Source organism: Heteronotia binoei, chromosome 6 (assembly GCF_032191835.1).
Source record: "Heteronotia binoei isolate CCM8104 ecotype False Entrance Well chromosome 6, APGP_CSIRO_Hbin_v1, whole genome shotgun sequence".
Taxonomy (NCBI): Eukaryota; Metazoa; Chordata; class Lepidosauria; order Squamata; family Gekkonidae; genus Heteronotia; species Heteronotia binoei.
In genome coordinates, this window is record NC_083228.1 from 143,651,204 (window position 1) to 143,720,899 (window position 69,696).

General features: G+C 50.6%; 4 protein-coding genes across 4 annotated transcripts; all 4 read left to right on the top strand.

The window, feature by feature from the left end:
• The first annotated feature begins 1,359 nt into the window (after positions 1–1,359).
• Positions 1,360–22,377, top strand: PDCD1 (programmed cell death 1). Its single transcript, XM_060242745.1, has 6 exons — positions 1,360–1,444; positions 4,854–5,174; positions 15,539–15,718; positions 18,485–18,576; positions 21,910–22,053; positions 22,309–22,377. The coding sequence occupies exons 1-6, from the start codon at positions 1,360–1,362 to the stop codon at positions 22,375–22,377; spliced, it is 891 nt and encodes a 296-aa protein (XP_060098728.1).
• Positions 22,378–28,966: 6,589 nt separating this feature from the next.
• On the top strand, positions 28,967–32,919 carry LOC132574384 (receptor-transporting protein 3-like). Its single transcript, XM_060242746.1, has 2 exons — positions 28,967–29,133; positions 32,352–32,919. Exons 1-2 carry the CDS (start codon positions 28,967–28,969, stop codon positions 32,917–32,919), a joined length of 735 nt encoding a protein of 244 aa, XP_060098729.1.
• Positions 32,920–42,642: 9,723 nt separating this feature from the next.
• On the top strand, positions 42,643–47,468 carry LOC132574495 (receptor-transporting protein 1-like). Its single transcript, XM_060242850.1, has 2 exons — positions 42,643–42,840; positions 46,791–47,468. The coding sequence occupies exons 1-2, from the start codon at positions 42,680–42,682 to the stop codon at positions 47,320–47,322; spliced, it is 693 nt and encodes a 230-aa protein (XP_060098833.1). The 5' UTR covers positions 42,643–42,679; the 3' UTR covers positions 47,323–47,468.
• Positions 47,469–62,258: 14,790 nt separating this feature from the next.
• LOC132574385 (receptor-transporting protein 2-like) lies at positions 62,259–64,492 on the top strand. Its single transcript, XM_060242747.1, has 2 exons — positions 62,259–62,414; positions 63,872–64,492. The coding sequence occupies exons 1-2, from the start codon at positions 62,259–62,261 to the stop codon at positions 64,490–64,492; spliced, it is 777 nt and encodes a 258-aa protein (XP_060098730.1).
• Positions 64,493–69,696: the final 5,204 nt, after the last annotated feature.

Consider the following 69,696-nt stretch of genomic DNA (forward strand, 5'->3'; position numbering starts at 1 on the left):
TATGAAGGAAGAACCACAGAAGCATCTCTGAGCTCCCTGTAGAAGGAAAGGAAAGGAAAGGTCCCCTGTGTAAGCACCAGTCGTTTCCGACTCTGGGGTGATGTTGCTCTCACGTTTTCACAGCAGACTTTTTACGGGGTGGTTTGCCATTGCCTTCCCCAGTCATCTACGCTTCCCCCCCAGCAAGCTGGGTCCTCATTTGACCGACCTCGGAAGGATGGAAGGCTGAGTCAACCTCGAGCCGGCTACCTGAACCCATCTTCCACCGGGATCGAACTCAGGTCGTGAGCAGAGGACTCTGACTGCAGAACTGCAGCTTTACCACTCTGCGCCACGGGGCTCTTAAGGTAAAGGTCGTCCCCTGTGCAAGCACCAGTCGTTTCCGACTCTGGGGTGACGTTGCTTTCACAACGTTTTCACGGCAGACTTTTTTTTTACAGGGTGGTTTGCCATTGCCTTCCCCGGTCATCTACGCTCCCCCCCCCCCCAGCAAGCTGGGGACTCATTTGACTGACCTCGGAAGGATGGAAGGCTGAGTCAACCTTGGGCCGGCTACCCGAACCAGCTTTTGCTGGGATCGAACTCAGGTCATGAGCAGAGAGTTCAGATCACAGTACTGCAGTACTGCTGCTTTGCCACTCTGCACCACGGGTCCACATTTCTACACTCCCTGTAGAAAGAGCGGCATAAAAGTCCACGAGATGGATCCGATGGCCCTCGGTTCTGACTAAACGAATTCCACTCGCGCTCCCCCGCAAAACTTCCCCAGAACTACGAAACACAGAGAAGAATTTCTTCCTATTCATTCTCTCCGCACTGTCTGCAGTCATGAACCTCCTCACTTCTTCCAGCTAAGTGGTTCAGCTTCTCGCCGAGTAGGAGCAACCGAAGGGAAAAAGAGGCCTGTTTGTCTTCTCGCATCCCAGTCCTGACGTGAGCCGTCCCCTGTCGTGGTTTTGCCATCCGCCAACCGACTGTTTGCCCCCAAGCCAATGTGCAGTAGTGAGATACGAACTGGCTGCCCCCCCAGCGTACCCCCTGTGGCATCTCATGCTTCAGACTCTTCGTGCCAAGACACTGTAACTTCCTTTCAAGCGCACGAAACATGTGAAACTTGGGCTGGTGGGAAGGAGAGGAAACTGTGGGCGGAAGGACAGGCAGGGATCCCTCGCACTAGAGATGGGGGCATGTCATTTCCAGCCCAGCTGCCGTCGGGCAGCTACTGGAGAGCAGCTGGCACGGGTTGGCAGTGCCAACTCATGCCTCTCACAACAGCCGGCTGACGCTTTTGCCTCCTGGACTGCCTTGAGTTCTGGGGTCGGCTGAAGGAAGAGGAACCACGGAGTTTGAGAAGCGACCATGGAGAGACCGCAGTTGGCAGTGGTGATCGAGATGTGGGTCGTGCTTCTTTTCTGCCAGTCAGCGCAGGTAGTCAGCCAGCTGGGTATGTACTGGTCTGGTGCGGAGAATGACCCTCCTGCTGCTTACAGCCTGGGAGGAGACACAGGGATAGTCCTAGGGGGATGGTCCCTAGATCACCCGGCGGGATGGGCACGGGAGACAGGGCCTTTTCGGTGGCAACCCCACGATTCTGGAGCGACCTCCCAGGAAAGTGCGTTTGGCTCCTTCCTTTTCATTCTTTGGGAAGCGGTTGAAACCCATTTTATTTACGGCTGTGTTTCACTGATTTGCTTTGTACTTATCGGAAGTCATTGGAGTTTTAAAATCACAGCCGTTTAAGAACATAAGAGAAGCCATGTTGGATCAGGCCAACGGCCCATCCAGTCCAACACTCTGTGTCACACTGGCCGAAAAAGTTATATATATATATATACACACACACACACACATATATATACACACACTGTGGCTAATAGCCACTGATGGACCTCTGCTCCATATTTTTATCTTACCCTCTCTTGAAGGTGGCTATGCTTGTAGCCGCCACCACCTCCTGTGGCAGTGAATTCCACATGTTAATCACCCTTTGGGTGAAGAAGTACTCCCTTTTATCCGTTTTAACCTGACTGCTCAGCAATTTCATTGAATGCCCATGAGTTTACATGTTTTCATAGTTGTGGTTTCGGTTATATTGCTGGTATTGTTTTTTTGATGATTATTTTGTGTTTTTATCGTTGATCTGTGGCTGTCTGGGGCTCTGTGGGGCTATGTATTGAGGTAGAGGCACCGAATTTTCAGCATTGCATCTGGCGCCTCCCCTCAAAACATCCTCCAAGTTTCAAAAAGGTTGGACCAGGGGGTCCAATTCTGTGAGCCCCAGAAGAAGGGGCCCACACCCTCTATTATGTTCAGCGGAGTGAAGGCATTGAAAAGGAATGCAGTCCCTTTAAATGTGATGGGCAGAACTCCCTTTGGAGTTCAATCATACTTGTCGCACCCTTGCTCCTGGGTCCACCCCCAAAGTCTCCTGGCTCCACCCCCAAAGTCCCCAGATATTTATTGCATTGGACCTGGCAACCCCCCACCCTCTGTGATATTCATTTTATTTATTTACAGCATTTATATGCCACCTTTCTCCCTTACAGAATGCAAGGCGGCTTACTATATATATATATATAAATAATATACGCAAGACGCTTAAAAGGCCGTGAATTAAAATAAAAGTTTAAAATGTCCGACAGGCAGAAAAACTAATTAATCGAATGCCATCCTGAATAAAACCATCCAGCTGCCTCCTAAAGATCTTGAGCATGGGGGCCAGAGGCAGCTCCCTGGGAGGTTGCTCCATAATTGTGGGGCTGCCACTGAAAAGGCCCTGTCTCGTGTACTGACCAGATGATTAAGAACGATAGAGACAAGCTGGAACAGGTCCGGAGGAGGGCGACGAAGATGGTGAGGGGTCTGGAGACTGAGTCCTATGAGGAAAGGTTGAAGGAGCTGGGGATGTTTAGCCTGGAGAGGAGGCGGCTGAGAGATGATAGGATCACCATCTTCGAGTCCTTGAAAGGCTGTCATCTAGAGGGTGGTGTGAAATTGTTTTCTGTGGTCCCGGAAGGTAGGACCAGAACCAACGGGTTGAAATTAAATCAGAAAAGTTTCCGGCTCAACATTAGGAAGAACTTCCCGATTGTTAGAGCGGTTCCTCAGTGGAACAGGCTTCCTCGGGAGGTGTTGGGCTCTCCTTCCTTGGAGGTTTTCAAACAGAAGCTGGATGGCCATCCAACAGCAACGAAGATCCTGTGAATTTAAGGGGGAGATGTTGGTGAGTTTCCTGCATTGTACAGGGGGTTGGACTAGATGACCCTAGAGGTCCCTTCCAACTCTAGGATTCTATGAGGGGACACTTTAATTGAGGAGACAGTTAAAGGGGGCTTTCCTTGTAATTTCAGTTCTTTAACTGATGGGATAGTTCAGAGGGTTTCCCCTCGTAATTTCAGTTCCTAGGCCAGGAGACTTTCGGGGTGGAGCCATAAGCAAAGTTGTGACAAGCACAATTGAACTCCAAAGGAAGTTCTGGCCATCACATTTAAGGGGACCACATACCCTTTTGAATGCCTTCCCTACATTAGAAATAATGAAGGATAGGGGCACCTTCTTAATAAATAATGAAGGAGAGGGGCTCTGAAGAGCCAGTTTGGTGTGGAGAGCCAGTTTGGTGTAGTGGTGAAGTGTGTGGACTCTTATCTGGGAGAACCGGGTTTGATGCCCCACTCCTCCACTTGCACCTGCTAGCATGGCCTTGGGTCAGCCATAGCTCTGGCAGAGGTTGTCCTTGAAAGGGCAGCTGCTGTGAGAGCCCTCTCCAGCCCCACCCACGTCACAGGGTGTCTGTTGTGGGGGAGGAAGGGAAAGGAGATTGTGAGCCGCTCTGAGACTCTTTGGAGTGGAGAGCGGGATATAAATCCAGTATCTTCATCTACCTCACAGGGTGTCTGTTGTGGGGGAGGAAGGGAAAGGAGATTGTGAGCCGCTCTGAGACTCTTTGGAGTGGAGAGCGGGATATAAATCCAGTATCTTCATCTACCTCACAGGGTGTCTGTTGTGGGGGAGGAAGGTAAAGGAGATTGTGAGCCGCTCTGAGACTCTTCTGAGTGGTGGGCGGGATATAAATCCAATAACTTCATCTTCTTCTTCTTCTTTTGGGGCTCATAGAATTTGACCCTCTGGTCCAATCTTTTAGAAATTTGGAGGGCATTTTGAGGAGACTCATCAGATACTACACTGCGAATATGGAACCTCTACCTAAAAAAACCCCACCCCTCCAGGGCCCCAGATACCCTGGGATTAATTCCCCATTATACCCTATGGCCCAGCAGACATTTCCCTCCCCCCCCGCTCCCGTTTCTGATGACCCTGAAGCTCCGGAGGGCCTCCAAACCGGGGCTCCCCTGCCCCCACCTGGGGATTGGCACCTCTACTCACGAGTTGCTGAACTTCCAAGTTTTTCACAGTAACGCAGGGCAACCAAAGGTTCAAGTTTACCTTCACACTATGCAGTCGACCTCTGCAAAGATTGCGCGACAAACGGTCCGGGCTCCTTTCATAGCCATGTTGTTCTGCCTGCTCCCCCTCCCTCCCCGCTCCCCTTCAGCCTTAAAGACGCAGACACCCCATCCCAAGTGGAAGCCTTTAAATCGGATACTGAAGCCTCTGGAGGTGGAAAATCACATGGGGGCTGTGGTGGTGGGGCTTTACCCCATCGGCCAGCTGACTGGGGGCGGGAAGGAGCCTGGGAAAGCGGAATAACCCCCGCTGGGACCTGGGGATTGGCAAGCTTAGCGGGGGGAGCCTGGCAAACCCTATTTAATGGCTGGATTGTGAATGAATTGTTTCAAGTGAAACACAGGGTCAGATGAACTAACCGCGGTTCGCTTTTTTGTTTGTCTCCTCAGTGACCTGCTCGCCGTCTGAGGTCATGGAACCCGTGGGAGCTGCTGCGGCGTTCACGTGCAAATTCCCCAACATGAACAATTCGGAATATACGCCTAACTTGTACAGGGATTATAACGAAAGCCAGGGAAGGAAAATCATTGAGCTCAAAGAAAAACAGGGTGGTGGAAAGTACAGCGTGGTCCGTGTGGATTCGCGCACCTTCGTGGTGAACATCCTGAATCTAGAAAAGGAGGACACGGGGAAGTATTACTGCGGGTTGATATCGTTCTCGTTGGCACGGCCGGTGATTGAAAGCAACAGGTCTACCCTCACAGTGACAGGTCTGAGAGGATTGTTCTGGGGCTTTCCGTCTTCTGAAAGATTCTATCATGCCTTTTTTTTTTTTTAAATGGGCGCTCTCTTGCCTGTGTGCTTCAACCTTTACCTGTTTTGAAATCACTTCTGCCATTTATTTATTTAAAATACTCCTCCTCCCTTACCCACTTTCCAAAAGATTCCTTTTTCATACTTCATGCTAGGAATGGCTGTTCCGGGGTGGGTGGGGATTACTTTGGCTCGGGAGCCATGTGTGTCTCCTTCACACATATTGTGTGGCTCTTGAAACCCACACTGCCTGGTCAGCCAGCTTAGAGAAGACATTTGTCTCTTTAAATCACTTCTCTAAGCCAAGCCAACTGGTGGCTTGGAGAATGCATTTAAAGTTAAAGTTGCTTTCTTTCCATCTCTCCCTCCCTCCATCTATTTTCCAACTGGTGGCTTGGAGAATGCATTTAAAGTTAAAGTTGCTTTCTTTCCATCTCTCCCTCCCTCCATCTATTTTCCTTGGAGAATACATATTTCTCTTTAAATCACTTCTCTAAGCCAAGCCAGCCAGGGGTTGGTTGGCTGGTTGGTTGGTTCCTTCCTTCCTTCCTTGGGTCAGCCATAGCTCTTGTAGAGTTGTCCTTGAAAGGGCAGCTGCTGTGAGAGCCCTCTCAGCCCCTCCCACCTCACAGGTTGTCTGTTGTAGGGGGGAAAGATAGAGGAGATTGTGAGCCGCTCTGAGTCTCTGATTCATGGAGAAGGGTGGGGTATAAATCTGCCCCCACCTCACAGGGTGTCTGTTGTGGGGGGAGAAGATAGAGGAGACTGTGAGCCGCTCTGAGTCTCTGATTCATGGAGAAGGGTGGGGTATAAATCTGCCCCCATCTCACAGGGTGTCTGTTGTGGGGGGAGAAGACATAGGAGATTGTGAGCCGCTCTGAGTCTCTGATTCAGGGAGAAGGGTGGGGTATAAATCTGCCCCCACCTCACAGGGTGTCTGTTGTGGGGGGAGAAGACATAGGAGATTGTGAGCCGCTCTGAGTCTCTGATTCAGGGAGAAGGGCGGGGTATAAATCTGCCCCCACCTCACAGGGTGTCTGTTGTGGGGGGAGAAGATAGAGGAGATTGTGAGCCGCTCTGAGTCTCTGATTCAGGGAGAAGGGTGGGGTATAAATCTGCCCCCACCTCGCAGGGTGTCTGTTGTGGGGGGAGAAGATAGAGGAGATTGTGAGCCGCTCAGAGTCTCTGATTCAGAGAGAAGGGCGGGGTATAAATCTGCCCCCACCTCACAGGGCGTCTGTTGTGGGGGGAGAAGATAGAGGAGATTGTGAGGCGCTCTGACTCTCTGATTCATGGAGAAGGGTGGGGTATAAATCTGCCCCCACCTCACAGAGTGTCTGTTGTGGGGGGAGAAGATATAGGAGATTGTGAGCCGCTCTGAGTCTCTGATCCAGGGAGAAGGGCGGGGTATAAATCTGCCCCCACCTCACAGGGTGTCTGTTGTGGGGGGAGAAGACATAGGAGATTGTGAGCCGCTCTGAGTCTCTGATCCAGGGAGAAGGGCGGGGTATAAATCTGCCCCCACCTCACAGGGTGTCTGTTGTGGGGGGAGAAGACATAGGAGATTGTGAGCCGTTCTGAGTCTCTGATTCAGAGAGAAGGACGGGGTATAAATCTGCCCCCACCTCACAGGGTGTCTGTTGTGGGGGGAGAATATAAAGGAGATTGTGAGCCGCTCTGAGTCTCTGATTCAGAGAGAAGGGCAGGGTATAAATCTGCAATTCTTCTTCTTCTTCTAATTTGGAACTCACTGATGATGTGCTGATTGCCACCAAGGTGGACTGGCTACCTAATCTTAAATAGGTTCACACATGGCCCGACCCAACCCGACATGGCCCGGCCCAACAAGGACTCATTTGTGTCATATTCGGCCCTCTTAACAAATGAGTTTGACACCCCTGCCCTATGGGGTTGCCTTAAGTTCCAAACTGGAGAGCCAGCTTGGTGTACTGGTGAAGTGTGTGGACTTTTATCTGGGAGAACCGGGTTTGATTCCCCACTCCTCTGCTTGCACCTGCTGGAATGGCCTTGGGTCAGCCATAGCTCTAATAGAGAGCCAGTTTGGTGTAGTAATTAAGTGGGCGGACTCTTATCTGGGAGAACCGGGTTTGATTCCCCACTCCTCCACTTGCACCTGCTGGAATGGTCTTGGGTCAGCCAGAGCTCTCTTATCTGGGAGAACCGGGTTTGATTCCCCACTCCACCACTTGCACCTGCTGGAATGGCCTTGGGTCAGCCAGAGCTCTCTTATCTGGGAGAACCGGGTTTGATTCCCCACTCCTCCGCTTGCACCTGCTGAGATGGCCTTGGGTCAGCCAGAGCTCTCTTATCTGGGAGAACCGGGTTTGATTCCCCACTCCTCCGCTTGCACCTGCTGGAATGGCCTTGGGTCAGCCAGAGCTCTCTTATCTGGGAGAACTGGGTTTGATTCCCCACTCCTCCGCTTGCACCTGCTGGAATGGCCTTGGGTCAGCCAGAGCTCTCTTATCTGGGAGAACCGGGTTTTATTCCCCACTCCTCCACTTGCAGCTGCTGGAATGGCCTTGGGTCAGCCAGAGGTCTCCTATCTGGGAGAACCGGGTTTGATTCCCCACTCCTCCGCTTGCAGCTGCTGGAATGGCCTTGGGTCAGCTATAGCTCTCTTATCTGGGAGAACCGGGTTTGATTCCCCACTCCTCCACTTGCACCTGCTGGAATGGCCTTGGGTCAGCCATAGCTCTGGCAGAGCTAAACGTCCGTGTCCCATAGGGTTGGGACGTCTTCTTTTGGGGCTCGTAGAATTGGACCCCCTGGTCCAATCTTTTTGAAACTTGGAGGGTCTTTTGAGGAGAGGCATTGGATGTTGTGCTGCAAAGTTGGTGTCTCTAGCTAAAAAACAGCTCCCCCCCCCCCCAATATAACCACAGATCAATTCTTCATTATACCCTATGGGAATTGGTCTCCATAGGGGATAATGGCGTGGCCAGGAGATATTTCCCTCCCCCCACCCTGCTTTCTTATGAACATATGAAGCTGCCTTATACTGAATCAGACCCTTGGTCCATCAAAGTCAGTATTGTCTTCTCAGACTGGCAGCGGCTCTCCAGGGTCTCAAGCTGAGGTTTTTCACACCATTTTGCCTGGACCCTTTTTTGGAGATGCTGGGGATTGAACCTGGGACCTTCTGCTTCCCGAGCAGATGCTCTGCCACTGAGCCACCGTCCCTCCGCTGCTCTCCAGGGTCTCAAGCTGAGGTTTTTCACACCATTTTGCCTGGACCCTTTTTTGGAGATGCCGGGGATTGAACCTGAGCCTTCTGCTTCCCGAGCAGATGCTCTACCACTGAGCCACCGTCCCTCCCCTAAATGATCCTGAAGCAGGGGGAAGGCCTCCAAACCAGGGGAATCCCCTGTCCCCAACTGGGGATTGGCAACCATTAACAGAATCAAACTCTCTTGGTCTCAAAGGGGCCACCGGCGTCAAACTTTGTTCTCCCTGCACTAGCGGCTAGTGTGGAGCAGGGTTGAGAGAACTAGCTGAGGCCCTGGGGTACCTAGGCTCATGTCTTCAATCAGCCCTGAAGTTCCCTGAAAGGTCTTATCATCCTGGGTGGCCTACCTCACAGGGTTGGCGTGAGGGCAAACTGGAACGGGAGGAGAATTTTTTTCCTCTCTTTAGAAAAGGGCGAGATTTTTTTTTTTTAAATTCAATAGGGAGAAAGATTATCTTCTGAAAAGTCAGACAGTGAAAAGAAACTGCACGGGAAAGTACCTGCCTGTGTCATCACCCTTGAAAGAGTGGAGTCATTTACTGAAGAATCGTCTCCACTACGTTTTACGTATCTTTTAAAAAACATTTCTGCACGTTCTCCAGTGAGACGCGGACGTTTAGCTCAGATAGGGACGATTTAAAGATTCCTTTCAGAGCGTGACTTATCGGAATCTTTCGGTTTTGCATGGAAATTATGGTAATCCTTGCGACAAATATTCCTATCAAACTTTTTCGTTTCATAAACAGGTTATGATCTGCTGGTCTGCTACTCTACGTACTACTCTGTTGTTGCGCCATGGAAAATGTAGTTGGGTAGATTTTCTGTTTGACAAGCAGCCCCGTGGCGCAGGGTGGTAAAGCTGCAGTACTGCAGTCCGAGCTCTCTGCTCATAACTTGAGTTCGATCCCAGCGGAAGCTGGGTTCAGATAGCCGCCTCAAGGTCGACTCAGCCTTCCATCCTTCTGAGATCGGTCAAATGAGTCCCCAGCTTGCTGAGGGGAAAGTGTAGATGACAGGGGAAGGCAATGACAAATCACCCCGTCAAAAGTCTGCCGTGAAAGCGTTGTGAAAGCAACGTCACCCCAGTTGGAAATGACTGGTGCTTGCACAGGAGACTACCTTTACCTTTAGATTCTCTATTAGCCTCCTTAAAATGACTGTAGTGGTTAAGAGTGTTAGAAGGGCTTGAGGAGACCTGGGTTCAAATCATTACTCATCCAGGCAACTCCCTGGATGATATTAAAGCCCCCAACCTTCCTCACAGGCTGGTTGTGAGGGTAAAATGGAGAAAGATGGAACCATCTGTACTGCTCTCGGCGCTTTAAAGGAAAGGCAGAATACAAAAAACAAGGCAGGTGGATAGATATTTCTTATCTTAAATGTATCTGACCGTCTTCCTTCTGCATGCTTGCTTAGAAGTTAATCCCATTCATTACCGTGGAATTTACACCTGAGAAAAGTGTGTGTAGGATTGCTGTCTTCATCCTAAAAACCTGTCGGAAAAAGTTCCTGAATCCAAAGTTAGTTTCATGGACGAGATCGGAATGGAACAATTTGCATGTGTTTAATCTGATGCAATGGTGGGCACCAGTCTGTTCAGGAGTATTCTGGCAAGGATTTTGCCTGCGATGGAGAGCAGGGTTATCCCCCGGTAGTTGGAGCAGTCTGACTTTCCCCCTTTGTTCTTGTATAGGGTGATGATGATTGCATCGCGAAAGTCCTGTGGTAATTTGCCTTGTTCCCAGCAGGTGACAAGTACTTTGTGAAGTGAGCTATGTAGTACTGTGCCCCCATGCTTCCAGATCTCTGGTGGAATTCCATCAACTCCCGCTGCCTTGCCACTTTTCAGTTGCTTGATGGCTTTAACAGTCTCTTCTAGGGTGGGGATCTCATCCAACTCTGTTTTCACCGGTTGAAGTGGGGTGAGGTGGATTGCTGAATCTTGAACTACGCGGTTGGCACTGAAGAGAACCTGAAAATACTCCGACCACCGGTTCAGAAGACAGTCCAGCAGTTCAGCTACCTGGGGTGCATCATCTCCTCAGATGCCAAGATCGACAAGGAGATTGACAACAGGCTGGCAAAGGCAAACCGTGCATTTGGCCGACTGCACAAAAGAGTGTGGAGCAACAAGCATCTGAAAAAAGGCACAAAGATCAATGTTTACAAAGCGGTTGTGATGACAACCCTCATCTACGGCTCCGAATCGTGGGTTTTAGACCATCATCACCTGCGACTCCTTGAGCGCTTTCATCAGCGCTGCCTTCGCACCATCCTCAACATCCACTGGAGTGACTTTGTGACCAACACTGAAGTCCTCAAGCGGGCGGAGGTTACAAACATCGAGGCATTGCTGTTGAAGACGCAGCTGCGCTGGGCAGGGCATATCTCCAGGATGGAAAACCACCGCCTTCCCAAGATTGCCCTGTATGGCGAACTCTCCACCGGCCATCGAAATAGAGGGGCACCAAAGAAGAGGTACAAGGACTCCTTGAAGAAATCCCTTGGCACCTGTCACATCGACCATCACCAGTGGTCTGACCTAGCCTCAGATCGCAAAGCATGGAGGCACACCATCCACCAGGCTGTCTCTTCCTTTGAGAACGCACGCATAGCTGGTCTTGAGGACAAAAGGAAATTGAGGAAGAATCGCACTGCTACAGCACCAACCCTACATCAGACTTTTCCCTGCAGCCACTGTGGCCGGACCTGCCTGTCCCGCATTGGTCTTGTCAGCCACCAGCGAGCCTGCAGCAGACGTGGACTATTGCACCCTTCTTAAATCTTCGTTCGCGAAGCCAAGCCAAGAGAGAAAATCTGATGCAGAAGGAGATGGAGGGGTTGAGAGGGTCAGAGAGACAGACGAAAAGTTTGAGATTTCAGAGCTGACTGGTAAACAGACCTCATTTTGGGCAGGAGCTCACAGGAGCAGAGCTCTGAAACGTCTAAATTTCATTTTCTTTCTTTCTTTCTTTCTTTCTTTCTTTCTTTCTTTCTTTCTTTCTTTCTTTCTTTCTTTCTTTCTTTCTTTCTTTCTTTCTTTCTTTCTTTCTTTCTTTCTTTCTTTCTTTCTTTCTTTTCTTTCTTTCTTTCTTTCTTTCTTTCTTTCTTTCTTTCTTTCTCCTCCCTCCTCCCTCTCCCCTCCCTCCCTCCTCTCCCTTCCTTCCTTCCTTCCTTCCTTCCTTCCTTCCTTCCTCCTTCCTCCTTCCTTCCTTCATCCATCCAACAGTTTGTTGGTCTTAAAGGTGCAGCTTGACTCCTACTTTGTTCTTCTGCTTCAGACCAACACGGCTGCCCGCTTGGATCTCCCTCCCCGCTAAGTACTAGCTTCTGGGCTCCGCTGTGCAAACCCCCGTTGAGAATTGTGCTGAACTCTCTCAGATTTGACAAACTTCCTAATATTTCCCCCCCACAAAAAATGGGAAACTAACCAAGACATACCAAGCAGACAGAGGGAAATCTTCATCATGCCACTGTGGCCACATAGGGAAAAAATTTATAAGTATGATGGGAGTATCATGACAATGCTACTTCAAGAAGCATTTTATGGTAGATGCTGAGTGGACATAATTTACCGATGATGTCGGGGTGTGTGGCATATGCAAATGATTTACGCAACTGAGTTGCGTGAATGACAAGGGGTGGAATTCTAGCAGGAGCTACTTTGCGCACCCCCTGATGCAGCCAATCCTCCAAGAGCTTACAAAAAAGTGCTCTGTAAGCTCTTGGAGGATTGGCGACATCAGAGGGGTGTGGCCTAATATGCAAAGGAGGTCCTGCTAGAATTCCACCCCTGGTTCATGAGTCCAGCTTCTCTCTTTTCTACAAAATGGCCCCTACTGGTAAATATTTATTTATTTGAACACTTTCACGCCACCTTTCTGCCCATCTTAGGGTCCCCAAGATTGTTAACAAACACGGTTGCCAACCTCCAGGTTTCGGCACTGTGTACCACTGACTCCTATAGCAGAGTTAACCCTTGACAAATCAATTCAAAAAATATGAAAATATGTCCAAAAATATGTCCAAAATCTTTGGTTAAAAAGGCCAGCAGGAACTCATCTGCATATTAGGCCACAACCCCATGATGTCACCATCATTTTACGTGGGGCTTTTTGGTAGAAAAAGCCCAGCAGGAATTCATTTACATATTAGGCCACACCCCCGACGCCAAGCCAGCCGGCACTGAGTTCCTGGGCGTTCCTGCTCAAAAAAAGCCCTGCCAAAAATATTTATTAATTAATTCAGATGGTGAACATCGAGCAGAAGGGTATAGAAAATATCAAAATTTAGTTTCCGCAAGGGAATGAAGCTGAAAACTGGCTATTTTCCCCTGCTTCGCTGTAAGCTTTATCTAAGCCATTGCTTCGTCAGTTTACAAAACAACTTCCAAGAATCAGTTTCTTGGAAGTGTTAAGATGCTTGGAAGTGTTAGAAAGGATAAGATCTTTGAGAGTGGAAGTTGTTTTGTAAACTGAATAAGCAACGGCTTAGATAAAGCTTACCGAGAAACAAGGAAAAATAGACTCGTCAGCTTCATTCCCTTGCGGAAACTAATTTTTGATATTGGAGAAATTTTCTATACCCTTCTGCTCGACGTTCACCATCTGAATGAATTAATAAATATTTTTTGGACATATTTTCACATATTTTTGAATCGTTTGTCAGGGGTTAACTCTGCATCAGGAATCGGGGGTCCACGGTGCTCTCTAGTTCACATCCCTTGTGACTCTCTCTTTGGAGAGCCAGTTTGGTGTAGTGGTTAAGTGTGCGGATTCTTAACTGGGAGAACCGGGTTTGATTCCCCACTCCTCCCCTCGCAGCTGCTGGAATGGCCTTGGGTCAGCCATAGCTCTCGCAGGAGTTGTCCTTGAAAGGGCAGCTGCTATGAGAGCCCTCTCAGCCCCACCCACCTCACAGGGTGTCTGCCTCCTGAGAACCAGTTTGGTGTAGTGGTTAAGTGTGCGGACTCTTACCTGGGAGAACCGGGTTTGATTCCCCACTCCTTCACTTGCACCTACAGGAATGGCTTTGGGTCAGCCATAGCTCTAGCAGAGGTTGTCCTTGAAAGGGCAGCTGCTGTAAGAGCCCTCTCAGCCCCACCCCGCCTCACAGGGTGTCTATCTCCTGAGAGCCAGTTTGGTGTAGTGATGAAGTGTGCGGACTCTTATCTGGGAGAACTGGGTTTGATTCCCCACTCCTCCACTTGCACCTGCTAGCATGGCCTTGGGCCAGCCACTAGCTCTGGCAGAGGTTGTCCTCGAAAGAGCAGCTGCTTTGAGAGCCCTTTCAGCCCCACCCACCTCACAGGGTGTCTGTTGTGGGGGAGGAAAGGAAAGGAGATTGTGAGCCGCTCTAAGACTCTTGAGTGGAGGGTGGAATATAAATCCAATGTCTTCTTCTTCTTCCCCACTCCTCCACTTGCACCTGCTGGAATGGCCTTGGGTCATCCATAGCTCTGTCAGAGGTTGTCCTTGAAAGGGCAGCTGCTGTGAGAGCCCTCTCCATCCCCACCCACCTCACAGGGTGTCTGTTGTGGGGGAGGAAGGGAAAGGAGATTGTGAGCAGCTCTGAGACTCTTCGGAGTGGAGGGCAGGATATAAATCCAATATCTTCATCTACCTCACAGGGTGTCTGTTGTGGGGGAGGAATGTATAGGAGATTGTGACCACTCTGAGACTCTTCGGAGTGGAGGGCGGGATATATATCCAATATCTACATCTACCTCACAGGGTGTCTGTTGTAGGGGAGGAAGAGAAAGGAGATTGTGAGCCGCTCTGAGACTCTTCGGAGTGGAGGGCGGGATATAAATCCAATATCTTCATCTACCTCACAGGGTGTCTGTTGTAGGGGAGGGAGGGAAAGGAGATTGTGAGCCCCTCTGAGACTCTTCGGAGTGGATGGCAGGATATAAAACCAGTATCTTCATCTACCTCACAGGGTGTCTGTTGTGGGGGAGGAAGGGAAAGGCGATTGTGACCGCTCTGAGACTCTTCAGAGTGGAGGGCGGAATATAAATCCAATATCTTCATCTACCTCACAGGGTGTCTGTTGTGGGGGAGGAAGGGAAAGGAGATTGTGAGCCGCTCTGACACTCTTCGGAGTGGAGGGCGGGATATAAATCCAATATCTTCATCTACCTCACAGGGTGTCTGTTGTGGGGGAGGAAGGGAAAGGAGATTGTGAGCCGCTCTGAGACTCTTTGGAGTGGAGGGCAGGGTATAAATCCAATATCTTCATCTACCTCACAGGGTGTCTGTTGTGGGGGAGGAAGGGAAAGGAGATCGTGAGCCGCTCTGAGACTCTTCGGAGTGGAGGGCGGGATATAAATCCAATATCTTCATCTACCTCACAGGGTGTCTGTTGTGGGGGAGGAAGGGAAAGGAGATTGTGAGCCCCTCTGAGACTCTTCGGAGTGGAGGGCGGGATATAAATCCAATATCTTCATCTGCCTCACAGGGTGTCTGTTGTGGGGGAGTAAGGGAAAGGAGATTGTGAGCCGCTCTGAGACTCTTCGGAGTGGAGGGCGGGATATAAATCCAGTATCTTCATCTACCTCACAGGGTGTCTGTTGTGGGGGAGGAAGGTAAAGGAGATTGTGACCGCTCTGAGACTCTTCGGAGTGGAGGACGGGGTATAAATCCAATATCTTCATCTACCTCACAGGGTGTCTGTTGTGGGGGGGGGGGGAAGGGAAAAGAGATTGTGAGCCACTCTGAGACTCTTCGGAGTGGAGGGTGGGATATAAATCCAATATCTTCTTCTGCATCATCTTTGGTTGCCTAACCTCCAGTTGTCGACTGCAGTCTGCTATTACATCTGATCCCCCGGCGATGGAAATCAGTTTAGGGGGGGGAACGATCCTGGGTTGGTGCTTGGCCTATATAGGTAAAGAATCCCAGAGGAAATGAGGAGGTCGCCGTTATCTTCCCAGCTGACTCGAGGAAGTCGCCCAGAAATGGTCTCTCGTGTTTGAGAAGCAGGGAGAGCTTTCCTTTCCAGTGGGATTCGGTTGGACAGCACAGCAGAAGTTTCGGCTCTAACTGCCTGCATTTTGCTTCTCTTCCTCAGAAAAAGCCAACACTACAGCGGAGCCCGATATGCAGGAGGAAGAGGAGGAGAGCAGGGGGTGGAACGCCAAGGAAGTCATCCCTCTTGCTTGCGTTGGCGGAGCTGCTCTGATTTTGGGGCTGGCGTTTCTGGCCTTCTGGCTCTTGAAGGCTGTCAGGAGGAAACAAGGTGCACTTCAGGGTATTTGATCAGAGTATCTGTCCGTCGCAAAAGGGATGCAGCCGCTTTAGGGTTGCCAAGTCCAATTCAAGAAATATCTGGGGACTTTGGGGGCGGAGCCAGGAGACTTTGGGGGTGGAGCCAAGAGACATTGGGGTGGAGCCAGGAGACTTTGGGGTAGAGCCAGGAGATATTGGGGTGGAGCCAGGAGATATTGGGATGGAGCCAGAAGACTTTGAGGGTGGAGCCAGGAGACATTGGGGGTGGAGCCAGGAGATATTGGGGGTGGAGCCAGGAGACATTGGGGGTGGAGCCAGGAGACATTGGGGCGGAGCCAGAGACTTTGGGGTGGAGCCAGGAGACATTGGGGCAGAGCCAGGAGACTTTGGGGTGGAACCAGGAGACATTGGGGCGGAACCAGGAGACATTGGGGGCGGAGCCAGGAGACTTTGGGGGTGAAGCCAGGAGACATTGGGGAGGGGGGTGGAGCCAGGAACAAGGTTGTGACAAGCATAATTGAACTCCAAAGGGAGTTCTGGCCATCACGTTTAATGCCTTTTCAATGCCTTCCCTCCATTGGAAATAATAATGGATTGGGGCACCTTCTTCGGGGGCTCATAGAATTGGACCCCCTGGTCCGATCCTTTTGAATCCTGGAGGGTGTTTTGTGGAGAGGCACCGGATGCTACACTGAAAATTTGGTGACTCTACCTCGATAAACAGCTCCCCCAGAGCCCAGATACCTGTGGATCAATTCTTCATTATTCCCTGGGGGAATTGATCTTCATAGGGAATCATGGAATGCCCAGCAGACATTTCCCTCCCCCGCCCCGCTTTCTAATGACCCTGAAGCGGGCGGAGGGCCTCCAAAGCAGGGGATCCCCAGCCTCCACCTGGGATTGGCAGCCCTACCTTCTGCAGCTGTGACCAAAGCAACGTGTTTTTTTTTTTAATCTGCACCGCCAATCAAATCTCCACGGCCAATCAGAAGTCTTTCTTGGCAAAAGCTCTTCCCACTCTCTCAAAACACTTGCAGGTTCCTGGGACGGGGGGGGGGGGGGGACACCATGCTTGGGAGGGCACCAGTTTAAATACTCGGTGCAAAACACTGAAATGGATGATTATAGGATGGGGGAGACTTGCCTTAGCAGTAGTCTGTGCGAAAAGGATCTAGGGGTCTTAGTGGATCATACGCTGACATGAGCCAACAGTGCGATGCGGTGGCTAAAAAGGCCAATGCAATTTTGGGCTGTATCCACAGAAGTCTAGTGTCCAGATCACGTGATGCGATGGTATCACTTTACTCTGCTCCGGTGAGACCTCACCTGGAGTCTTGTGTTCAGTTTTGGGCACCACGTTTTAAGAAGATCTAGACAAGCTGGAACGGGTCCAGAGGAGAGCGACGAAGATGGTGAGGGGTCTGGAGACCAAGTCCTATGAGGAAAGGTTGAAGGAGCTGGGGATGTTTAGCCTGGAGAGGAGGCGGTTGAGAGGTGATATGATCACCATCTTCAAGTCCTTGAAGGGCTGTCATCTATATCAGGGGTGGCCAACGGTAGCTCTCAGATGTTTTTTTGCCTACAACTCCCATCAGCCCCAGCCATCAGCCATGCTGGCTTGGGGCTGGTGGGAGTTGTACACAAAAAAACATCTGGAGAGCTACCGTTGGCCACCCTAGAGGTTGCTGTGGAATTGTTTTCTGTGGCCCCAGAAGTAGGACCAGAACCAATGGGTTGAAATTAAATCAAAAGAGTTTCCAGCTCAACGTTAGGAAGAACTTCCTGACCGTCAGAGTGATTCCTCAGTGGAACAGGCTTCCTTGGGAGGTGGTGGGCTCTCCTTCCTTGGAGGTTTTTAAACAGAGGCTAGATGGCCATCTGACAGCAATAAAGATCCTGTGAATTTAGGGGGGTGTTTGTGAGTTTCCTGCATTATGCAGCGGATTGGACTAGAAGAAGAAGATGATATTGGATTTATATCCCACCCTCCACTCCGAAGAGTCTCAGAGTGGCTCACAATCTCCTTTACCTTCCTCCCCCGCAACAGACACCCTGTGAGGTAGATGAAGATATTGGATTTATATCCGCCCTCCACTCCGAAGAGTCTCAGAGCGGCTCACAATCTCCTTTCCCTTCCTCCCCCACAACAGACACCCTGTGAGGTAGATGAAGATATTGGATTTATATCCCGCCCTCCACTCCGAAGAGTCTCAGAGCGGCTCACAATCTCGTTTACCTTCCTCTCCCACAACAGACACCCTGTGAGGTAGATGAAGATATTGGATTTATATCCCGCCCTCCACTCCGAAGAGTCTCAGAGTGGCTCACAATCTCCTTTACCTTCCTCCCCCGCAACAGACACCCTGTGAGGTAGATGAAGATATTGGATTTATATCCCGCCCTCCACTCCGAAGAGTCTCAGAGCGGCTCACAATCTCGTTTACCTTCCTCTCCCACAACAGACACCCTGTGAGGTGGGTGGGGCTGGAGAGGGCTCTCACAGCAGCTGCCCTTTCAAGGACAACCTCTGCCAGAGCTATGGCTGACCCAAGCCCATGCTAGCAGGTGCAAGTGGAGGAGTGGGGAATCAAACCCGGTCCTCCCAGATAAGAGTCAGCACACTTCACCACTACACCAAGCTGACCCTGGAGGTCCCTTCCAACTCTATGATTCTATGAAATATACACACAGACACAGAGAGGACAAAATGTCACATGGCTGATGAAATATTTTATTGCCATGGCAGCCTGCTGCTTCCACATTTAATGAACATCAATCTGTTTTGCAGAGGAAGAGACGTGGCCTGCTGAAAACGCTGCCCTGGTGAGTTCCGTTTTGTTCCAAGCTTTGCCCCCAGTCGGTGTCTGCCTGCAACATCCGGTAAGCAGGAGACGAAGAGCACTTTAGACACCCAGAGGCTTTGAAAAATGAGTTTGACTGCGGTGCTGTTTTTGGGGAAGTCTCTGTGACGTGGGGCAGAGTGGTAAAGCAGCAGTATTGCTCATGACCTGAGTTCGATTCCGGCGGAAGCTAGATTCAGGTAGCCAGCCCAAGGTTGACTCAGCCTTCCATCCTTCCGAGGTCGGTAAAATGAGTTCCCAGCTTGCTGGGGGGGAAGTGTAAAAGACTGGGGAAGGCAATGGCAAACCACCCCATCAAAAGTCTGCTGTGAAAACATTGTGAAAGCAACGTCACCCCAGTCGGAAACGACTGGTGCTTGCACAGGGGACCTTTCCTTTCCTGTGACGTCATCCCGTTTTGACTGAAATTGTCAAGACAGTGTGCAATTGCAATAAAAAAGGCCACGCCATGCTGGGAATTATTAGGAAGGGAATTGAAAACAAATCAGCCAGTATCATAATGCCCCTGTATAAATCGATGGTGCGGTCTCATTTGGAGTACTGTGTGCAATTCTGGTCACCACACCTCAAAAAGGATATTATAGCATTGGAAAAAGTGCAGAAAAGGGCAACTAGAATGATAAAAGGGTTGGAACACTTTCCCTATGAAGAAAGGTTAAAACGCTTGGGGCTCTTTAGCTTGGAGAAACGTCAACTGCGGCGGGACATGATAGAGATTTACAAGATTATGCATGGGATGGAGAAGGTAGAGAAAGAAGTCCTTTTCTCCCTTTCTCACAATACAAGAACTCGTGGGCATTCAATGAAATTGCTGAGCAGTCGGGTTAGAACGGATAAAAGGAAGTACTTCTTCACCCAAAGCATGATTAACATGTGGAATTCACTGCCACAGGAGGTGGCGGCGGCTACAGGCACAGCCAGCTTCAAGAGGGGGTTAGATAAAAATATGGAGCAGAGGTCCATCAGTGGCTATTAGCCACAGTGTGTGTGTGTGTGTGTGTGTGTGTATATATATATATATATATATAATTTTTTTGGCTACTGTGTGATACAGAGTGTTGGACTGGATGGGCCATTGGCCTGACCCAACATGGCTTCTCTTATGTTTTTATGTGACACAGAGCTTTGGACTGGATGGGCCATTGGCCTGATCCAACATGGCTCCTCTTATGTTTTTATGTGACACAGAGTGTTGGACTGGAGGGGTCATTGGCCTGATCCAACATGGCTTCTCTTATGTTCTTATGTGACACAGAGTGTTGGACTGGATGGGCCATTGGCGTGATCCAACAGGGCTTCTCTTACGTTCTTATGTGACACAGAGTGTTGGACTGGGTGGGCCATTGGCCTGATCCAACATGGCTTCTCTTATGTTCTTATGTGGCACAGAGTGTTGGACTGGAGGGGCGATTGGCCTGATCCAACATGGCTTCTCTTATGTTCTTATGGTATTTCCCCCTGCTTTGCCGTGATCTTTCCCAAACTTTGTTGGGCACAAACAAGAGTCCACTGGCACCGGGAAGGCAAACAAGCTACTATTCCGTCAGATTTTTTCACTGAAACCAGTGCTGGAAGAAACCTTGTTTGTCTGTAGGGTGGCACCAGGCTCCTAGTTTTTGGTGCAACTAACCGTTCGGGAATGGTTGTCAAGTACAAGAGGGATTATATTTTTAATTGCTCCTCTGCAGTGAAAACTCCAATGTGCAGTAAATGCCCACACGAGAGAGAAGACTATGCAGAGCCATTCTTTCCTTATGCACTTTATTTCTTCTTGCAGTGATAGGGCTGCCAGGTCTGTGTTGGAAAACACCTGGGGACTTTGGGGGCGGAGCCAGGAGAGGGCGGAGTTTGGGGAAAGGAGGGGCCTCAGCAGGGTAAAATGTTACAGATCCCACCCTTGAAAGCAACGATTTTCTCGCGGGGGGGGGGAAGGGGAATTAAGCAACAATATCAGGAGTAATGACGAACAACATTCACACTATAGGTTTGATTTGCTCTTGCAAAGTTTTATAGGTGTTTCTGTCACATCTACAATGTACTAACAAGTGTTCCAGATCGGAGTCTGCTGCTCTTAACCGCTGTACTAAACTGGGAGACGTAAACCTTTTTCCTTTTTTAAAAAAAGAAAGTTATCAGATTATCGGTTTTTCTGAAAACCGAGGTGACTTCCCCTAGTTTGTAGAACTTCTGTCTGCATGGCCCCAATCTGTGGATCTGCAGATGATGCCATGTCAGTTTTAATATATGCTGATAGTTAATTTTTTCCACTTCTTCTTCTAAAATTTTGTAAGAAATTCCGCATGAACACATGAAGTTGCCTTATACTGAAAGGAAAAGGAAAGGTCCCCTGTGCAAGCACCAGTCGTTTCCGACTCTGGGGTGACGTTGCTTTCACAACGTTTTCACGGCAGACTTTTTACGGGGTGGTTTGCCATTGCCTTCCCCAGTCATCTATGCTTCCCCCCCAGCAAGCTGGGTACTGGGGTGACGTTGCTTTCACAACGTTTTCACGGCAGACTTTTACGGGGTGGTTTGCCATTGCCTTCCCCAGTCATCTACACTCCGCCCCCCCTCCAGCAAGCTCATTTTACTGACCTCGGAAGGATGGAAGGCTGAGTCAACCTTGGGCCGGCTACCTGAACCAGCTTTCGCTGGGATCGAACTCAGGTTGTGAGCAGAGAGTTCAGATCACAGTACTGCAGTACTGCTGCTTTACCGCTCGGCGCCATTGGGCCGCTGCCTTTATACTAGCTGTGGCCAAATTTGCTTAATGTTAAGAGCCCTATAGAATAAATGTCAGATGTTTGAGAGCCGCAAGACATGAATGCCAGATGTTTGAGAGCAGGCAGGCAGGAAGGCAAATAGATGGGGGAGAGAGAGGGGGAGAGAGAGAGGTGGAAAGAAAGCAACTTTCACTTTTAATGCATTTTCCAAGCACCAACTGGCTTGACTTGGAGAAGTGATTAAAAGAGATAAATATCTTGTCCAAGTTGGCTGATGGAGCGGCGGGGGCTTTGAGAGCCGCACAATAACTGCGAAAGAGCCACGCGTGGCTCCCAAGCCACAGTTTGGCCAGCCCTGCCTTGTACTGAGTCAGACTGTCGACCTATTAAGGTGAGCATTACCTACTCAGACTGGCAGCCGCATGCCAGGGCATCTCAGGCAGAGGTCTCTCCCATCACTAGTAGCCGAATCCTTAACTGGAGATGCCAGGGATTCGAACTCAGACCCTCTGTGTGCCAAGCAGCTGCTCTTCCATTGAGCCACAATCCCACTCCCAGATTCCTTCGGCAAGCGATTCACAGTTCTTGTGACCCTCCACGAAGATCTTCCTCTTTTGCTTTGTTTGCAGGAAAGAGAGCCCCCCGCGGTCAACATCTTCACGGTGGATTATGGAATCCTGGAATTCCCCCCCAAAGCCCCGCCTAGGCGCCCTGCAGTGGAGAAGACCGAATATGCCACCATAGTGTTCCCCACCTGTGGAAAGGAAAGGAAGGCTCCCCTGTGCAAACACCAGTCGTTTCCGACTCTGGGGTGACGCCGCTTTCACAACACGGAGTGGTTTGCCATTGCCTTCTCCAGTCTTTTACACTTCCCCGGCTCATTTTGTCGACCCCGGAAGGATGGAAGGCTGAGACAACCTTGGGCCGGCTACCTGAATCCAGCTTCTGCTGGAATCGAACTCAGGTCCTGAGCAGAGAGTTCAGACCACAGGACTGCAGGACTGCTGCTTTACCGCTCTGCGCCACAGGGCCGCTTCCTTACCTGTGAGAAGTCTCCAAAGCTGCAGAACTACCCGGGCAGAGCAGAGCTGTCCTGACGCACTGGGGGCAAGAGGCTGCTTTTGCCAACTTCTTTTCTTGTTGGGAAATCTCGGGACGCAGCAATCGAGGCTGGGAGATGGCGCTGATGATTCGTTTGCAAAACGAGAAGCGACGGAGAGCTCCCAGCCTCTGGGATCAGAACTTTGGCCTCTCGATCACGGAATGGCAGAGGGAGAAAAATTGTCCTGTGCTTACAAAGGGGCATTTTCTTAACTTCCGAACTTTTTGCACTGTAAACCCTCGCACAGACAGCTGCCTTACCCTATACTGAGCGTTCCTTCAAGGCCAAAATTGTCCATTTGACAGATGGCAGACCTCCGAGATCTGTTTTCTGCTGCTCCAGAAGGTCGGACCAGAACCATTGGGTTAGGGTCGCCAGGTCCAATTCAAGCAATATCTGGGGACTTTGGGAGTGGAGCCAGGAGACTCTGGGGTGGAGCCAGGAGATCCTGGGGGTGGAGCCAGGTGACTTCGGGGGTGGAGCCAGGAACAAGGTTGCGACAAGCACAACTGAACTCCAAAGGGAGTTCTGGCCATCACATTTCAAGGAACCACACACCTTTTCAATGCCAGTTTGGTGTAGTGGTTAAGTATGCGGACTCTTATCTGGGAGAAGAAGAAGAAGAAGAAGATATTGGATTTATATCCCGCCCTCCACTCCGAAGAGTCTCAGAGCGGCTCACAATCTCCTTTACCTTCCTTCCCCCACAACAGACACCCTGTGAGGTGAGTGGGGCTGCAGAGGGCTCTCACAGCAGCTGCCCTTTCAAGGACAACGTCTGCCAGAGCTATGGCTGACCCAAGGCCATTCCAGCAGGTGCAAGTGGAGGAGTGGGGAATCAAACCCGGTTCTCCCAGATAAGAGTCCACACACTTAACCACTACACCAAACTGGCTCTCTGATTCCCCACTCCTCCACTTGCACCTGCTGGCATGGCCTTGGGTCAGCCATAGCTCTGGCAGAGGTTGTCCTTGGACGGGGAGCTGCTTTAAAAAGCTCTCTCAGCCCCACCCACCTCACAGGGTGTCTGTTGTGGGGGAGGAAGGGAAAGGAGATTGTGAGCCGCTCTGAGACTCTTCGGAGTGGAGGGCGGGATATAAATCCAATATCTTCTTCTTCTTCCCTTCATTGGAAATCATGAAGGATAGGGGCACCGTCTTTTGGGGCTCATAGAATTGGGCCCCCTGGTCCAATCCTTTTGAAACTTGAAGGATGTTTTGAGGATAGGCACTGGATATTATGCTGTAAATTTGGTGCCTCTGCTTAAAAAAACCCCAGCCCCTCAGAGCCCCAGATACCCGCAGATCAATTCTGCATTATACCCTAAGGGAATTGGTCTCCACAGGGAACAATGGAGTGCCCAGCGGTCATTCTGCCCCCCCCCAACTGTTTCTGATGACCCTAAAGTTGGGGAAGGGCCTCCAAACTGGGGGATCCCCTGCCCCCACCTGGGGATTGGCAACCGTAGTCGTGATTGCCGCAGGATATTGTTGCGTGTGTGTGTGTGTATTTTATTGTGAGTCTATTATTGTGTTGCATACAGAAGTTGCAATTGAATTTTCGTGCACCCTTTTGCGCGCGCATCTATATGTATTTTCTTTTGGTTACCGGAGGTGCTGTTTGTTTCTGTAAGGAACTGTAATTTATTGTGAAGGGTAACTTAAAAATAAAGAAAAATCTGCAAGGGAAGGCTCTCCTGTTGAACCAGCGAGGCGGAAGAAGATATGGGATTTATTTCCCGCCCTCCACTCCAAAGAGTCTCAGAGCGGCTCACAGTCTCCTTTCCCTTCCTCCCCCACAACAGACACCCTGTGAGGTAGAAGAAGATATTGGATTTATATCCCGCCCTCCACTCCGAAGAGTCTCAGAGCGGCTCACAATCTCCTTTCCCTTCCTCCCCCACAACAGACACCCTGTGAGGTAGATGAAGATATTGGATGTATATCCCGCCCTCCACTCCGAAGAGTCTCAGAGCGGCTCACAATCTCCTTTCCCTTCCTCCCCCACAACAGACACCCTGTGAGGTAGATGAAGATATTGGATGTATATCCCGCCCTCCACTCTGAAGAGTCTCAGAGCGGCTCAAAATCTCCTTTCCCTTCCTCCCCCACAACAGACACCCTGTGAGGTAGATGAAGATATTGGATGTATATCCCGCCCTCCACTCTGAAGAGTCTCAGAGCGGCTCACAATCTCCTTTCCCTTCCTCCCCCACAACAGACACCCTGTGAGGTAGATGAAGATATTGGATGTATATCCCGCCCTCCACTCTGAAGAGTCTCAGAGCGGTTCACAATCTCCTTTCCCTTCCTCCCCCACAACAGACACCCTGTGAGGTAGATGAAGATATTGGATGTATATCCCGCCCTCCACTCTGAAGAGTCTCAGAGCGGCTCACAATCTCCTTTCCCTTCCTCCCCCACAACAGACACCCTGTGAGGTAGATGAAGATATTGGATGTATATCCCGCCCTCCACTCTGAAGAGTCTCAGAGCGGCTCACAATCTCCTTTCCCTTCCTCCCCCACAACAGACACCCTGTGAGGTAGATGAAGATATTGGATGTATATCCCGCCCTCCACTCTGAAGAGTCTCAGAGCGGTTCACAATCTCCTTTCCCTTCCTCCCCCACAACAGACACCCTGTGAGGTAGATGAAGATATTGGATGTATATCCCGCCCTCCACTCTGAAGAGTCTCAGAGCGGCTCACAATCTCCTTTCCCTTCCTCCCCCACAACAGACACCCTGTGAGGTAGATGAAGATATTGGATTTATATCCCGCTCTCCACTCCGAAGAGTCTCAGAGCGGCTCACAATCTCCTTTACCTTCCTCCCCCACAACAGACACCCTGTGAGGTAGATGAAGATATTGGATTTATATCCCGCCCTCCACTCCGAAGAGTCTCAGAGCGGCTCACAATCTCCTTTCCCTTCCTCCCCCACAACAGACACCCTGTGAGGTAGATGAAGATATTGGATTTATATCCCGCCCTCCAGTCCGAAGAGTCTCAGAGCGGCTCACAATCTCCTTTCCCTTCCTCCCCCACAACAGACACCCTGTGAGATAGGTGTGTCTGAGAGTGCTCTGACAGAAGCTGCCCTTTCAAGGACAACGCTAAAAGAGCTCTGGCTGACCCAAGACCATTCCAGCAGCTGCAAGTGGAGGAGTGGGGAATCAAACACGGTTCTCCCAGATAAGAGTCCAGACGCTTAACCACTGCACCAAACTGGCTCTTCAGAGAGAGAGAGACCGATTTTGCACTAGGCTCGTTCTGGGGTGGAGATCCCTTTTGCTACCAGGGCCTCGCTCCGTTTGCACACATCCCAGAGCTGCGAGTCGGCATGCTGCTATTCCACAGCAAGCGGGAACTGCTTGTCACCGTATCCCGCTTGCTGTGGAATAGTGGTGCGCCAACTTGCAGCTCCAGGGCAACTTGTGCGAAAATGGAGCGAAGTCCCGGTAGCAAAAGGGCTCTCCACCCTGCCCTGGAACAAGTGTAGTGCAAAATCAGTCAAAGAGAGAGAGGGGTGGTGGTGGTGGTGGTGGAGTTTTCCTTCATCCCATAAGCAGGTTACTATAAAAGACGTCTGAAACGAATCCAAAAAACAAGTACAGAGACTGTGCTCTCACTTTCTCGGATCTCTCTCTCTCACACACACACACACGGACGCACACACTTACTGACGCTGCTTCCTATACCAGGATGTCTCAAAGCAAAGCAAGCGTAGGGATTCCACTCTTGCTGTCTTCTCTCTCACACATGTGGCTCTGCCGCTGACCCCTCCCGATGCAGCTTTCACTTCCTGCTCAAATTTAAAGGCGCACACATGCATTTTCAAACACAAGGTGTTTGCAGGCTTCTAAACCTGCAGAGATCGAAAGGGGCATGATAAATGCAGGGGCGGGGCTTCCCCTACCGGCCAGCTGAATGGGGAGCAGGGTGGAACCTGGAAAACCAGGGATCCCTCACTGGGCCCAGAGGATTGGGAAACCTGGGGCTTAAACCCGCCCCCCCCCCCATAGGAGCAGTGCATGATTACAGACCGGCACTTTGGGCCAACTCAGAGACACCTCTGAAGTCGGCCCCAAAAATCCCTCCACCTGCAAACATCTAAAGGGCGTCCCCATCCCGCATTCACCGCGTCCTGGCCGCTCCACCCAGCTCAAAAAGCTACCACTGTGAAAGTGGTAGTAAATATCTGAGCTGGCCGTAAGTCGCCGGATTGCCGTGTGCCTGAGAAAGGGCGCACGCGAGGCGTCTTGGCAGTCTGGAGCTGTGAAGCTGCCCCAAGCTGTTCCAGGTTATTTTTTTTAGAGAAACCAATCAGAGCGCTGGTGTGCTTATGCGCACCAGCGCTTCCCCCACCCCACCCCAGGGAAAACAAAGGAATCCGGCTTCCGGGTCGCCTTCCCGTGTGGCGGCGCCCAGCCGCTTCATGGACGGGATGCCAGTGGAATGCGATTGAGCGTGAGGTGGCTCCAGGATGGCTCTTTTGGGGCCGTCCTGATTCGGGATGCCTCCCTGCCCCCCAAAAAATGCCCATCTGTTCTCAGCCAGGGACTCCCTGAAAGATTCTGCTTGCCAAAATGGTGAAAGGCTGCCCTCTAGTGGCTCCCGAGCACCCATCGTGGTGGTGTTTTGAAGCTGCCTCTCTTTTTTGCAATGAAGTCACCAGTGACTTAGAGCCCCGTGGCGCAGAGTGTTAAAGCTGAAGTACTGCAGTCAGTACCCTCTGCTCACGACCTGAGTTCGATCCCCGGCGGAAGCTGGGTTTTCAGATAGCCGGCCCAAGGTTGACTCAGCCTTCCATCCTTTCGAGGTCGGTCAAATGAGTACCCAGCTTGCTGGGGGGAAAGTGTAGAGGACTGGAGAGGGCAATGGCAAACCGCCCCGTAAAAAGTCTGCCGTGAAAACGTCACCCCCGAGTTGAAAACGAGTGGCGCTTGCACAGGCTAGCCTGATCTCATCTGATCTCAGAAGCTAAGCAGGGGCAGCCTTGGTTGGTACTTGGGTGGGAGACACACCAAGGAAGTCCAGGGTTGCTACGCAGAGTCAGACAATGGCAGACCACCTCTGAACGTCTCTTGCCTTGACCTGGGTAGTCCAGAAAGTCCAGAGTCACTCTGCAGAGTGGGATTGCCAATCCCCAGGTGGCAATCATACAACGGGAGAATCACGGGAAGATTGAAACCAAAACGAAAGACCGTGATGAAATTAGGGTTGCCAAGTCCAATTCAAGAAATATCTGGGGACTTTGGGGGTGGAGCCAGGAGACTTTGGGGTGGAGCCAGGAGACATTGGGGTGGGCCCAAGATAGGGTTGCCAAGTCCAATTCAAGAAATATCTGGGGACTTTGGGGGTGGAGCCAGGAGACTTTGGGGTGGAGCCAGGAGACATTGGGGTGGGCCCAAGATAGGGTTGCCAAGTCCAATTTAAGAAATATCTGGGGGCTTTGGGGGTGGAGCCAGGAGACATTAGGGGTGGAGCCAAGATCAAGGCTGTGACGAGCATCATTAAACTCCAAAGGGAGTTCTGGCCATCACATTTAAAGGGACGGCACACCTTTTCAATGCCTTCCTTCCATAGGAAATCATGAAGGATAGGGGCACCTTCTTTTGGGGCTCATAGAATTGGACCCCCAGGTCCAATCGTTTTGAAACTTGGGGGATATTTTGGGGAGAGGCGCTAGATGCTGTACTGAAAATTTGGTGCCTCTACCTAAAAAAAACAGCCCCCGCAGATACCCGCGGATCAATTCTTCATTATTTTCTATGGGAATAAATCTCCATAGGGAATAATAGAGTTCCCAGCAGACATTTCATAAGAACATAAGAACATAAGAGAAGCCATGTTGGATCAGGCCAACGGCCCATCAAGTCCAACACTCTGTGTCACACAGTGGCAAAAAATGTTATATACACACATACACTGTGGCTAATAGCCACTGATGGACCTCTGCTCCATATTTTTATCTAAACCCCTCTTGAAGGTGGCTATGCTTGTGGCCGCCACCACCTCCTGTGGCAGTGAATTCCACACGTTAATCACCCTTTGGGTGAAGAAGGACTTCCTTTTATCCGTTTTAACCTGTCTGCTCAGCCATTTCATCGAATGCCCACGAGTTCTTGCATTGTGAGAAAGGGAGAAAAGGACTTCTTTCTCTACTTTCTCCATTCCATTTCTCCATTCTCCATTTCTCCATTCTCCATTTCCCTCCCCTCCTCCTGCTTTCTGACTACCCTGAAGCGCGGGGGAGGGCCTCCAAACCGGGGGATCCCCTGCCCCCACCTGGGGATTGGCAACCCTATTAGCCAGCTGCGGCTTGATAAAGAAGAAGCAGCCAAGTCCAGAAGTACAAGAAAGCAGCTGGGGTTCAAGATAGTACAAGGAGGAGGAAGCGCCGCTTCACAAACACAGCTGCCTTTGGGTTTCGTTTCTCGCCAACCGTAATCCTGACCCTTGGGAGGGCAGGACAAATTGAAACCAGCGGGCTCCAGCAGAGAAGCAACTCCAGGAAAGGAGCAGAGTTCTGGGCGTCTCCACACCTTTCCCCAGCAAAGGAAGCCAGCCAAGGAAGCAGCCATGTCTAGAAGAGGGGGCTATAATGAGTTGCAGAGGTGGAAGGAAAGGTTTGTCCTGCTGATGAAGGAACATGAACCCCAGGACGTCTGGGCTTTGGATGTGTCCGAGGCTCTCAATCCCTGTCCACACGGATGGTACCAGTACCAGCAGAGACGCCTTTTTGCCAGGTAAGGTGCCCAGCAGGGGCGGACTAGGTCTAAAAATACTGGTTCCAAGTCGTCATAGGGGGCTCAACCCACAACTACTTGTATAAGAAATAAATTTATTTCTTTCTGAGAAAGGTTGGCTGAGCAGTCCTGTTAGAACGGATCAAAGGAAGTCCTTCTTCACCCAAAGGGTGATTAACATGTGGAACTCACCGCCACAGGAGGTGGTGGCGGCTGCAAGCATAGCCAGCTTCAAGAGGGGATTGGATAAAAATATGGAGCAGAGGTCCATCAGTGGCTATTAGCCACAGTGTGTGTGTGTGTGTGTATACTTTTGCAAAATAAATGTATATATATTTCAGTCATTACAGTCTGCGTATATTGTACATATTACTGGCAGTATGCAGTAAATACTAACTGTAAATACAGATGGCCTTTTCTCCAGGGAAGCTGATCTCTGCCAGCTGGAGATCAGTTGGAAAAGCAGGAGATCCCCAGACCCCACCTGGAGGCTGGCAACCTTAAATACAATGTAAATTTTAGCTGCATTACAGGAGTAATAAGAGCCGCGTAGCACAGAGTGTTAAAGCTGCAGGATTGCAGTCCTAAGTTCTGCTCACGACCTGAGTTCGATCCCCAGCGGAAGCTGGGTTGTCAGGTAGCCGGCTTGAGGTTGCCTCAGCCTTCCATCCTTCCGAGGTCGGTCAAATGAGTCCCCAGCTTGCTGGGGGGAAAGTGTAGATGACTGGGGAAGGCAATGGCAAACCGCCCCGTAAAAAGTCTGCCGTGAAAACATTGTGAGAGCAACGTCACCCCAGAGTTGGAAACGACTGGTGCTTGCACAGCGGACTACCTGCCTCGGCCGGGAGGGCGGGGTATAAATAAAAAAATATTATTATTATTATTATTATTATTATTATTATTATTATTATTTACCTTTTTTTAATACTCTGAAAAGAGCCCTGTGGTGCAGAGTGTTAAAGCTGCAGTACTACAGTTCTAAGCTCTGCTCATGACCTGAGTTCAATCCCCGGCAGAAGCTGGGTTTTCAGGTAGCCGGCTTGAGGTTGACTCAGCCTTCCATCCTTCCGAGGTCAGTAAAATGAGTACCCAGCTTCCTGGGGGCAGGGGGAGTGTAGAGGACTGGGGAAGGCAAGGGCAAACCACTCCGTAAAAAGTCTGCCATGAAAACGTGAGATCAACGTCACCCCAGAGTTGGAAACGACTGGTGCTTGCACAGGGGACCGTTCCTTTCCTACAGTAATAATATTGGGACTTCTATTATATTTTCAAGCTACTAAAAGGTCATTGTAGCATAGAAGTACATAATATCCCATTACACCTCTGTTATAGTTGAACAAAGCAGGAGTCAAGTGGCATCTTTAAGACCAACACAGTTTTATTTAGAATGTAAGTTTTCGTGTGCTCCAAGCACACTTCATCAGACGAGGGGATCAGGTATTGTGGCTGGAATGCATGCCGTTTGTTGATTAAGAGGGCAAACTAACTGATCACGTCGTCACATAAAGCAGTGTGGCTTGCCCATTTGGTCTGGGTAGCCATAAAAGGTATTTTTATAGATTGACGTTGATAAGAAGATTGGGCGGACAACTAGAATATACATATCCTTTTGTGATTTACCTAGATTTGCAGAAACACCATTTGGCAGGGAATTTTATTACCTGGGATATTACCTACTAATTTTATTACCTGGGATATTATCTACTAAGCAATCCAGACCGAATGGCCAAGCCGCACTGCTTTATGTGGCCACGTGATCAGTTAGTTTGCCCTCTTAATCAACAAACGGCATGTATTCCAGCCACAATACCCGATCCCCTCGTCTGATGAAATGTGCTTAGAGAGCACACGGAAGCTGACGTTCTCAATAAAACCGGGTTGGTCTTAAAGGTGCCGCTTGACTCCTGCTTTGTTCAACTGCTTCAGACCAACACAGCTGCCCACCTGGATCTACCGCTGTTCTAGGGACAGGGTATTTTTTTTCCTCCAATGCTACAGTGTGTGTGTGTGTCTCCACCCCACCCCCCCAAACCCAATATAAAATCTAATATAATTAGACCTACATGTTCCCCCCCGCCTTAATTCTTTCTGTGCATTTCAGCCTTTATGCATTATGCTTCTTCTTGAAGGTACTTCTGGACTCTTGCTCTTTTCCCCCCTCACGGTTGAAAATTCCCAGTTGGGGTCAGGGGGACCCCTCCCCAGTTTGGAGGTCCTCCCCCTGCTTCAGGTTTATCAGAAAGGGGGGTGGGTGGGTGGAACATCTGCTGGGCACTCCATTATACCCTACAGTGACTGGTTCCCATAGGGTATAATGGAGAATTGATCTGTGGGTCTGTGGGGCTGTTTTTTTTTGTAGGTAGAGGCAACAAATTTTCAGCATAGCATCCAGTGGCTCTCCTCAACACTCCCCAAGATTCAAAAAGATTGGATCAGTTCTATGATTCCTTCAAAGAAGGTGCCCCTGGCCTTCATTATTTATTATTATTTCCAAATGGAGGGAAAGCATTTAAAAGGCGTGCGGTCCCTTTAAATGTGATAGCCAGAACTCCCTTTGGAGTTCATGCTTGTCACAACCTTGCTCCTGGCTCCGCCCCCAAAGTCTCCTGGCTCCACCCCCAAAGTCCACAGATATTTCCTGAGTCGGACCCGGCAACCTTAGACTGACATGGCTATCTGTTTTAGGGTTGCCAATCCCCAGATGGGGGCAGGGGATCCCCCGGTTTGGAGGCCCTCCCCCCGCTTCAGGGTCGTCAGAAAGCGGGGGGAGGGGAGAGGAATGTCTGCTGGGAACTCTATTATTCTCTATGGAGATTTATTCCCATAGAAAATAATGGAGAATTGATCCGCGGGTATCTGGGGCACTGGGGGGGGGGCTGTTTTTCGAGATAGAGGCACCAAACTTTCAGTACAGCATCCAGTGCCTCTCCCCAAAATACCCCCCAAGTTTCAAAACGATCGGACCAGGGGGTCCAATTCTATGAGCCCCAAAAGAAGGTGCCCCTATCCTTCATTATTTCCTATGGAAGGAAGGCATTGAAAAGGTGTGCCGTCCCTTTAAATGTGAGGGCCAGAACTCCCTTTGGAGTTCAATTATGCTTGTCACAGCCTTGATCTTGGCTCCACCCCAATGTCTCCTGGCTCCACCCCCAAAGTCCCCAGATATTTCTTAAATTGGACTTGGCAACCCTAATCTGTCTCGATCTTTCTCCCACCAGGTTCGAGTGTTCAGGTTGCTCTAAGCACTGGAACTCAGCTTGGTCGTCCATTCTCTTCCACATACGCTTCCTAGGGAGCTGGGATCAGAACCAAGGCCAGGTGAAGATGTGGATGTTCAGACAGAAATGCCGTCGGTGTACGATGGCCAGGTACGAGGAGCCCGTCTTCAGCGAGAAGGCCCTGGAGACCATCCTGCACAATTTGGCTTGGAAGATCCTCGAGAAGAGCTACGGAGAAGCCAAGAGAAACCCTCGCCCTTGCGACGTTGAGGAAGTTGTGGAAGGCCCACACGATGAACGCAACTGCGAGGCCTGCCAGCATGGGATGTGTGTCGAAACACACACTCCCTGGCCGAAAGCGAAACCCACTTATCCTGCTCCATCGATGGAGCGGAAAGAAAACTTCACGAGATCTGCTTCTTTCGCTCCATCGACGGAGTGGGAGAGAGTCTTTGCAAGGCCTGTCTCTGTCACTCGGCCTACAGAGGGAGAGGAATGGCAGCAAATCTTGGCTTTTCTCTTTGTCGTGATTGTTTGTTTGCTTTTCTTGGCGTCCTACTTCCGATAGCGGGAGGGGGAAATTTGGCATGCCGATTGATTTTTTTCAAGCACAGTGTACTCCCTCTTCCAGCTCCCCCCTTCCTGTTTTCTTGGAGTCAGCCTTTCCTCTCAACAACGTAATCATGAATTGTTACCGGGCCTTGATTTGTGAAGCTCCAGAAAATGAATAGATGGCACTTTTTAGGACCCTCTACCAGGGTTGCCAAGTCCCTCGCTGCCTCCGGCGGGGGACTGTCCTTGTGCGTGCAAAGTGTGCGTGGTGCGATGATGTCGACTGAAAGCGACGTCATTGCACCGGCGACCACTCTAGGCATTTCTGGGAAAACTCTATGGTTTTCCCTGACATTCTAGCCATTTGGAAGGGGAAAACTCTATGGTACCATGGTATCTGACAGCGATGAAGATCCTGTGAATTTAGGGGGAGGTATTTGTGAGTTTCCTGCAGTGTGCAGGGGGTTGGACTAGATGACCCTAGAAATTCCCTTCCAGCTCTTCTAGGATTCTTCAGGAGGTGGTGGGCTCTCCTTCCTTGGAGGTTTTGAAACAGAGGCTAGATGGCCATCTGACAGCAATGAAGATCCTGTGAATTTAGGGGGAGGTATTTGTGAGCTTCCTGCATTGTGCAGGGGGTTGGACTAGATGACCCTAGAAATTCCCTTCCAGCTCTTCTAGGATTCTTCAGGAGGTGGTGGGCTCTCCTTCCTTGGAGGTTTTGAAACAGAGGCTAGATGGCCACCTGACAGCGATGAAGATCCTGTGAATTTAGGGGGAGGTATTTGTGAGTTTCCTGCATTGTGCAGGGGGTTGGACTAGATGACCCTAGAGGTCCCTTCCACCTCTATGATTCTATGATTCTAATTATAATATCCGGAGCTCATTTTGTAGCAGGAGCTCCTTTGCATATTAGACCACAGCCCGCTGAGGTAACAAATCCTCCTGGAGCTTACAGTAGGCCCTGTACTGAGAGCCCTGTAAGCTCCAGGAGAATTGGGTACATCATTGGGGTGTGGCCTAATATGCAGAGGACCTCCTGCTACAAAATGAGGTCTGATTAATATCCCTGACAAGCAGGTATCCAATCGAGACTTAAAAACCTCCAGTGATGATGAATCCACCACCTCACGAGGGAAACTGTTCCAGTAATCTGTTACTAGCTTATCTGACCTAGAAAAAATCCTTTCCCGGAAGGGCTTCCGGGCAACTGGTGGAAGATTTGGAGATGGGAACATGGGAGGGGGCTGTGATGTTTTGTGCACCGTTATATCAGTTCTAGTGAAAATCCAGAAGTGACAGAGGGTAGCTCTAGGCATCAGCAGAAGCTCTGATAGAACCATAGAGTTTCCTGCAGTTCCTAGCATTACCAGTTTTCACCAGGAGTGATGTCACGGCACACAAAATGCCACTGTTTTTGACTCCCAGTTGCTTTAAGCACCAGTAGGCCACAGGACCTACTGGAGATGGGGGATCCTCTGATCTGACTGGGAGACTGGCAAGTCTACTTCCTGTCCCCGGTAATGCCGACCACCCAGATGATAAAGGAGAGGAAAACCCACCTCTCAAGTCATCCCTGAAGACATTCATGGTGGATGCAGCTTTCTAGATTCTGTAGCCACAAAAAAACCACAGTAGGGTTGCCAATCCCCAGGTGGGGGCAGGGGATCCCCCGGTTTGGAGGCCCTCCCCCCGCTTCAGGGTCATCAGAAAGCGGGGGGAGGGGAGGGAAATGTCTGCTGGGAACTCTATTATTCCCTATGGAGATTTATTCCATTAGAAAAGCATGGAGAATTCATCTGCGGGTATCTGGGGCTCTGGGGGGGGGCTGTTTTTTGGGGTAGAGGCACCAAATTTTCAGTACAGCATCTAGTGCCTCTCCCCAAAATACCCCCAAGTTTAAAAAAGATTGGACCAGGGGGTCCAATTCTTTGAGCCCCAAAAGAAGGTGCCCCTATCCTTCATTATTTCCTATGGAAGGAAGGCATTGAAAAGGTGTGCCGTCCCTTTAAATGTGATGGCCAGAACTCCCTTTGGAGTTCAGTTATGCTTGTCACAGCCTTGATCTTGGCTCCACCCCTAATGTCTCCTGGCTCCACCCTCAAAGTCTCCTGGCTCCACCCCCAAAGTCCCCAGATATTTCTTGAATTGGACTTGGCAACCCTAACCCACAGGTTCTTATCACGAGGCCCAGATTTTCGAAATGACTTTGACACAGTTGATTAAATTACATTTTTAGACTTTTGGCACTCGCACGAGGATTTGTTTTTGCATACAGCTACACAATCCAGGGCGTCACATTGCATTTGCGATGTTTTTGCTTTTGCACAAGTTAGGTCGCAGCAAACAATTTTGGCTCATTTTCCCTGGAAGTTCAGGAAAGGATTTGTGTTGATGTAAAAGAACCCAGGTGGGCAGTCGTGTTGGTCTGAGGCAATAGAACAAAGTAGTAGTCTAGCAGCACCTTTAAGACCAACTATGTTTTATTCAGAATGTCAGCTTTTCTCATTACATTATCTAAATACATATACTAAACCCATCTTCCACTATATTTTAATGTATTCAGTTTGGTGGTGGTTAAGTGTGTGGACTCTTCTCTGGGAGAACCGGGTTTGATTCCCCACTCCTCCACTTGCAGCTGCTGGAATGGCCTTGGGTCAGCCAGAGCTCTGGCAGAGGTTGTCCTTGAAACGGCAGCTTTTGGGAGAGATCTCTCAGCCCCAACCACCTCACAGGGTGTCTGTTGTGGGGGAGGGAGATAAAGGAGATTGTGAGCCGCTCTGAGACTCTTGAGTGGAGGGCAGAATATAAATCCAGTGTCGTCGTCTTCTAATGGCAAACTGGAATGATTTTTATCATGCACGTTACATTTTAAAAAGTAAATGAGGGGGACAGGAACACCTCTGGGAAAGACATGTCCTCAGTTTAATGCAGACTTGCAAGCAATAGAGCAATTAACAGACTCCATTTATTGCCTTGTGATACTCTCACCATCATTTATTTTAAAAGGTGAGTTTCCTAGATAATGCACACTGAACTAATTCTATTTGAGATGGAGCATTCTGCACTCTTTCTGCTTCTGTGGCCACATGCCTTTTGTCTCATCACTTAGGAGAACATTTCACACAGAAGCACTGTGAGCATCAGTGCATATATAGATTCTGTATGAGTGAACACATGCAATGACATAAACTTTTTCTGTAGATGTCCCTCTCTTCTAGGGTTGCCAATCCCCAGGTTTCACAGTGTTTTTTCTAAGTTGCTACTAAGCGTTACGCTGTCGTTTCCGTTTTGCCTAATCTCCATGTGGGGGCAGGGGATCTCCCGGTTTGGAGGCCCTCCCTCCGCTTCAGGGTCATCAGAAAGCAGGGGGGTGGGGAGGGAAATGTCTGCTGAGCACTCCATTATTCCCTATGGAGTCCGATTCCCATAGAGTATAATGGAGAATTGATCCACAGGTATTTGCGGGCTGTTTTTTGAGGTAGAGGCACCAAATTTGCAGCAGAGCATCCAGTGCCTTTCCTCAAAACACCCTCCGTGTTTCAAAAAGATTGGACCAGGGGGTCCAGTTCTATGAGCCCCGAAAGAAAGTTCCCCTATCCTCCATTATTTCCAGTGGAGGGAAGGCACTGAAAAGGTGTGCCGTCCCTTGAAATGTGATGGCCAGAACTCCCTTTGGAGTTCCATCCTGCTTGTCACAACCTTGCTCCTGGCTCCACCGCCAAAATCCCCCAGATATTTCTTGAATTGGACTTGGCAGCCGTACTCTCTTCAAACATTAAACATGGCACCTAATTCAGTTTTGTATCAGCTAGGCAAAATTTCTTTCATTCTCCAGAGCTGCTCTTGTTATTTAACTATTTTTTCCTGGGTTTTTTTGCTATAATGCCGGTGCCGTTGATGGTTTGTTGGGAAGCTGTGAATTCTTTTATTTCGTTTGTTTGCCCAGCAGCCTTGGATACTATATATCAGATGGCTGAATATAAATACTTTAAACAAATAAAAATAAATAAACATGGCAACGGGGCAAATAGTGAATGTAGCATGTATATATCTTGAAATCTGTAACCTGCCCTCGACTCGCAAATGGCACAAGAGAAGCCAGAGTTTTTGTCGAACTACCAGGAAATATTTTTGGGCACTTTCTTGTATGCTTGAATTTGTTATCTTTAAATAAACCAGTCTGGTGTAGCGGTGAAGTGTGAGGACTCTTCTCTGGGAGAAACGGGTTTGATTCCCCACTCCTCCACTTGCAGCTGCTGGAATGGCCTTGGGTCATCCATAGCTCTTGCAGGAGTTGTCCTTGAAAGGCAGCTGCTGGGAGAGCCCTCTCAGCCCCACCCACCTCACAGGGTGTCTGCTGTGGAGGAGGAAGGGAAAGGAGATTGTGAGCCACTCTGAGACTTCAGAGTGGAGGGCGGGATATAAATCCAATATCATCTTCTTCCTCCTCCTCCACTTGCACCTGCTAGCATGGCCTTGGGTCAGCCATAGCTCTTGCAGGAGTTGTCCTTGAAAGGGCAGCTGCTGTGAGAGCCCTCTCCAGCCCCACCCACCTCACAGGGTGTCATGGGGGAGGAAGGGAAAGGAGATTGTGAGCCGCTCTGAGACTCTTCAGAGTGGAGGGCGGGATATAAATCCAATATCTTCATCTACCTCACAGGGTGTCTGTTGTGGGGGAGGAAGGGAAAGGAGATTGTGAGCCGCTCTGAGACTCTTCAGAGTGGAGGGCAGGATATAAATCCAATATCTTCATCTACCTCACAGGGTGTCTGTTGTGGGGGAGGAAGGGAAAGGAGATTGTGAGCCGCTCTGAGACTCTTCGGAGTGGAGGGCGGGATATAAATCCAATATCATCTTCTTCTTTGTCAAGAATATTTCTAAGGTTTTTGTCTTGAATATTCAGACTTCTGGTGCAAGCCCATGAAAATCTCAGTCAGGGAGACGGAGCACATGTGTGGGTCTATGAGAGACTGACACAAATGGCACTGTGCAACGTTGTGATGTCACTTCTCGCTGCATAACCGGAAATGACATTGTCGTGTCACAGGATGCTCTAGGATTTCCCCAAAACTCTATGATACAAATCACAGAGTTTGGGGAGAGTTCTGGAGCGTCCCACAACGTCATTTCCCCCAACACCATGTAAATAACTTCTGATTATGCAGCTAGAAATTTATCTATTTATTTATTTGTTCCATTTATATCTCGCCCTACCCCCCCAAGGGGGGCTCAGGGCGGCTTACAATACAAAAAGCTAACAAAGATCAGTTTAAAATACATTAATAATTATACAATAAAATACATAAAACTCACATCAATATGCACTATGCTACCTTTTCGTTAAATCAATTCTTCAAGTATTCCAGTGTTCGATATCCTGATGTTCAAGTTTAAATATTCAGGCATCCCGCTATCAATTAATTGTATGCCAACCGGAAGAGGGCTGTTTTACAGGCCCTGCGGAACTGTTCAAGATTCCGCAGGGCCCTCACCTCCTCCGTGAGCTGGTTCCGCCAACAGGGGGCTGCAATCGAAAAGGCCCTGTCTCTGGTCGCTTCCAGGCGGGCCTCCTTTGGCCCAGGGATTATAAGGAGGTTCTGAGACCCCGACCTCAGCACTCTCTGGGGAACATGTGGGGAGAGACGGTCCCGAAGGTAGGCAGGTCCCAGGCCATAAAGGGCTTTAAAGGTCATAACCAGCACCTTGTACCGAACTCGGTATGTTATCGGCAGCCAATGCAGTCTCCGGAGCCCCGGCTGAATGTGCTCCCGTCTAGGGAGCCCTAACAACAGCCGGGCAGCGGCATTCTGCACTAGCTGCAACTAAATGCCATTGCAGGACATTCCTTTGACGTCCCCATTCCCCTCCCCCTCACCTCCTTACTATTCTGGTTGTCCTTAAAGGGTTTTTTATTACTTACATAGTTTGTAAAAAAAAAAGGTAAAGGTAGTCCCCTGTGCAAGCACCAGGTTGTTACTGACTCAAGAGGGGATGTCACATGGGGACATATTCTTGGCAGACTTTTTACGGGGTGGTTTGCCATTGCCTTCCTCAGTCATCTACACTTCCCCCCCCGCAAGCTGGGGACTCATTTTACTGACCTCAGAAGGATGGAAGGCTGAGTCAACCTTGGGCCGGCTATCTGAACCCACCGTCTGCCGGGATTGAACTCAGGTTGTGAGCAGAGCTTGGACTGCAGTACTGCCGCTTACCGCTCTGTGTCAACCTACAAAATTTGTACTTGCCTTTCTGCCCACACAAGGTAGCAGGAACTCCTTTGCATATTAGGCCACACCCTCCTGAGGAAGCCGATCCTCCTGGAGCTTACAGTAGTCCCTGCACTACGAGCTCTGCAAGCTCTTGGAGGATGGGCTACATCGAGGGGGTGTGGCCTAATATGCAAAGGAGTTCCTGCTACAAAGAAGGCCCTGAAGGTGACTGATGATTTGAGACATACATGGTGAAATCACATTCTAAAACTATTAAGCCCTGTCAACACACATCATGAAAACAGTTGATAGACAGCAGTAAAATACACACTGATGCGGGATTACTTTTGTACACCTCACTGTACCCTCAGTAACCCAAACCCCAAACAACCTGCAGTTATCAGAAGGCTAATACATACTTAATAACAGATAAGCTTGATTAGACTCCAAGTTTCTCCTCTCCAGACAGAAGGCTTAAAAAATACATATAGAAAGCAAAGTGAGAGACAACATTAGCACATTTCAGAACCCAGTTAGAATGTACTCAAGCACCAAGCATATTTTCATAGCAAAGCATAATTCTGTAGTCTAAGTCTACATCCTATTAGGCTACATTTTCCCAGTTAGAGTTGAGAGTCTTAAGTCCCAAGTCCCATTTAGTTTGGGCATGACCAGCATAGAGACACTCTCCTGTCTCTAGTGCAGATCAGCCTCTTGGATCGACCAGTAGAGACGCCTCACATGCAGGCAATCCAAAAAACTCATATCAGTATCACTATCTTATCTGATTTATCTGCGTCAACTGCGTTCCAAAATCTCCAGCTGCAGTTACAGAGGGCCAGTTATATTACTTCTTGCTTATACCATATAAGGACATTCCTGTTCTGAGACAGCTATTCACCTTTCACAAATAAGAACATAAGAGAAGCCATGTTGGATCAGGCCAATGGCCTCTCCAGTCCAAAACTCTGTGTCACATAAGAGAAGCCATGTTGGATCAGGCCAGTGGCCCCTCCAGTCCAACACTCTGTGCCACATAAGAACATAAGAGAAGCGATGTTGGATCAGACCAATGGCCCATCCAGTCCAACACTCTGTATCACATAAGAACATAAGAGAAGCCATGTTGGATCAGGCCAGTGGCCCCTCCAGTCCAACACTCTGTGCCACATAAGAACATAAGAGAAGCGATGTTGGATCAGACCAATGGCCCATCCAGTCCAACACTCTGTGTCACATAAGAACATAAGAGAAGCGATGTTGGATCAGACCAATGGCCCATCCAGTCCAACACTCTGTGTCACATAAGAACATAAGAGAAGCCATGTTGGATCAGGTTAATGGTCCTTGAAATCCAACACTCTGTGTCACATAAGAACATAAGAGAAGCCCTGTTGGATCAGGCAAATGGCCCATCCAGTCCAACATTCTGTGTCACATAAGAACGTAAGTGAAGCCATGTTGGATCAGGCCAATGGCCCATCCAGTACAACACTTTGTGTCGCATAAGAGAAGCCATGTTGGATCTGACCAATGGCCCATCCAGACCAACACTCTGTGTCAATAAGAACATAAGAGAAGTCATGTTGGATCTGACCAATGGCCCAACCTGTCCAACACTCTGTGTCCCATAAGAATATAAGAGAAGCCCTGTTGGATCAGGCCAATGGCCTATCCAGTTCAACACTCTGTGTCACATAAGAACATAATTGAAGCTATGTTGGATCAGGCCAATGGCCCCTCCAGTCCAACGCTCTGTGTCACATAAGAACATAAGAGAAGCTATGTTGGATCAGGCCAATGGCCCACCCAGTCCAACACTGTGTCACACAGTAGCCAAAAAAACCAAGTGCTATCAGGAGGTTCACCAGTGGGGCTAGAATCCCTCCCAGATGGATTGAGATGCATCTAATGAAGAGAGCTGTATTTCTCACATGCTTATGCTGCAATAAATTTTGTTAGTCTTAAAGGCGCTACTGCACTCTTTTACTATTTTTGCAGCAACAGTCTAACACAACTAATTCCTCTGGATCCATTTTTCTTGGCCATCAGTTAGTCTCCAGGAGACTGGGAGATGGTTTAAAAGGGCATAAACATCTTCAAAGATCAACGAATATTCTAATACAAACTTGACACAAGTAACTGAACCACAAAAAAGTAGACACAAATGTTTTCAGGAATAAATTAAAAAAAATTACTTCCCCTGTAGACTGAATAATTGGATACGCCGAAAGCATACTGTAATAGACTCAGGCATTTATCCTGGAATCTGGGAACAGCCTTGCAATGATTGGCTGGGATGCAGCCATGGTAACTAAAACGTAGTGAATTGAAGAGGCTTGCAGAAGAGAAAACGCCTCAGAGTTTTTAATTTTGGAACTGGAGCTTGTGAATTGGAGTGGAGTAGAGACTGGGTATTGAAGCGGAAGAGTTGCTGTGTGAAGCAACTGGACTAGGAGCTGAGAACAGCCAGTGGGGCTGAGTTCCTTGGGAGACAGAAGTAAATAAACCCTTCTGTCAGTGAGAGAGTTTCTGGTCGGAAGGGGGGGGGGTCACAGTCAGGCACCTTCTGTGAGGCAAAACTCTCTGTGGGGTTCTGTCAGCACAACAGGGCAGACTCCTAGTTTAAACTGAGAACACGCACAGTCTGAAAGGAGGACTGGATTCTGGTGGGTAGAAGAGAACCCCAAGATTCAGACTAGGAATCTAGCTGCGTGGGTCACACAGGACTGAGGGGCTGGAAATCAACTCTCAGAGGTGTGAGTCCTGTATGTTAGTGTGTATGTCCATGAGGGAAAAGTTACCTGGCACAAGTTAGGAGTCCTCAATGTGTGTGGAAAAGAGTGAACGTCAGTTTATTATTTTTATGATTTGTGAAGCCTGAGAACAGAGCTAGACCATCAACTCTGCAAAGTGTTCCTAGTGCCAAGAAGGCACTGCCAGCCTGTCCAAAGTTTTTCAATATATCTAAAGCTTGCCTGCTTGGTAGTTTAAAAATCTTCTGCCAGTGTGATATGTTTTTATATTAGTATCTCAGCCTGACAAACCTCTACTGTTTAGTGATTGGTTATTTTGCCAACTACCTGCCTGCCAGCTGATTTGTTTTTAATACAGCCAATTAATATTATTTTAATCCCTCTCCCTTGCCTTTTGTGAACCAATAAATATTCTTTTGTGGTTTTTGATATTTAAAAACGTCTGGGGCCTATTTTTTATACTTCTGACAGGATTTCTGTGGGGGTGCCTGAGGTACTGAGGGAAGGCGACAGGGAAAAATCCTTAGCAGTCACCCTCCCAAGCTGACCCCGAGCGGTTCCTCACACATACATTTAAGAGACGCAAGCTCTCTTCCTGTTTCATCTCAGCTAGTGGAGAACGTTCACTTTCGTTTCCCAAACTTATTGGAGCTCTTTGTGGGAGGGCAGGCAAGAAAGGGCTTCTCCAGTTTCCTGGCAGGGTGACAGTTCTTTGACTGTAAGAAACGTCACCTGTTGATTCTTCCAACAGCAACCTCTGAAAAGTTAAGCTTTCTTTATTAGCAGCTAACAAAAGTGGGGCAGAGAAATGAGGAAGCTGAACATGGACGACTGGCGAAGGATCTTTCAGGGGCAGATCCGAGAGGCGAAACCAAACCATGTCTGGAGCCTGAAGATGGATCAGCAGCTCGATTACAAACGCTTGCAATCTGGATGGGCTCAAGCGTTACAGGAACATGCCCACGCAAGGTAACGAATCCACTGCTATGGAAGTGGGTTGCTGCTGATTTTGCAAAAGAAAGAATGTTGCAGCAGTGGTCTTAAACGCCCGCCACCTGTTTGGGGGTGGTTACAGATAGGCAGGGCTTGTTTTGAGCAGAAACGCACAGGAACGCAGTTCCAGGTGGCTTGACATTGGGGTGTGTGGTCTAATATGCAAATGAGTTCCTGCCGGGCTTTTTCTACCCCAAAAGCTTTGCAGACAGGGATGCTGCCATCCTCCAGGGGGGACCTGGGCATTCCTCAGAGTTACAGCTGATCTCCAAAATTCGGAGATCAGTTCCCTTGGAGAAAATGGCTGCTTTGGAGGGTGGATCTAAGGCATGGTACCCCACCGAGGTCCCTGTTTCAGCCAGGCTCCACCCTTGAATCTCCAGAATTTTTCCAACCTGGATTTGGCAACCCTCCCCTCTCATCCCCCCAACTCCCCTCATCAACCCAAGTTACGTGTTTCATATTTTTTCTAGAATTCACCTCCTCATTTTCAAGGTGATCTCCTGCTTACATTAAACATAATGCAAAAATAGGGTTGCCAAGTCCAATTCAAGAAATATCTGAGGACTTTGGGTGTGGAGCCAGGAGACTTTGGGGGTGGAGCCAGGAGACATTAGGGGTGGAGCCAGGAGCAAGGGTGTGACTAGCATCATTGAACTCCAAAGGGAGTTCTGGCCATTACATTTAAAGGGACCGCACACCTTTTAATGCCTTCCTTCCATAGGAAATAATGAAGGATAGGGGCACCTTTTGGGGTTCATAGAATTGGACCCCCTGGTCCAATATTGTTGAAACTTGGGGGGTATTTTGGGGAGAGGCACTGGATGCTATACTGAATATTTGGTGCAAAATAGCCCTCCCCCAGAGCCCCAGATACCTGCGGATCAATTCTCCATTATTTCCTATGGAAATTAGACTCCATACAGAATAACAGAGTTCCCAGCAGACATTTCCCTCCTCTCCCCCTGCTTTCTGATGACCCTGAGGTGGGGGGAGGGGTCCCCTGCCCCCACCTGGGGATTGGCAACCCTATGCAAAAAAGGGAGACTTTTGGGGAGTGTAGTAGCTAGCCTGTAACAAAATTAAAATCCAAGAGACTTTAGAAGAAGAAGAATTGCAGATTTATACCCTGCCCTTCTCTCTGAATCACAGTTTCAGAGTGGCTCACAATCTCCTCTATCTTCTTCCCCCACAACAGACACCCTGTGATGTAGGTGGGGCTGAGAGAGCTCTGACGGAAGCTGCCCTTTCAACAACAGCTCTGAGAGAGCTATGGCTGACCCAAGGCCATTCCAGCAGTTGCAAGTGAAGGAGTGGGGAATCAAACCTGGTTCTCCCAGATAAGAGTCTGCACACTGAACCACTAACATGTTTTATCATATGTTGTACTCTGCCCTAAGCCCTATGGGGAATGGGCGGAATAGAAATATACTAAAATCAATCAATCAATAAATAGCATTTTTATGCTCCACTTGCGTTACTTAATTCATAGAATCACAAGAGTTGGCAGGGGCCATAGAGGCCATCTAGTCCAACCCCCTGCTCAGTGCAGGATCAGCCTAAAGCAAGGGTGTCAAACATGCAGCCTAGGGGCTGGATCAGGCCCCTGCAGGGGTTTTATCTGGCCTGCAAGCAAATAAAAAGTAGGTTTGCAACTTACAGATACACATCTGAACAACACCCGAACAGCATACTCAAGATTGCTGCATTGGAGACATTGTCTCCAGTTTTTGATGCAATCATTCAGAGCAAGAGGTTACATCAGTAATGCTGTCCAGCCATCTCCTCTTTTGCCGTCCCCTTCTTCTTTTGCCTTCTGTCTTTCCCAGCATCAGGGTCTTCTCCAGGGAGTGCTCCCTTTTCATTGGGTGGCCAAAGTCTTTGAGCTTCAGCTTCAGCAGCTGACCTTCCAGGAAACAGTCTGGGTTGATTTCCCTTAGGACTGACTGACTGGATCTTCTTGCAGTCCAAGGGACTCTCAAGTCTTCTCCAGTGAGGGCTCCCTTCTCATTTGGTGGCCAAAGTGTTTGAGCTTCAGCTTCAGCGTCTGACCTTCCAGGGAACAGTCTGGGTTGATTTCCCTTAGGACTGACTGATTAGACCTTCTTGCAGTCCAAGGGACTCTCAAAGTTCTTCTCCAGGGAGGGCTCCCTTCTCATTGGGTGGCCAAAGGGTTTGAGCTTCAGCTTCAGCATCTGACCTTCCAGGGAACAGTCGGGGTTGATTTCCCTTAGGACTGACTGATTAGACCTTCTTGCAGTCCAAGAGACTCTCAAGAGTCTTCTCCAGCATGACATACATTTCCTGGCCTGACAAGGTCTCCTTTATGTCAGATCTGGCCCTCATGAGTTCAACATCCCTGGCCTAAAGCATCTCTGAGAACTGTTTGTCCAGCTGCTCCTTAAAGACTGCCAGTGGGGGGGGGTCTCACCACCTCTTGAAGTAGCTGGTTCCACTGTTGAATATGTTTATGTTCCTGTTGTTTCCTGCTCCCAGCCTGCTTTGCAGGGAGAGCAGCCTAGCAATGGAATAAAATACATAATCAATAAATTTACCCCACTGAAATCCCTCCCCACCCTTCACAGACACCCCCCCCCCCCAAAAAAAAAATCTTCAGGTATCTCCCAACCTGGAGATGGCAGCCCTCTGTGCAGGTGTGTCTGTCCCCAGTTCCAATCGGGATCTTGCCCCGAGGGAAGGAGGGCTTTAAGCCTTCCACACTATCCCGCTTTCCTGACCTGAAGTTGGCCCAGGAAGTGTCAAGGCCTACCATGAAGCCACAGTTTGAACCTGTACAATGATCTGGGTATGATAGGGGTGCCAACTTTTGGTTGGGCAACTCCTGGAGGTTTGGGGGTGGGGGAAATAGTCCATCTCACAGGAACCAACCCTAAGGTGTACAGATTCCACCTACAGTGGAATTCGTACCTCAACTCCTGAAACATTCAGGAGGGGAGGGACGGTGGTTCAGTGGTAGAGCATCTGCTTGGTAAGCAGAAGGTCCCAGGTTCAATCCCGGGCATCTCCAACTCAAAGGGTCCAGGCAAATAGGTATGAAAAACCTCAGCTTGAGACCCTGGAGAGCCGCTGCCAGTCTGAGTAGACAAGACTGACTTTGATGGACCGAGGGTCTGATTCAGTAGAAGGCAGCTTCATATGTTCATATGTTCAAGGAAGGAAGGGACGGTGGCTCAGTGGTAGAGCATCTGCTTGGTAAGCAGAAGGTCCCAGGTTCAATCCCGGGCATCTCCAACTCAAAGGGTCCAGGCAAATAGGTATGAAAAACCTCAGCTTGAGACCCTGGAGAGCCGCTGCCAGTCTGAGTAGACAAGACTGACTTTGATGGACCGAGGGTCTGATTCAGTAGAAGGCAGCTTCATATGTTCATATGTTCAAGGAAGGAAGGGACGGTGGCTCAGTGGTAGAGCATCTGCTTGGTAAGCAGAAGGTCCCAGGTTCAATCCCGGCCATCTCCAACTCAAAGGGTCCAGGCAAATAGGTATGAAAAACCTCAGCTTGAGACCCTGGAGAGCCGCTGCCAGTCTGAGTAGACAAGACTGACTTTGATGGACCCAAGAGGGTCTGATTCAGTAGAAGGCAGATTCATATGTTCATATATATATGTTTATTCTCAAGAATTTTACCAGAGCAGTTCTTTCTCTGTCTCTTCTCATATAGCCTCAGTTTACCTCAGAGATAGAAAGCGGTCCCTTTGTAGAAAGCACAATTACAACTCTTATGCTCATGTGACTCCACAGAACGTTATTCTTCCTGTGGAAAGAATGCGGAAAATGAGTTCCGGAGCATAAACTTCCAATAAATGGTATAAAAATAAACAGTCACTGTCCAGAATAACGCTTGAAGGAGGATTGGCTTGCCCTTGCTCATACGAAGATTCTTTTTTCCCCTTTCTTCTCCCCTATTAGCTTTAGGTGTTCACAATGCTACCATAGCTGGGCCTCGCATCAGGTTGTCATCCTGTTCCTTATGTGCCAGGATCAATCTTATCACCAAGGATGGGTCTGGATGAAGGTCTTCAGACAGCAATGTGATAAGTGTACTCCAGAGAAGTATGAAGAGCCACAATTCACTAAGACAGATGTTGACAACATCATAAGACGCTTGATCCTTGACATAAGGGAGAAATGCTACAGAGAGCGTGACGACCGCAGCGAGCTCTCTGAGGTGGTATGGGAGCACACTGGACCACATAAACCTCGGTATTGTGAAGCCTGCAAGCTGGGAATCCACAAATGGCGTCGTCAGAGTCCTAAAGCCGCACAGCATCATGGGAAGGCCAAAAGCGCAAAGCATTCTAGGAACACTGAAGAGAAAAAGACATCGCCTCAGCCACCCACGGACTCCACAAGTCCTGCTATGTCTTGTGTTGGTTGCTTTTGCCTAATTGTGATATTCATTTTAATTTTTATTGCCTTTCTTAGCTACTGGGTAAGCTAAAGCAAATTCAAGAATATGTTATCAGAGATATGACCTTCTTGCTTGATATGCTCTGCTTGTCCAAGTCCCATAAATGTTGAACTCTTGTTACAAGCTTTTGTATCGTCTAAAACTGCACGTGCCATAAAAACAATCTTGGAAGGAAACAGCTTCCTTTGTAATCACTACTTGAGTTCTTTGCTATCTGAATAAAATTTCACTCACCCAAATATGGAATAAGAAACTGTGGTCCACCTAGTCCAGCATCCTGCCTCACACAGTGGCCCACCAGTTCCTCTGGAGGGCCAACAACAGGGCAGAGAGGGTGAGGCCTTCATGAGAACATCAGGAGAGCCCTGCTGGGTCAGACCAGTGAGGGTCCATCTAGTCCAGCATCCTGTCTCACACAGTGGCCAACCAGTTCCTCTGGAGGGACAACAACAGGGCAGAGAGGGTGAGGCCTTCATGAGAACATCAGAAGAGCCCTGCTGGATCAGACCAGTGAGGGTCCATCTAGTCCAGCATCCTGCCTCACACAGTGGCCCACCAGTTCCTCTGGAGGGCCAACAACAGGGCAGAGAGGGTGAGGCCTTCATGAGAACATCAGGAGATCCCTGCTGGATCAGACCAGTGAGGGTCCATCTAGTCCAGCATCCTGCCTCACACAGTGGCCCACCAGTTCCTCTGGAGGGCCAACAACAGGGCAGAGAGGGTGAGGCCTTCATGAGAACATCAGGAGAGCCCTGCTGGATCAGACCAGTGAGGGTCCATCTAGTCCAGCATCCTGTCTCACACAGTGGCCGACCAGTTCCTCTGGAGGGCCAACAACAGGGCAGAGAGGGTGAGGCCTTCATGAGAACATCAGGAGAGCCCTGCTGGATCAGACCAGTGAGGGTCCATCTAGTCCAGCATCCTGTCTCACACAGTGGCCAACCAGTTCCTCTGGAGGGCCAACAACAGGGCAGAGAGGGTGAGGCCTTCATGAGAACATCAGAAGAGCCCTGCTGGATCAGACCAGTGAGGGTCCATCTAGTCCAGCATCCTGCCTCACACAGTGGCCCACCAGTTCCTCTGGAGGGCCAACAACAGGGCAGAGAGGGTGAGGCCTTCATGAGAACATCAGGAGAGCCCTGCTGGATCAGACCAGTGAGGGTCCATCTAGTCCAGCATCCTGTCTCACACAGTGGCCAACCAGTTCCTCTGAAGGGACAACAACAGGGCAGAGAGGGTGAGGCCTTCATAAGAACATCAGAAGAGCCCTGCTGGATCAGACCAGTGAGGGTCCATCTAGTCCAGCATCCTGTCTCACACAGTGGCCCACCAGTTCCTCTGGAGGGCCAACAACAGGGCAGAGAGGGTGAGGCCTTCATAAGAACATCAGAAGAGCCCTGCTGGATCAGACCAGTGAGGGTCCATCTAGTCCAGCATCCTGCCTCACACAGTGGCCCACCAGTTCCTCTGGAGGGCCAACAACAGGGCAGAGAGGGTGAGGCCTTCATGAGAACATCAGGAGAGCCCTGCTGGATCAGACCAGTGAGGGTCCATGTAGTCCAGCATCCTGTCTCACACAGGGGCCAACCAGTTCCTCTGAAGGGACAACAACAGGGCAGAGAGGGTGAGGCCTTCATGAGAACATCAGAAGAGCCCTGCTGGATCAGACCAGTGAGGGTCCATCTAGTCCAACATCCTGTCTCACACAGTGGCCAACCAGTTCCTCTGGAGGGACAACAACAGGGCGGAGAGGCCAAGTGTCAAGTCTGCTTTAACTCTGGTCAATGCTGGGCTCAAACTTTGGCTCAGGAGGAGAGCATCCTGGGTAAAGCCACACTGTATGCCAATGCTGCTAGCTATTCTCTCCTCTTCCCCCCTCCTTTCCTTTGATATGTAGTATTGCTTTGAAATGGGAATTTGGGAAAGAGATTATGGTGCCTTCCCAGGCAAGGCGTCAGTGGGAGGCCGGAGGCGAAGACGCTCAAGGCCAAAACGGCCTGGGAACGAAATTGTAACATCCATGTGTGAATGTGCCCCGCATAGTGTACCCCTCCCTCAAGAATCCCTTTGATGTGTACCTTAATATGATTGCTTTTGCTATATGGACCTCAGTCCTTCAATCTCTCGGAGGTCAATAACGATGATATCAATAAACTATAGTTTCTTTGTATCAGCAAAGCCTCGTTATTGAATCCAGCCGACTTGACACCAAGGCCTTCATGAGAACATCAGAAGAGCCCTGCTGGATCAGACCAGTGAGGTTCCATCTAGTCCAACATCCTGTCTCACACAGTGGCCAACCAGTTCCTCTGGAGGGCCAACAACAGGGCAGAAAGGCCAAAGCCTTCATAAGAACATCAGAAGAGCCCTGCTGGATCAGACCAGTGAGGGTCCATCTAGTCCAGCATCCTGTATCACACAGGGGCCAACCAGTTCCTCTGGAAGGCCAACAACAGGGCAAAGAGGCCTAAGCCTTCATGAGAACATCAGAAGAGCCCTGCTGGATCAGACCAGTGAGGGCCCATCTAGTCCAGCATCCTGTCTCACACAGAGGACCAACCAGCTCCTCTGGAAGGCCAACAACAGGGCATGGAGGCCGAGGCCTTCATAAGAACATCAGAAGAGCCCTGCTGGATCAGACCAGTGAGGGTCCATCTAGTCCAGCATCCTATCTCACACAGAGGCCAACCAGTTCCTCTGGAAGCCCAAAAACAGGCAACAATTTGATAATTCCACTTGTTAGCTAGTTCCACTTGTTAGCTGGAACCCTTGCTCCCAGTTCCACCCCCAAAGTCTCCTGGCTCCAGCCCTAAAGTCCCCAGATATTTCTTGAGTCACACCTGGCAACAGCTCCCTTCCAACAACACATCAATCAGTTTGACCAAACACAGGAAGTTCTAAAAGACTTTCTCCTAATTTTTTTTCTTCCTGGTTGAGAAATGACCAACCCTTCACGCTTCACAAACCACCCCAGTTACAGTGAGCAAACAAGCTACAGGAACTCCACTCAACATGCAAATTAAACAGTTGTACAGCTCCACCAACCATCTGTATCCCTGAAGCACTTTACGTGTTCTCTGGAGAACAAGCTATGAAAGAAGAAAGCGGCAAATATCTTTTTAGCAAAGCTGGAGATTAATTTTTAGGCAGTAGAGATTAATTTTTAAACCTGACATTTCCCACCCACCCCCCTTTTTTGTCCTGTTGGCACACTAGACTGGCAAAGTCACAGATTCTTCATGGGGTGCCTGGGGTTGCCAAGTCCAAGAAATATCTGGGGACTTTGGGGGTGGAGCCAGGAGACCTTGGGGGTGGAGCCAGGAGCAAGGTTGTGACGTGCATAACTGAATTCCAAAGGGAGTTCTGGCCATCACATTTGAAAGGGACCGCACACCTTTTAAATGCCTTGTCTCCATTTGGAATAATGAAGGCTAGGGGCACCTTCGTTTGGGGCTCATAGAATTGGACCCCCTGGTCCAAACTTTTTGAAACTGGGAGGGTGTTTTGGGGAGAGGCACTGGATGCTAGGCTGAAAATGTGGTGCCTCTACTTCAAAAAGAAAAAACAGCCCCTAGAGCCCCAGATTTTTGTTGTTGTTTAGTTGCACAGTCGAGTCCGACTCTTTGTGACCCCATAGACAAACTCAAGTCAGGTCCTCCTGTCTTCCACCATCCTCCGAAGTCTGCTCAAATTCGTGTTTGTTCCATCAGTAACGCTGTCCAGCCATCTCCTCTTTTGCCATCCCCTTCTTCTTTTGCCTTCTGTCTTTCCCAGCATCAGGGTCTTCTCCAGGGAGTGCTCCCTTCTCATTGGGTGGCCAAAGGATTTGAGCTTCAGCTTCCGCATCTGACCGTCCAGAGAACAGTCTGGGTAGATTTCCCTTCGGACTGACTGACTGGATCTTCTTGCAGTCCAAGGGACTCTCAAGATTCTTCTCCAGCACCACATCTCGAAAGCATCTATTCTTCTGCACTCAGCCTTCCTTATGGTCCAGCTCACAAGCCACACATTACTACTGGGAACACCATCGCTTTGACTATACGGACTTTTGTTGGCAGGGTGACGTCTCTACTTTTTATTATACTGCCCAGGTTCGCCATAGCTGTCCTCCCAAGGAACAAACGTCTTTTCATTTCATGGCTACAGTCCCAGATACCTGCAGATAAATTCTCCATTATACCATTTGAGAATCGGTCTCCATAGAACCATAGAATCCTAGAGTTGGAAAGAACCTCCAGGGTCATCTAGTCCAACCCCCTGCACAATGCAGGAAACTTAGGGAATAATGGAGTGCTCAGAAGACACCCTCCCCCCCTGCTTTCTGATGACCCTGAAGTGGGGGGAGGGCCTCCAAACTTGGGGTCCCCCTGGCCTCACTTGGGGATTGGCAACTCTAGTGGAGTGGTAGTTTTTGCCCATGTCGAGGATGAATGGATGAGAGAGATTCCTTTTGTGCCAGAGCCTAGGCAGCCCTGCCCAGAAATATTAAAAAGGGTGTGGTAAATACAAAGAGGGGGAAGTGCTGTTCTACCAGCAGGACACGTCTACTCTATGGGGTTTTCTTTTCTCACCAGCTTTTCATTCTGACAGTTGTGAGCGCAGAGCAGGTTCAATCCAACAGGCATCAGCAGAGGGTCAACTCGACGGGAAAAGTCAACCAGGCAATTTCCAGTCTGGGAGTCCTGGGACCATTTCTAGAAAAGGAAGCTACTGTTGCAGTTCAGGAAGCAGCCATGCCTAGAAGAGGGGAACCTGACAGTGTCCAGGGTTGGAAGGAAACATTCGTTCAGCTGATGAAGATATCTAAACCACAGGACAAATGGACGCTGGATGTGTCTGATGACCTCCATGTCTCTCCAAATAGGTGGTACAAGTATGAACAGAAGCAGCTTTTTGCCAGGTAAAGTGGCACAGCGAATCAAGGTGGGATAATATCCTTGGCTACAAAACCACAGTGGTGCTTAGTTATCAGTAGTTTAGTAAAGGAAACTGTGCCTTTCAGCTTCAAAATCAATTCGTAGTAGGGTTGCCAACTCACGAAATCCCTGGGGGCAGAGGTTGGAGAGGGCAGAGTTTGGGGAGACCACAGCAAGGTATAATGCCATAGAGTCCACCCTCCAAAGCAGCATTTTCTCCTAGGGAACTGATCTTTCTGTAGACTGGCAGTCAGTTGTGTGGGTGGAGTCCCCAACGTTGGCAACCTTCCACCAGTCTTGGTCTGGGTCCTTTGTCTCTAATATTGCCCCCTTACCCAGTCTCAAGAAGTCACACTGGTGCTTTTGTACTAAGGTTAGCTAAAAGTAAAACAAGCAAGACTAAACTCATGCAACAATGTCAACTTTATTTGGAAATCTCTCTCTCTCGGCTTGGCTTCGCGAACGAAGATTTAAGAAGGATGCAGTAGTCCACGTCTGCTGCAGGCTCGCTGGTGGCTGACAAGACCAATGCGGGACAGGCAGGTCCGGCCACAGTGGCTGCAGGGAAAAGTCTGATTTGGGGTTGGTGCTGTAGCAGTGCGATTCTTCCTCAATCTCCTTTTATCCTCAAGACCAGCTATGCGTGCGTTCTCAAAGGAAGAGACAGCCTGGTGGATGGTGTGCCTCCATGCTTTGCGATCTGAGGCTAGGTCTAGGGTGGCCAGACCGTCCCGGTCTCCCGGGACTTTCCTGGTTCTGGCCACCAATTCCCGCCTCCCGGGCTGCCTATACCGGGACCATTAAAGGTCCCGGTTTAGCCAGCCCCGGAGGCGGTGGGCCGCGGGCGCCGGCGGGGAAGGCGGCGAGTGAGGGAGGGAGCGTCCCTGCGCGTGCGCAGGGACGCTCCCTCCCTCACTCGCCGCCTTCCCCGCCCGCGTGCAGGGCCCGGCGGCGGTGGCGGAGGCCTCTCCGCGGCCTCCGCTGGTCGCTGGAGGCCCTCCAGAGACTCGGGAGGGCCTCCAGCGACCAGTGGGGGCCGCGGAGAGGCCGCGGAGCGGCCGGCGCTGGTCCCTGGAGGCCCTCCAGAGACTCTGGAGGGCCTCCAGCGACCAGCACCGACCCGCGGAGACTGCGGAGAGGCCGGCGCTGGTCCCTGGAGGCCCTCCAGAGACCAGCGCAGGCCCTCCCCGGCCTCCGCAGCCGCCGCCAGCCTCGCCAGCAGCACCAGCCGCCGCCCCTGGAAGAAGGAGAGGCCGCCCCCCGCCCCCCTGGAAGAAGGTAAGCTGGGAGGGTGGGGGCTGAAAGCGGGGGGGGGGCTGGCGGGAGGGGGCACCTTCTTTCCTTCCTTCCCTTCCTCCCTTCCCTCCCTCCTCCCTTACTTCCTTCCTTCTCTCCCTCCCTTCCTTCCTTCCTTCTCTCCCTCCGCTGCGCCGGCCCCCTGTGCCCCACAACGATGGGACCGATGCCACAGGGACGGGCTCGAAACACTCTATAACCCCTCAAAAGAACAGCAGTCTAGCTCGCTTCCCCCAAGCCCTGCCGCCATAAGCCTCAAGGGGGCTCATTTTGCGGCATCTCCCGGTGGGAGGGTGGCACCCGCACGGGACACATATCAAATGAAAGAGGGGGCGCAGGGCTATCAGAAACAGCCGGCGGAGGGAGTCGCGAGACCACCCCACTGGGGGATCCACACCCCGAAAGTGATGAAGGTGGCGCAGATAGAGCCAACAGAGCAAACAGGACAAAATAAATAGGCTGCATTATGCAGCACAGTTGAGAAAGTGCCTTATCCCATATACTGATGAAGTAAATACAGGATCTGAGAACAAAATTGCACCAGAAGACACAAACACAAAGCTCCCTTACACTGAATCAGTGCTTGGGTCCACCAAAGTCAGTATTGTCCACTCCAGTCACAAACACAAAGCTCCCTTAAACTGAATCAGTGCTTGGGTCCACCAAAGTCAGTATTGTCACATAAGAACATAAGAGAAGCCATGTTGGATCAGGCCACTGGCCCATCCAGTCCAACACTCTGCGTCACATAAGAACATAAGAGAAGCCATGTTGGATCAGGCCAGTGGCCCATCTAGTCCAACACTCTGCGTCACATAAGAACATAAGAGAAGCCCTGTTGGATCAGGCCAGTGGCCCATCCAGTCCAACACTCTGCGTCACATAAGAACATAAGAGAAGCCATGTTGGATCAGGCCAGTGGCCCATCCAGTCCAACACACTGCGTCACATAAGAACATAAGAGAAGCCCTGTTGGATCAGGCCAGTGGCCCATTCAGTCCAACACTCTGTGTCACATAAGAACATAAGGAGGGAAGGGGGGAAGGGAGGGAGGGAGGGAAGGAAGGAAGGAAGGAAGGAAGGAAGGAAGGAAGGAAGGAAGGAAGGAAGGGAGGGAGGGAGGGAGGGAGGGAGGAAGGGAGGAGGGAGGGAAGGAAGGAAGGAAGGAAGGAAGAAAGGAAGGAAGGAAGGAAGGAAGGAAGGGAGGAGGGAGGAGGGAGGGAGGGAAGGAAGGAAGGAAGGAAGGAAGGAAGGAAGGGAGGAGGGAGGGAGGGAGGGAGGGAAGAAAGGGAAAGGAAGGAAGGAAGGGAGGGAGGAAGGGAGGAGGGAGGGAGGGAAGGAAGGGAGGAGGGAGGGAGGGAGGGAGGGAGGGAGGGAAGGAAGGGAGGGAAGGAAGGAAGAAAGGAAGGAAGGAAGGAAGGGAGGAGGGAGGGAAGGGAGGGAGGGAAGGAAGGAAGAAAGGAGGGAAGGGAGGAGGGAGGGAAGGGAGGAAGGGAAGGAAGGAAGGAAGGCCGCCCCCTCCCGCCAGGCCCCCCCCGCTTTTGGCCCCCACCCTCCCAGCTTACCTTCTTCTAGGGGGGCGGGTGGTGGCCTCTCCTTCTTCCAGGGGCGGCGGCTGGTGCTGCTGGCGAGGCTGGCGGCGGCTGCGGAGGCCGGGGAGGGCCTGCGCTGGTCTCTGGAGGGCCTCCAGGGACCAGCGCCGGCCGCTCCGCGGCCTCTCCGCGGCCTCCGCTGGTCGCTGGAGGCCCTCCAGAGTCTCTGGAAGGCCTCCAGGGACCAGCGGAGGCCGCGGAGAGGCCTCAGCTGTTCGGCGCTGGTCGCTCCGCGGCCTCCGCTGGTCGCTGGAGGCCCTCCAGAGTCTCTGGAGGGCCTCCAGGGACCAGCGGAGGCCGTGGAGAGTCCTCCGCTGTTCGGCGCTGGTTGCTCCGCGGCCTCCGCTGGTCGCTGGAGGGCCTCCAGGGACCAGCGGAGGCCGCGGAGAGGCCTCAGCTGTTCGGCGCTGGTCGCTCCGCGGCCTCCGCTGGTCGCTGGAGGCCCTCCCGAGTCTCTGGAGGGCCTCCAGCGACCAGCGGAGGCCGCGGAGAGGCCTCAGCTGTTCGGCGCTGGTCGCTCCGCAGCCTCTCCGTGGCCTCCGCTGGTCGCTGGAGGCCCTCCCGAGTCTCTGGAGGGCCTCCAGCGACCAGCGGAGGCCGCGGAGAGGCCTCCGCCACTGCCGCCGGGCCCCGCGCGTGGGCGGGGAAGGCGGCGAGGGAGGGAGGGAGCGTCCCTGCGCGTGCGCAGGGGCCCTGCGCACGCGCAGGGACGCTCCCTCCCTCCCTCGCCGCCTTCCCCGCCGGCGCCCGCGGCCCACCGCCTCCGGGGCTGGCTAAACCGGGAGCTTTAATGGTCCCGGTATAGGCAGCCCGGGAGGCGCGAATTGGTGGCCAGAACCGGGAAAGTCCCGGGAGACCGGGACGGTCTGACCACCCTAGAGGGGGGCCCTGAAGTTTTGACTGTCTGGGGGCCTCCATAGAGTTTAATCCGGCACTGGACCTCATTCTGGGCAGGAACTCAAAGGATTTGAGCTTCAGAAGTCAGGGTTGCCAAGTCCAATTCAAGAAATATCTGGGGACTTTGGGGGTGGAGCCAGGAGATGTTGGGGGTGGAGCCAGGAGACATTGGGGTGGAGCCAGGAGCAAGGGTGTGAGAAGCATGACTGAACTCCAAAGGCAGTTCTGGCCATCACTTTTAAAGGGACCGCACACTTTTTAAAAAGTCTTCCTTTCATAGGAAATAATGAAGAATAGGGGTATCTCCTTTTGGGGCTCATAGAAATGGACCTCCTGGTCCAATGTTTTTGAAACTTGGAGGGTAGTTTTAGGAGAGGCACTGGATGCTACACTGAAAATATGGTGCCTGTACCTAAAAAAGCAGCCCCCCCAGAGCCCCAGATACCCGCAGATCAATTCTCTATCATTTCCTATAGGAATAAGTCTCCATAGGGAATAATAGAGTCCCACAGACATTTCCTTTCCTCCCAATACTTGCTTATGGGCTCCTTTCTTCAACCCCACCCCCGTGAGAATATTTTCTCCCACCAAAAAATGAGAAAATAACCCAAACATAGAGAGCAGACGGATGAAAATCTTCATCATGCCTCTGTGGCCACAGAGTGGAAAATCATTTTAAAAGTATGATGGGGAGTCAGGTTTTAATAAAGTGCTTTTTTTGAGCAGGAACACACAGGAATGCAGCCCTGTGCAAAACAACGGTGGCCTAATGTTCAAATGAGTCCCTGCAAAAAAAGCCCGGGGTTTTATTAGGACCAGCAGAGTGGTAAAGCCGCAGTACTGCAGTCGGAGCCCTCTGCTCATGACCTGAGTTCGATCCTGGCGGAAACTAGGTTCAGGTAGCCGGCTTGAGGTTGACTCAGCCTTCTATCCTTCCGAGGTCGGTCAAATGAGTCCCCAGCTTGCTGGGGGGAAAGCGTAGATGACTGGAGAAGCCACTGGCAAACCACCCCGTCAAAAGTCTGCCGTGAAAACGTTGTGAAAGCAACGTCACCCCGGAGTCGAAAACGACTGGTGCTTGCACAGGGGACTATCTTTACTTTTTTATTCTCTGAAAAGAGCCCCGTGGCGCATTGTGGTAAAGCTGCAGCAATACAGTCGGAGTAGGGGTCCCAACCCTCCCGCCCTGGCGGGGGAAACCAGGGTTTCCAGCCTCTTCCCCCGCTCCCCCCAAAAATGGAAGCGGGGGGGAGGGGGGGAAGGGCGCCAAAAAGCATGGCGAGCCGCCCCATCTAGGAGCCGCTTCTCTGCTTGGGAAGCGAAGAAGAGGCGGCAGCGCAGCGGCATCGCCCGCTCCGTCTCGCCCTCAGCAGCGTTGCCCGCTCAGAGAAGGGAAGGGTGGAGGGAGGCCAGGAGCGCGGCAAGCCTGCAGCAGCCGCCGCAGCACCCCCTCTACGGCCGGCGAGCCCGTCTTCAGCGCCCCCGCCCGCCTACGGGAGCATGCCAGCCAGGGACGGGAGTGTGAGCCCCTCGCGGGCTGCCGGCCGCTGAGCCCTCCCTGGCTGCCCGGGGATCGGAGAGCTGGCCCGGGAGGCGGTCGGGCGTTGCTTTCTGCCAGATGGGCGATGAGGGCTGTGCCTAGCTGCAGGGGGGGGGGGTCGGCGGAGCGAAAGCGGGGGGGGGTGTGCAGTGCCACGCTCAGGGGTGCAGGGGTGGGTAGCCTGCCGTGGAGGGCAGGGGGCTGCAAGGGCGGGCGGAGATGCCCGCAGTTTGGGGTGCTTAGTTTTCAGCTGCGCAAAGACGCGCCACTTGGCTCTGCGGGGGATGAGGAGGCAAGGAGCAGGGCGGCCCGTGAGCCGGGGAAGGGCTCGCGCTTGGCAGCTGGGGAGCGGGAGGAGGCTCTGGGGCATGTGCAGAGTGCGGTCTCGGACCAAGGGTCTGATTCAGTATAAGGCAGCATCATATGTTCATAAGCAGCTGGCCGCCTCCCGTCACCCCCAGCTGCCGCTGCCGCGCCTCCGCCAGCCCAGCCTGCAGCAGCTCGGCCACCACCCCCACCATGCCGAGGCTGCCGCTTTCGAGGCCCAGGAGAGCGCCTGGTGGAGGGAATGAAGACATTTAAAGAGGTGTGCCGTCCCTTTAGATATAATGGCCAGAACTCCCTTTGGAGTTCAATTCTGCTTGTCACACCCTTGTTCCTGGCTCCGCCCCAGTGTCTCCTGGCTCCACCCCCAAAGTCTCCTGGCTCCACCCCAAAAGTCCCCAGATATTTCTGGAATTGGACTTGTCAACCCTAAGTCGGAGCCCTCTGCTCATGACCTGAGTTCGATCCCAGTGGAAGCTGGTTCAAGTAGCCGGCCCGAGGTTGACTCAGCCTTCCATCCTTCCGAGGTCGGTCAAATGAGGACCCAGCTTGCTGGGGGGGAAGCGTAGATGACTGGGAAGGCCATGGCAAACCACCCCGTAAAAAGTCTGCCGTGGAAACGTTGTGAAAGCAACGTCACCCCAGAGGAGGAAACGACTGGTGCTTGCACAGGGGACGACCTTGACCTTTTTTTTTTAAAAAATTCAAGAAGCATTTTAAGGTAGATGCTGAGCTGGCATAATTTAGTCCACCTTCCAGTGACGTCAGGGGCGGGTGACGTATGCAAAGAGGTTATGCAAATGAGTTGTGCTGATGAGCTCTGGCACCTCCTTTTCGACGCAACAACCCCTGCAAGTAACCTGACTATTATGCCTCAGTTCCCCTCCAGCTTTTTGGTCTCCGTGTCTAGTGAGCGTAATTGACTTGAGATGCTCGCAGGGGAAATTCAGACGTGTGGAAAGTTTCGCTTTCGTTTCTCCTGCGAGAGGGAGAAACATAAAGAAGAAAGCGTCCGCAGCCGATAGCCTTCCTTCAGTGTGGCTGAATCATAGAATCATAGAGTTGGAAGGGACCTCCAGGGCCATCTAGTCCAACCCCCTGCACAATGCAGGAAACACACAAATCCCTACCCCAAATTCACAGGATCTGCATTGCTGTCAGATGACCATCTAGCCTCTGTTTGAAAACCTCCAAGGAAGGAGAGCCCACCACCTCCTGAGGAAGCCTGTTCCACTGAGGAATCACTCTAATGGTCAGGAAGTTCTTCCTAATGTTGAGCCGGAAACTCTTCTGATTTAATTTCAGCCCATTGGTTCTGGTCCTACCTTTTGGTGCCACAGAAAACAATTCTACACCATCCTCTATAGGACAGCCCTTCAAGGAGATGAAGATGGTGATCGTATCACCTCTCAGCCGCCTCCTCTCCAGGCTAAACATGCCCAGCTCCTTCAACCTTTCCTCATAGGACTTGGTCTCCAGACCCCTCACCATCTTTGTCATCCTCCTCTGGACCCATTCCAGTTTGTCTATATCCTTAAAATATGGTGCCCAAAACTGAATACAATACTCCAGGTGAGGTCTTACCAGAGCAGAGTAAAGCAATACCACATCATGTGTTCTAGACACTAGACTTCTGTTGATACAGCCCAATAATTGCATTGGCCTTTTTAGCCACCGCATCACACTGTTGACTCAAGTTCAGCGTATGATCCACTAAGACCCCTAGATCCTTTTCGCACAGACTACTGCTAAGATAAGTCTCCCTCATCCTATAACTATGCATTGGATTTTTCCTCCCTAAATGCAGAACTTGACATTTATCCCTGTTAAAATTCGTTTTATTGATTTTAGTCCAGTTTCCCAGCCCGTGAGGGGCATGTGACAGGGGCATGTGATGTCAGGGGCGGGTGACATATGCAAAGAGGTTATGCAAATGAGCTGTGCTGATGAGCTTCGGCGCCTCCTTTTCTACGCCACGACCCCTGCAAGTAACCCGACCAGTATGCCTCAGTTGCCCACCAGCTTTCTGGGCTCCGTGTCTAGTGAGCGTAAGTGACTTGAGACGCTCGCAGGGGGGAAATTCAGACGTGTGGAAAGTTTCGCTTTCGTTTCTCCTGCGAGAGGGAGAAACATAAAGAAGAAAGCGTCCGCAGCCGATAGCCTTCCCTCAGTGTGGCTGAATCATAGAATCATAGAGTTGGAAGGGACCTCCAGGGCCATCTAGTCCAACCCCTGAATTTTCCCCTGTGAGTGTCTCAAGTCAATTACGCTCACTAGACATGGAGACCAAAAAACTAGGGGAGATTGAGAGAGCCTGGCAAAGCAAGCTATTCCCCCCCCCCCCTTCCAGTTTGGTGTAGAGGTTAAGTGTGCGGACTCTTATCTGGGAGAACCGGGTTTGATTCCCCACTGCTCCACTTGCACCTGCTGGAATGGCCTTGGGTCAGCCATAGCCCTGGCAGAGGTTGTCCTTGAAAGGGCAGCTGCTGTGAGAGCCCTCTCCAGCCCCGCCCACCTCACAGGGTGTCTGTTGTGGGGGAGGAAGGGAAAGGAGATTGTGAGCCGCTCTGAGTCTCTTCGGAGTGGAGGGTGGGATATAAATCCAATATCTTCATCTACCTCACAGGGTGTCTGTTGTGGGGGAGGAAGGGAAAGGAGATTGTGAGCTGCTCTGAGTCTCTTCGGAGTGGAGGGCGGGATATAAATCCAATATCTTCATCTACCTCACAGGGTGTCTGTTGTGGGGGAGGAAGGGAAAGGAGATTGTGAGCTGCTCTGAGTCTCTTCGGAGTGGAGGGTGGGATATAAATCCAATATCTTCATCTACCTCACAGGGTGTCTGTTGTGGGGGAGGAAGGGAAAGGAGATTGTGAGCCGCTCTGGGACTCTTCGGAGTGGAGGGTGGGATATAAATCCAATATCTTCATCTACCTCACAGGGTGTCTGTTGTGGGGGAGGGAGGGAAAGGAGATTGTGAGCTGCTCTGAGACTCTTCGGAGTGGAGGGCGGGATATAAATCCAATATCTTCTTCAATATCTTCCTTCCTCCCCAAGAGAAAACAGAAGTTTTGCTCTGTAGCGCCTGTGAGATTAAGCAAGCCTTGCAAAGCAAGCTGTGATGAAGAAGGAAGCAAGAGAGAGGGAGAAGGAAGCAGATGACAGCCAGTTGCTCGGGGGCCTGATAGGAGCCCTCTGAGGGCCTGATTTGGCCCCCGAACTGCATGTTTGACACACCTGCTCTATGGCATTGTACTCGGCAGAGGCCCCTTCCCTCCCTAAACCCCTCCCCCTTCTGGATAGGTACCATAGAGTTTTGCCTTCCCAAATTTCTACAATGTTCAGGAAAAACCATTGAGTTTCCCCGGAAATGCCCAGAGCGGCCACACATGATGTCGCCAGCGTGGTGACATCACCCGCAAGTGACGTCATCATGCCAGCGACATCGGGTGAGGTTCCCCCCGCGGGCGCAATGTGGGCCGGTAGGTTGGGAACCTCCAGGGCGGGAGAACCCCCGCCTGGCTCACACCCTGAATAAAACTTTGTTGGGGTTTGTAGAATCTTTCGGGCTCAAGTGCCGTGCTCTACTGGAGAAAGTTTTTCTTCCAGACGTTTCGTTCTCAGCTGCGGAGAACATCCTCAGTGGCATTGCAGCTGCAGCAGGCGCTCTGACCTTCTTGGCTGCTGTGCATTGAGTGGGGCCAGGGCTGCTGGAGAGCTGCTATTTCTAGGCTGGAGGGGGTGTGATGAGAGGGCCTATAGGCCTAGAAATAGCCCCTCCAGCCTAGAAATAGCAGCTCACCAGCAGCCCTGGCCTCACTCAATGCACAGCAGCCAAGAAGGTCAGAGCGTCTGCTCTGGCTGCAACACCACTGAGGATGTTCTCCGCAGCTGAGAACAAAACGTTGGGAAGAAAAACTTTCTCCAGTAGAACACGGCACTCGAGCCCGAAAGATTCTACAAACCCTAATGTTGATGCCAGCCGTGAAAACCTGAAATCTTTGATAAAACTTTGTTGGTCTTAAAGACGCCACTGGACTCTTACTTTGGTTCCCCAAAAAGAAAGCTACTGAAGTTAATCCTATGAAGGCTGTTTCTTACCCCTAAGGTGACTCGGTTAATGATTGTTATTAATAATTATTATTCCATCTGAGCTGAGCCTTGTTTGGTAAGAAGGCCACCTTCGATAAGGTGAAGTTGCTTTCGTTTCTCCCTCCTGGCCTCTCCTTGGCTCACCTGAGAAAGGAGGGAAGGCAAAGAGCAAAGCTCTCTCTTCCCTGAGAAGAAAGTGTCCACGACTGAAGGTCAGAAACCTCATCGGCTGCGTCTCTCCCTTCCATTCTGCCTGCGACGGGCTTCTTCAAAACCGCAGCCTACACAAGGCCGGCCAAGCTGGGAAGGAGCATGTGGGCACTGAGCATGGATGAGTGGCGAGAGGTCTTTCGGCAGCAGATGCGAGAGGCAAAACCTGGCGACAACTGGAGTCTGAAGAACCAGGATCAGCTGGATGTGCACAGCTTGGAACCTGGGTGGGAGAGGTCCCTGCAGGAACGGGCCCATGCAAGGTGAGGCCTCGACTCCTCCTGGGGAACAAGGGAGCAAAGAAGGGCGGCATACACATGATGATGTGGAAGTAGGGTTGCCAATCCCCAGGTGGGGGCTGGGGATCCCCCGGTTTGGAGGTCCTCCCCCCACTTCGGGGTCGTCAGAAAGCGGGGCGGGGGGTGGTGGGTGGAGGGAAATGTCTGCTGGGCACTCCATTATTCCCTCTGGAGACCAATTCCCGTAGGGAATAATGGAGAATCGATCCCCGGCTATCTGGGACTCTGGGGAGCTGTTTTTTGAGGTAAAGGCAGCAGATTTGCAGCATATCATCCTGTGCCTCTCTCCAAAATACTCTCCAGGTTTCAAAAGGATTGGATTAGAGGGTCGAATTCTAGGAGCCCCCAAAGAAGGTGCCCCCATCCTACATTATTTCCTATGGAAGGAAGTCACTTAAAAGGTGGGCGGTCCCTTGAAATGTGATGGCCGGAACTCCCTTTGGAGTTCAATTGCGCTTGTCTTTACTATGCTTTATTAGATTTATATCCCGCTCTCCCCGCTGAAGCAAGCTCAGGACAAGTTGTCACTAGGGTTGCCAATCCCCAGGTGGGAGCAGGGATTCCCTGGTTTGAAGGCCCTCCCCCCGCTTCAGGGTCGTCAGAAAGCGGGGGGAGGGGAGGGAAATGTCTGCTGGGAACTCTATTATTCCCTATGGAGATTTATTCCCATAGAAAATCATGGAGAGTTGATCTGCGGGTATCTGGGGCTCTGGGGGGGCTTTCTTTTGGGGTAGAGGCACCAAATTTTCAGTAAAGCATCCAGTGCCTCTCCCCAAAATACCCCCCAAGTTTCAAAACGATTGGACCAGGAGGTCCCAATTCTATGAGCCCCAAAAGAAGGTGCCCCTATCCTTTGTTATTTCCTATGGAAGGAAGGAATTGAAAGGGTGTGCTGTCCGGCGCAGCGGCCTCGCCCGCTCCAGGATGGGGCGGCTCGCCATGCTCCCCGGCGCTGTTTCCACCCTCCCCTCGCTTCCATTTTTTTGGGGAGCGGGGGAAGAGGGTGGAAATCCTGGGGTCCCCCGCCAGGGCGGGAGGGTTGGGAAGCCTAGAGAAGATATAGGAGATTGTAAGCCGCTCTGATTCAGGGAGAAGGGCGGGGTATAAATCTGCCCCCACCTCACAGGGTGTCTGTTGTGGGGGGGAGAAGATAGAGGAGATTGTGAGCCACTCTGAGTCTCTGATTCAGGGAGAAGGGCGGGATATAAATCTGCCCCCACCTCACAGGGTGTCTGTTGTGGGGGAAGAAGATATAGGAGAGTGTGAGCCGCTCTGAGTCTCTGATTCAGGGAGAAGGGTGGGGTATAAATCTGCCCCCACCTCACAGGGTGTCTGTTGTGGGGGGAGAAGACAGAGGAGAGTGTGAGCTGCTCTGAGTCTCTGATTCAGAGAGCAGGGCAGCGTACAAATCTGTAGTTCTTCTTGTTTGCTTACATGTATCTTCCTTTCCTTCTCCTGCCTTCCCTCATTAGCTTTGCGTGTTCCCAGTGCGACCGCACGTGGTCCTCATATCAAGTGGTGATCTTGTTCCACATGCTCTGGGAGGGAACTAAGCGACAGGGATGGGTCAAGAGGAAGCTCTTCCGCCAACAGTGCCAAGGCTGCTCCTCCACCCAGAAGGAAAGGCCACTCTTCACCAGGAAGGACGTGGAGAGCGTCATACAAGCCTTGATCCTGGACATCCGTGAGAAATGCTATGGAGAACGTGTCCGTCGTATTGAGCTCTTGGAGGTGGTGTGTGAGGGAGGAGGACCGCACAAGAGAGAATTCTGTGAGGCCTGCCAGATGGGGCTACACAAAGGGCACCATGGGAAGCCTGACGGTGCACTGCATCATGGGAAGTCTGACACTGCGCTGCATCATGGGGAATTTGACGGTGCACTGCATCATGGGGAGTTTGACACTGCGGTGCATCATGGGAAGTCTGACACTGTGCTGCATCAAGGGGAGTTTGATGGTGCACTGCATCATGGGAAGTTTGACACTGCACTGCATCATGGGAAGTTTGACACTGCGCTGCATTATGGGGAGTTTTGACGGTGCACTGTATCATGGGGAGTTTGACGGTGCACTGCATCATGGGGGGTTTGATGGTGCACTGCATCATGGGGAGTCTGATGGTGCAATGGGTTCTGGGAAGCTTAGTACTGCAGTGTATGGTGGGAGTTCCCAAACATCAAGGTGTTCTTCCTCAACCCTTCCTGAAGTGTCACCTATTCATATTCCCTGGAGCAGAAGTCTGGTTCGGCTACCCAGCCCGCCTGCGTCGTCCACGTCTTCCCATCCTTGCCCCTTGTCTTCTCGGCCTCGCTTCATTTGCTGCGTTGGCTGCATTGGCTGTATTGTCATTCTCACCGTTTGCATCACTGTTGTGTTAGTTGGTTATGTGAATGGCTGGTTTCTGGGATAACAGAGCAGAGGGCCCATCTAGGAACTGGCATAGAATCGGTAGTGCCAAATGGTGGCCTTACAATACCTCCAAAAGCTCCAATTATGCCGATGGTACCCAGGAGTGCCAGGCTCACCATCAGGAGGGGATGGAGGGTGGGGAGATGGCATGGAGGGGCGTCATTGCTAACGTGATTATGGGAGTTCCTGGGAATGCCTAGAACTGATGGTGGTAGCTCTAGGAATCTCTGGAATCTCTTTGGTTTTCCCTTAGAGTTTTCAGCAATTCCTGAGCTCCTGTGGTCGCTTCTGTGTAGGAGTGCCAGGTCCAATGTTCCCTCTACGCTGTGGAGTCTTGTGAGCAAAAATTCTACTTGGTGAGCTGCTGGCATTGAAGTGGTGAGCTCCTAAATCAATCAGTTTGCTCTGGGGGATTTTTCCTGAGCTGAGACAAAACTGGAAGCTAAAAAACTCATGCTAACTCAGCTTAGAGGGAACACTGGGCAGGGATGAAGGGGTAGGAGATTTGGGGATGGAACCTCACTGGGGTACAAAAACCCCAGAGAAAGGCAGTGTCCTTCCTTCCTTCCTTCCTCCCCTCCCTCCCTTCTTTTCCCTCCCTCCCTCCCTCCTTCCTTCCCTCCCCTCCCTCCCTCCCTTCCCTCCCTCTCTGCCCCCTTCCCTCCCTCCCTTCCTTCTTTTCCTCCCTTCCCTCCCTCCCTCCCTTCCCTCCCTCCCTGCCCCCTTCCCTCCCTCCCTCCCTCCCTCCCTTCCTTCCTTCCTTCCTTCCTTCCTTCCTTCCTTCCTTCCTTCCTTCCTTCCGAGAGGAGTGAAATAATGAAATGAGCTGAAACAGAAGGAACCAAATGTAATGTCTTAGTGATTGTTAAGGTGCAAGGAGCGGAACCGGGTACAAACATTTAGTAACCATAGCACAGGTGTAGTAGCCATTGTTAAAACGCAGAAGCGGAAAAGAAATAACACGGTTGAACAAGCCATGGCAACAGTAAAGATTAATAGCAATGGAGACTAATAAATAGCAAATACGCAGGCGTAATCAAGTAATGAATATTAACTGACACACCCCACCTCGGGGAAAGGTAAATTTAAATGCACATGCAATGTATGTAACGGGAGTGGTACATGTCAAGGAGGGGGTGAAGTAGGCGTGCCGGGTAGCCTGTACCCTCTAAGTACCTCAGCCTATGGGGAAAGGAGGAGGGACTCATCGGCCGGGAGTAAAGGATAAAATGGCATGTATGGAACTAATCAGGGAGCTCGTTGAAAAGCGACTCCCCTCTTTCTTAATATCAATAAAGTTGTATACTTTAAAGGAGACTCCTGACTGACAGCTCTTTTTCTTTGCATCTCCTGGAGGGGCCAGGGGAGGCGGACAGATTGTCTCTAACACTTCCTTCCTTCCTTCCTTCCTTCCTTCCTTCCTTCCTTCCTTCCTTCCTTCCTTCCTTCCTTCCTTCCTTCCTTCCTTCCTCCCTCCCTCCCTCCCTCCCTCCCTTCCTTCCTCCCTTCCTCCCTCCCTTCCTCCTTGGATAAAAATATGGAGCAGAGGTCCATCAGTGGCTCTTAGCCACAGCATTTTATTGGAACTGTCTGGGGCAGTGATGCTCTGTATTTTTGGTGCTGGCGGGGGGGGGGGGGCAAAGTGGAAGGGCTTCTAGCCCCACTTGTGAACCTCCTGATGGCACTTTTGTTTTTGACTGTGTGACACAGAGTGTTGGATTGGATGGGCCATTGGCCTGATCCAACATGGCTTCTCTTATGTTCTTCTGTGACACAGAGTGTTGGACTGGATGGGCCATTGGCCTGATCCAACATGGCTTCTCTTATGTTCTTATGTGACACAGAGTGTTGGACTGGATGGGCCATTGGCCTGATCCAACCTGGCTTCTCTTATGTTCTTATGTGACACAGAGTGTTGGACTGGATGGGCCATTGGCCTGATCCAACAGGGCTTCTCTTATGTTTTTATGAAATTAGCATTATCATGCAGCTAACCTGTTAGAGTTCTTTGAGAGGTGAACAAACACGTGGACAACGGGGACTCAATAGATGTTGTTTACCTTGACTTCCAGAAAGCTTTTGATAAAGGTCCTCATCAAAGGCTTCTTAGTCCTTAGTAAGCTCAAAAGTAATGAGGTAAAAGGACAGGTCCTCTTGTGGTTCAAAATCTGGCTAATTAATAGGAAACAGAGAGCAAGTATGAATGGGCAATTTCCTCTGTGGAGTCTGGTGGTAACAGCAGTCGGGTGCCGCAGGGCTCAGTACTGGGTCCAATTGTTTTTTAACTTGTTCATTAATTATTAGGAGTTGAGAGTAAGCAGAGAAGTGGCTAAGTTTGCAGATGACACTATATCAGCAGTCCTCAACCTTTTTGGCACCAGGGACAAGTTTTGTGGAAGACAATTTTTCCATGGACCCGAGTAGGGGGGGTGGGGATGGTTTTGGGATGATACAGTTGTACACTTTATTTCTGTTCGTTTGGTGTGGTGGTTAAGTGCGCGGACTCTTATCTGGGAGAACTGGGTTTGATTCCCCACTCCTCTTGCACCTGCTAGCATGGCCTTGGGTCAGCCATAGCTCTGGCAGAGGTTGTCCTTGAAAGGGCAGCTGCTGTGAGAGCCCTCTCAGCCCCACCCACCTCACAGGGTGTCTGTCTCCTGAGAGCCAGTTTGGTGTAGTGGTGAAGTACGCGGACTCTTATCTGGGAGAACCAGGTTTGATTCCCCACTCCTCTTGCAGCTGCTGGAATGGCCTTGGGTTAGCCTAGGGCTGCCAATCACCAGGTGGGGGCAGGGGATCCTCCAGTTTGGAAGCCCTCCCCCCCACTTCAGGGTCATCAGAAAACGGGGGGAAGGGAGGGGAGGGGAGGGGAATGTCTGCATGGCACTCCATTATTCCCTATGGGAGACTTCTTCCTATAGAAAATAATGGAGAATTGATCCGCAGGTATCTGGGGCTCTGGGGGGGGCTAGTTTTTGAGGTAGAGGCACCACATTTGCAGCATAGCATCCAGTGACTCTCCCCAAAATACCCCCCCAAGTTTCAAAAAGATTGGACCAAGGGGTCCAATTCTATGAGCCCCAAAAGAAGGTGCCCCTATCCTTCATGAGTTCCTATGGAAGAACATAAGAACATAAGAGAAGCCATGTTAGATCAGGCCAATGGCCCATCCAGTCCAACATTCTGTGTCACACAGCAGCCAAATATATATATATATATATATATATATATATATATATATATACACACACACACACACACACACACACACACACACACACACACACTGTGGCTAATAGCCACTGATGGACCTCTGCTCCATATTTTTATCTAACCCCTTCTTGAAGGTGGCTATGCTTGTGGACACCACCACCTCCTGTGGCAGTGAATTCCACATGTTAATCACCCTTTGGGTGAAGAAGTACTTCCTTTTATCCGTTTTAACCTGTCTGCTCAGCAATTTCATCGAATGCCCACGAGTTCTTGTATTGTGAGAAAGGGAGAAAAGTACTTCTTTCTCTACTTTCTCCATCCCATGCATTATCTTGTAAACTTCTATCATGTCACCCCTCAGTCGACGTTTCTCCAAGCTAAAGAGCCCTAAGCGTTTCAACCTTTCTTCATAGGGAAGGTGTTCCAGCCCTTTAATCATTTTAGTTGCCCTTTTCTGAACTTTCTCCAATGCTATAATATCCTTTTTGAGGTGCGGCGACCAGAACTGCACACAGTACTCCAAATGAGACCGCACCATCGATTTATACAGAGGCATTATGATATTGGCTGATTTGTTTTCAGTTCCCTTCCTAATAATTCCCAGCATGGCGTTGGCCTTTTTTATTGCAAACGCACACTGTCTTGACATTTTCAGTGAATTATCTACCATGACCCCAAGATCTCTCTCTTGGTCTGTCTCTGCCAGTTCACACCCCATCAACTTGTATTTGTAGCTGGGATTCTTGGCCCCAATGTGCATTACTTTGCACTTGGCCACATTGAACCGCATCTGCCACGTTGATGCCCACTCACCCAGCCTCAACAGATCCCTTTGGAGTTCCTCACAATCCTCTCTGGTTCTCACCACCCTGAACAATTTAGTGTCATCCGCAAATTTGGCCACTTCACTGCTCACTCCCAACTCTAAATCATTTATGAACAAGTTAAAGAGGATGGGACCCAGTACCGAGCCCTGCGGCACCCCACTGCTTACCGTCCTCCACTGCGAAGACTGCCCATTTATACTCACTCTCTGCTTCCTATTACTCAGCCAGTTTTTGATCCACAAGAGGACCTGTCCTTTTACTCCATGACTCTCAAGCTTTCTAAGGAGCCTTTGATGAGGAACTTTATCAAAAGCTTTCTGGAAGTCAAGGTAAACAACATCTATCGGGTCTCCTTTGTCCACATGTTTGTTCACCCCCTCAAAGAAATGTAACAGGTTAGTGAGGCAAGATCTTCCCTTTTAAAAGGGAAGGCTTTTAAAAAGGTGTGCGGTCCCTTTAAATGTGATGGCCAGAACTCTCTTTGGAGTTCAATTGTGCTTGTCACACCCTTGCTCCTGGCTCCACCCTCAGTGTCTCCTGGCTCCACTCCCAAAGTCTCCTGGCTCCATCCCCTAAGTCCCCAGATATTTCTTGAATTGGACTTGTGAACCCTAGGTTAGCCATAGCTCTTGCAGAGTTGAAAGGGCAGCTTCTGCGGAGAACTCTCTCAGCCTCACCCACCTCACAGGGTGTCTGTTGTGGGAAAGGAAGGTAAAGAAGATTGCGAGCCGCTCTGAGATTCTGAAATTCGGAATGGAGGGCAGGATATCAATCCGATGTCGTCACCATCAT

Bases quoted from the DNA above. Each gene is read 5' to 3' on its own strand.
- PDCD1 (XM_060242745.1), top strand. From the start codon at position 1,360: ATGGAGAGACCGCAGTTGGCAGTGGTGATCGAGATGTGGGTCGTGCTT. The intron at 5,175-15,538 runs GTCTGAGAGGAT...TCTCTTCCTCAG, and splicing joins GTCTACCCTCACAGTGACAG to AAAAAGCCAACACTACAGCG. The intron at 18,577-21,909 runs GTAAGCAGGAGA...CTTTGTTTGCAG, and splicing joins GTGTCTGCCTGCAACATCCG to GAAAGAGAGCCCCCCGCGGT.
- LOC132574384 (XM_060242746.1), top strand. From the start codon at position 28,967: ATGTCTAGAAGAGGGGGCTATAATGAGTTGCAGAGGTGGAAGGAAAGG. The intron at 29,134-32,351 runs GTAAGGTGCCCA...TTCTCCCACCAG, and splicing joins CAGAGACGCCTTTTTGCCAG to GTTCGAGTGTTCAGGTTGCT.
- LOC132574495 (XM_060242850.1), top strand. From the start codon at position 42,680: ATGAGGAAGCTGAACATGGACGACTGGCGAAGGATCTTTCAGGGGCAG. The intron at 42,841-46,790 runs GTAACGAATCCA...CTCCCCTATTAG, and splicing joins CAGGAACATGCCCACGCAAG to CTTTAGGTGTTCACAATGCT.
- LOC132574385 (XM_060242747.1), top strand. From the start codon at position 62,259: ATGTGGGCACTGAGCATGGATGAGTGGCGAGAGGTCTTTCGGCAGCAG. The intron at 62,415-63,871 runs GCAAGGTGAGGC...ACAAATCTGTAG, and splicing joins CCCTGCAGGAACGGGCCCAT to TTCTTCTTGTTTGCTTACAT.